A 72,089-nucleotide genomic window follows, 5' to 3' on the forward strand; every position below is an offset into this window, starting at 1 on the left:
CAGTATAGAGACAAAGTAGAATCTCAATTCAACGGCTCAGACACAAGAGGTATGTGGCAGGGTCTACAGTCAATCACGGATTACAAAAAGAAAACCAGCCCCGTCACGGACCAGGATGTCTTGCTCCCAGGCAGACTAAATCACTTTTTTGCCCGCTTTGAGGACAATACAGTGCCACTGACACGGCCCGCAACCAAAACATGCGGACTCTCCTTCACTGCAGCCGACGTGAGGAAAACATTTAAACGTGTTAACCCTCGCAAGGCTGCAGGCCCAGACGGCATCCCCAGCCGCGCCCTCAGAGCATGCGCAGACCAGCTGGCTGGTGTGTTTACGGACATATTCAATCAATCCCTATCCCAGTCTGTTGTTCTCACATGCTTCAAGAGGGCCACCATTGTTCCTGTTCCCAAGAAAGCTAAGTTAACTGAACTAAATGACTACCGCCCCGTAGCACTTACTTCCGTCATCATGAAGTGCTTTGAGAGACTAGTCAAGGACCATATCACCTCCACCCTACCTGACACCCTAGACCCACTACAATTTGCTTACCGCCCAAATAGGTCCACAGACGATGCAATCTCAACCACACTGCACACTGCCCTAACCCATCTGGACAAGAGGAATACCTATGTGAGAATGCTGTTCATCGACTACAGCTTGGCATTTAACACCATAGTGCCCTCCAAGCTCGTCATCAAGCTCGAGACCCTGGGTCTCGACCCTGCCCTGTGCAACTGGGTACTGGACTTCCTGACGGGCCGCCCCCAGGTGGTGAGGGTTGGCAACAACATCTCCACCACGCTGATCCTCAACACTGGGGCCCCACAAGGGTGCGTTCTGAGCCCTCTCCTGTACTCCCTGTTCAGCCACGCACGCCTCCAACTCAATCATCAAGTTTGCGGACGACACAGTGGTAGGCTTGATTACCAACAACGACGAGACGGCCTACAGGGACGAGGTGAGGGCCCTCGGAGTGTGGTGTCAGGAAAATAACCTCACACTCAACGTCAACAAAACTAAGGTTTGTGGACTTCAGGAAACAGCAGAGGGAACACCCCCCTATCCACATCGATGGAACAGTAGTGAAGAGGGTAGTAAGTTAAGTTCCTCTGCGTACACATCACGGACAAACTGAATTGGTCCACCCACACAGACAGCATCGTGAAGAAGGCGTAGCAGTGCCTCTTCAACCTCAGGAGGCTGAAGAAATTCGGCTTGTCATCAAAAGCACTCACAAACTACAGATGCACAATCGAGAGCATCCTTTCGGGCTGTGTCACCGCCTGGTACGGCAACTGCTCCGCCCACAACCGTAAGGCTCTCCAGAGGGTAGTGAGGTCTGCACAACGCATCACCGGGGGCAAACTACCTGCCCTCCAGGACACCTACACCACCCGATGTCACAGGAAGGCCATAAAGATCATCAAGGCCAACAACCACCCGAGCCACTGCCTGTTCACCCCGCTATCATCCAGAAGGCGAGGTCAGTACAGTGCATCAAAGCTGGGACCGAGAGACTGAAAAACAGCTTCTATCTCAAGGCCATCAGACTGTTAAACAGCCACCACTAACATTGAGTGGCTGCTGCCAACACACTGACTCAACTCCAGCCACTTTAATAATGGGAATTGGTGGGAAATGATGTAAAATATATCACTAGCCACTTTAAACAATGCTACCTAATATAATGTTTACATACTCTACATTATTCATCTCATATGTATACGTATATACTGTACTCTATATCATCTACTGCATCTTTATATAATACATGTATCACTAGCCACTTTAACTATGCCACTTTGTTTACATACTCATCTCACATGTATATACTGTACTCAATACCATCTACTATGTCTTGCCTATGCCGCTCTGTACCATCACTCATTCATATATCTTTATGTACATATTCTTTATCCCCTTACACTTGTGTCTATAAGGTAGTAGTTTTGGAATTGTTAGCTAGAAACTTGTTGGTTATTACTGCATTGTCTGAACTAGAAGCACAAGCATTTAGCTACACTCGCATTAACATCTGCTAACCATGTGTATGTGACAAATCAAATTTGATTTGAACCTGAACTGGGCGTTAACGCCGCAAAAAGGCACAACCTTTATGTGGCGTTAACAGCAGCAAAAAAAGGTTATCCTTAGTGGATTACCCCTACAATCCTCTTTCCTCAAACATGGTTATCATATTTTCAAGATATTGTTCGTATAGAGCGATCAGCGGCCATGATAAACAAAGCTCGGGTAAATACAATTGAGGTATGGGATGTATTAACCAAAACTATCAGATATCAGCACCTCTTGAATAAGCAATGAACCTACATGGTAAGGGAGTTGGGGGACAACATTTTATTTTCTGAGAATAATATAGAATATTTTTTTATTGTAAACTCCACTTCCTTCCTGTAAATGTCTAATTTGTCTGAGAAAAGACAGATAGTCAGCTAGAACTGGATGCTTACCCAGAATGCTTTCTGTGGAGCTATGACCTCCTGGGCACATGCAAGAGAGAGACTGTTTAATAACAGTTAACACACAACACAACTTGATAAGCCAATAAACTAAAATCGTGTGGACCCTTAGGGGTGTCAGTTGTCAGAGTAGAACTACTAGTCGAACCTGGTGCAAAGCAAAGTCATTGGATCTGATTATACAAAAATAAATGTATCTAAATGGGTTGATTTTAACCTCTAGTGACTCCCCATCCCGCATGAGAGAACGTAATCATCGACTGACACTAATTAGCATAACGCAACGGACATAAATATTCCTAGAAAATTCCTATTCATGAAAATCATAAGGGATATATTGAGACACAGCTTAGCCTTTTGTTAATAACCCTGTCATCTCAGATTTTCAAAATATGCTTTACAGCCAAAGCTAGACAAGCATTTGTGTAAGTTTATCGATAGCCTAGCATAGCATTTTGTCCAGCTAGCAGCAGGTAACTTGGTCACGGAAATCAGAAAAGCAATCAAATTAAATTGTTTACCTTTGATGAGCTTCGGATGTTTTCACTCACGAGACTCCCAGTTAGATAGCCAATGTTCCTTTTTTTCAAAAATATTATTTTTGTAGGCAAAATAGATCCGTTTGTTCTTCACGTTTGGCTGAGAAATCGCCCGGAAATTGCAGTCACGAAAACGGCGAAAAATATTCAAAATTTGCTCCATAATATCGACAGAAACATGGCAAACGTTGTTTACAATCAATCCTCAAGGTGTTTTTCAAATATCTATTCGATAATATATCCACCGGGACAATTAGTTTTTCAGTAGGACCGATTGGAATAATGGCTACCTCTGTATTTTACGCGAGAATCTCTCTGGGGCATCAGGTGACCAGTTGCGCAATGTAGCCGCTTACGGGTATTCTTCAACATAAATGCGTAAAACTACGTAACAATGCTGTAGACACCTTGGGGAATACAGAGAAAAAGTAATCTGGTTGATAGCCAATTCACTGCTCAATAGGGACGCATTGGAACGCAGCGCTTTCAAAACATGAGGCACTTCCGGATTGGATTTTTCTCAGGCTTTCGCCTGCAACATCAGTTCTGTTATACTCACAGACAATATTTGTACAGTTTTGGAAACGTTAGTGTTTTCTATCCTAAGTTGTCAATTATATGCATAGTCTAGCATCTTGTCCTGACAAAATATCCCGTTTACTACGGGAACGTTATTTTTCCAAAAATGAAAATACTGCCCCCTAGTCACAAAAGGGTTTAATTAATGAAATATCAACATCTTTTTTTAATCAGGGGAAATTAGCTAGTCTATTTGTTTAGGTCCTATCTGCTAACTATAGAAAGATGACCAACTCACCTGATGAAGGATTCACTGCTATGCTGGGGGTCAAATGAGAGGTCAAACCTGGTGAAAGGAGATTACACAAGAACAAATGTAAATTAATTTAATTATTAGGTCATTCAATAAGCAGAAAGAGAGAAGGTCAAAACTAGTGGGAAGCAATATGATGACACAAGATTAAGATAAAGCATTAATCTAAACCCTTGACTACAATTGGTATTTGCAGAGATGATCATTTAGAGGCCCAACACACCTTCTGTAGGACTCGCTGTCGTGCTGGGAGGCAAAGTAGATCTAGGACCTGGAGTCAAACTAACTGAGAAAACACATTAATGAAATTAGCATTTTATTGATGATTGTATTAATGATCATCATGGTGTTGTTGGCCTTTGAAATACCTTCATGACTTGTCTTTTCAAAGTGGGAAAAGAAGGACTATAAAATCACTACGGACAGATTGCTTCCTGCCCTGGTAGATTATATTTATCCTCATTATAGAGATGATGAGACCAATTCATAAGGTGATCAAGTCTTTCAGGACAGATAAGGTTGTGATGTTATGCACGTGAGTGAGGACCTAAAAGCGGTTTAACAAAAACAGAGTCCTTTAATGTCAAAACACAGGTAAGACATAGATCCTCTTCAAATGTATATGATGGCAAAATAAACAACCCGCAGAGAGGGCGACAAATGAAACATAAAGTCCTTCTGAATATCACAGAAGAGTTCCCCTTCTAGCAGCAGAGGAGAATAGCTGGGTTAGAGTCCCCTTCTAGCAGCAGAGGAGATTAGCTGGGTTGTAGAGGACAGAGGTACCTGATCACACGTAGCCTCAGATGAACAGGCAGATTCCGACAGGACAGGACAAGGTTGAAGCAAACGAGACGATAGTCTGGTTCTGGCATGAGAAACTCAAACGAGAATCTGACAAAGACAGAAGCAGGAACAGAGAGAAAAATAGAGACCTAATCAGAGGGAAAAAAGGGAACAGGTGGGAAAAGGGTGAACGAGGTAGTTAGAGAAGATGAGGAACAGCTGGGGGAAGGAGGGGAAGAGAAGGTAACCTAATACGACCATCAGAGGGAGACGGAGTGAAGAGAAAGAACAGGAACAAGGAACAAGACATAATATGACAATACATGACATGTGATTGTTGTTATCAGCTTCCTAGAATAAGGTCCCCATGTATCTAACAGCTGAAGCTTAACAGTGTACAGACATGATCTAAACACTGAACCAGTTCAAAAATGAATTTGTAATTCTTGTGGAAATGATTCCAGGGGTTGGTGATGAGACTGGTTTCATATCTATGAACAAATTACATAAAGTTTATACTGTAAAGTGTTCTTAACAACATCCTCCATCTTCAACACAATGAACTACAGAGAAAGACATTCCAACAGCTACACTTACACATTACCAAAGCTAACCCCCTTTTGTCTCCCTGCTGTAGAGGTTGTCTGTGTAGTTGTTGGATAACTGATGTGAACTCCCACTAGAATTACAACCACTTTGGGGTTGGAATGGGGTCTTTAGTTTGTGGGTCAGAATGTTATTTGGTGGCAGTAGCTCCCTGCCTGCCCTCATCCTCAAGGAGCATTCCCCCAACTGGTCACACCCAAGAGGAAGACCGAGAGCCAGGTGGTCCGGCCAGTTGGGGGACAACCTACACAATCTGGGACTCAACACCAGATCAGCCTGGGACCTGGCCCAGAATAAGACAGTGTGGAGATCCATATGTCAAGGTGCTGTGCTCCAAGGAGCGAGCGAAGAGTGAGTGAGTGAGTGAGTGAGTGAGTGAGTGAGTGAGTGAGTGAGGATGGAGGGACGGAGGGTCAGAATGAATATAGTCATACTAAAAAATGTAAGGGGAGTCAGATCATGAAGACCTGCTGCACTGATAGATTATTATTGGATAGATAATGACTCACATGTAAAGCTGTTCCAATCACTGCGTGGAGAGAGAGAGTTTGGTCCTGAGCTCACTCTGTAGTCACAGCTCACCTCCTTACGCCTCACTGACTGTAGACAACTGATCAGATCACTCTCAGCCGCAGAGAATTGACAGAACCAGCATTCGGAATCTTTGTGTTTCTTCTTCCTGATTTGTGCTCTAAAAAGACACTTACTCTTCTCTCCAACATACAGGTTACAGGTGGTGTCATTACTGACAGAGCCAGGAATTAAACAGGTGATGATGAGGTTCCCTTTCAGACTGACTGTAATATTTGGTTTCTGACCTGTTGGGAGAGGACAACGACTTAATGAAGTACAAGGCACACTATTCTGCACATAACAATATACTGTAGAGCCCGCAGTCTTTCACTATGCAAAGTCAAATCATGATGGTGATAAACATGACATGGACTTATGATTTGGGTAACTATTTTGAATTTCCTTGGACTGTGATTTAAAAACATGAATTAAAAAGAATTGATTTGTTCAAAATAAGATAAAAATAGCATTTGCCCAACGTGCACAGACGTCAGTTCCACACCTAGTTTTGATTTACATTTAATTGAGTTGTCAACATTTCAGCCATGTCATGGGATTTAGGTTCAAGTTGGGTGAAAAATTGAGCCCAGGCTCTGTCGCAGCCGGCCGCGACCGGGAGGCCCATGGGGCGGCGCACAATTGGCCTAGCGTCGTTCGGGTTAGGGAGGGTTTGACCGGAAGGGATATCCTTGTCTCATCACGCACTAGTGAATCCTGTGGCGGGCCGAGCGCAGAGCACGCTGACCAGGTTGGTAGGTGCACGGTGGTTCCTCCGACACATTGGTGCGGCTGGCTTCCGGGTTGGATGCGAGCTGTGTTAAGAGGCAGTGCGGCTTGGTTGGGTTGTGTGTGGAGGACGCATGGCTCTCGACCTTCGCCTCTCCCTAGTCCGTGCGGGAGTTGTAGCGATGAGACAAGACAGTCACGATTAACAATTGGATACCACGAAATTGGGGAGAAAAAGGGGGGTAAAAATAATACAATTTTTACTTTATTTTTTAAGCTGGGTGAAAAAAAGACAAATTTCCCCCAAATTATTTCAGCAAATCCAATACATTTTCCACGTTGATTTAATGTCGTCAGAAGGAAAAACATAGTATTTTTTTGTTGAAATGGCATGTAAACAACATTGATTCAACCAGTTTTTGCCCATACCATTCTAAACTTAAAAAATGTACATATAATACATATTTCTGCATTTGTTTATGTAAGTATCTTACCTGTAATTATGTATTTATCACTGCGGGGAGACAGAGAGTGTGATCCTGTGTTCACTCTATAGTCACAGCTCACATCTCTCTCCAACTGCAGATGCCTGAACAGATCATTCTTAGTAACACTGAAGGTACAGAATAGTTTGGATGATGCTGCGTTAAATCTCCTCACCCAAGCCTCTTTGTAGGCCTGAGGCTGGTCTCCAGTGTACAGGTTACAGCTATGACCATCACTGACAGACTCAGGAAGTACACAGGCAATAGTGATGTCATGAGAAGATTCGTCATTGACACTAATGTCTGGTTTCTGCAGTTTACCTGTGAGGAGAACACATCAATAACTGTCCATACTGTAGGTTAATGAGAATACACACCTCTTTCTTTACCAGATAACGAAAATAGTAAGAACTAAAAGTCTGTATATGTTAGCATGACATGACATATTCCAATCTGATTACAGTGAGCCAATCAGATCAGTGTATTCATAATAATAATACTATTTTTACCAAGAATAGTGATAGGCACAGGATGACTGTGCATCGATGGATAGTGAGTCTCTACTGTGTAAAAACATCTCAGTTTGACCTCAGCAGGTAAACGTTCACCTGCCCACGAGAGCAGCTCAGCCCCCGTGAGTGACCTCATACAGGGTGAGGGTTTAGGATTTTTCACCTCTGTGTAGAAGAAACACTGAGACACAGAGCCAGATGGAGGAGAGTCACAGCTCAGCTGAACTGAGTCTCTCTCTCTGTTGACTGTAGAACTCACTGTCAGCCTGGGCTGAGGGAGGTCTGTATCAGAATCAGGAAGTAAACCACTCAACAGTTTGCTAAAATACATCGGATGAAATAATAAACCCTAGGGGCCTCCCGGGTGGCGCAGTGGTTAAGGGCGCTGTACTGCAGCGCCAGCTGTGCCATCAGAGTCCCCGGGTGGCGCAGTGGTTAAGGGCGCTGTACTGCAGCGCCAGCTGTGCCATCAGAGTCCCTGGCCTAGCGTCGCCCGGGTTAGGGAGGGCTTGGTCGGTAGGGGTCGCGCACCAGCGACTCCTGTGGCGGGCTGGGCGCAGTGTGCGCTAACCAAGGTGGCCAGGTGCACTGTGTTTCCTCCGACACATTGGTGCGGCTGGCTTCCGGGTTGGATGTGCGCTGTGTTAAGAAGCAGTGCGGCTTGGTTGGGTTGTGTATCGGAGGACGCATGACTTTCAACCTTCGTCTCTCCCGAGCCCGTACGGGAGTTGTAGCGATGAGACAAGATAGTAGCTACTACAACAATTGGATACCACGAAATTGGGGAGAAAAAGGGGTAAAATTCAAAAATAAAAATAAATTATAATAAACCCTAAAATCTAAAAATCATCTCTTATTACTTCAGCCAGGATTTAAAATGTATATTATATAAATAATATAAAATAATCTGGTGTGTTAATCTTGGACCAGAATAGAAAAACACTGGGGTATAATAATACATAAACTACCCTGCTTACCCAGGAGAGTGACTGAGACAGGGTCACTGTAAGGAGAGTAGATAGTCATCTCTACAGCATAGTAGATACATCTCATGTTGACCTTGGTGTTTGGACCATGACCTGCCCATTCAAGCAGCTTGGTCCCTGTGAGTGACTGCTGACAGGATGTGGTATGTTGGAGATGTTGTCTTTCCTCTATGTAGAAGTAACACTGAGACTCAGAGGTAGATTGAGAAGTGTGACATCTCAGCTGAACTGTGTCCGTATCCCTGATGACTTCAGGACTCACTGTCAGCTGAGGAGGGACTGTGAGTTCAGAGGGAAATAGTATGTCAATCTCATATTCAACAGATTACTATGTACATAAAATCTTCATGTGTAACAGACGTGAGCATTTCAAGAACATGACTCATCACACAAATGACTTCTAGATTGTAAAAAGACAGTAAATCATTTTGTGAAACATTGTCTTTGAAATCAGAATTATATTGTTGCAGGTTAGTGTATTGTTGCTGATTGAATCTCAGAATATGGTAATATGTAATAGGAGGGTCACGTTCACAATGATGTAAATAACCTGCTTACCTTGGACAGTTACTGAGCCAGGGTCACTGTGAGAGGATGGGGAAGAACTACCAATAGCGTAGTAGTAACATCTCACGTTGACCACAGCAGGTGAACGTTGATCTGACCACGAGAGGAGCTCAGTCCCTGTGAGTGTCTGACGACAGGATGGTTTATGGTCTCCCTTCTCAGTGAAGAGATAACACTGAGACACGGAGACGGATGGAGGAGTCTCACAGCTCAGCTGAACTGAGTCTCTCTCTCTGATGACTGCAGGGCTCACCGTCAACCTGGGAAGAGGAGGGCCTGTAAGATCAGAAGAGAGGAGTATTTCAAATGTTTGTTTGTTTTGAGAAATGTACTAACAACCATTCAATTGGATTTAAATATGTCTATTATAAAATCAAGTAAATCTATCAACATTTAATGCCTAAAAACATTTATCTTCATGTTATTTACACTAAAGGATTTTGATAATAAGGTCCATTCCTTCATTTAATGATAGTATGTGAAGTATATATTGTTTTAAGTAATGAATTATTACAACATACATCAAAATATTCCAGATTGTGTTGAGGAAGACTCCCTGTAACTTCCCTGTAAGGCACAGCGTTGCAATTGCCTGCAATGACAACAAGCTCAGTCCGATGATGCTGTGACACACCGCCCCAGACCATGACGGACCCCCCACCACCAAAATGTTCCTGCTCCAGAGTACAGGCCTCGGTGTTACGCTCGTTCCTTCACGATAAAGACAAAACAGCGACTCGTCAGTGAAGAGCACTTTTTGCCAGTCCTGTCTGGTCCAGCGACGGTGGGTTTGTGTCCATAGGTAACATTGTTGCCAGTGATGTCTGGTGAGGACCTACCTTACAACAGGCCTACAAGCCCTCAGTCTGGCCTCTCTCAGCCCATTACGGACAGTCTGAGCACTGGTGGAGGGATTGCGCGTTCCTGGTGTTACTCAGGTAGTTGTTGTTGCCATCCTGTACCTGTCCCGCAGGTGTGATGTTTGGATGTTCTGACCACGTGTAACAACCACTGCAAGGATGATCAGCTGTCCGTCCTGTCTCCCTGTAGCGCTGACTTAGGCGTCTAACAGAACGGACATTGCAATTTTTTGCACTGGCCACATCTGCAGTCCTCATGCCTCCTTGCAGCATGACTAAGGCACGTTCACGCAGATGAGCAGGGACATTGGGCATGTTTCTTTTGGTGTTTTTCCGAGTCAGTAGAAAGGCCTCTTTAGTGTCCTAAGTTTTCATAACTGTGACCTTAATTGCCTAACGTCTGTAAGCTGTTAGTGTCTTAACGACCGTTCTACAGGTGCATGTTCATTATTTGTGTATGGTTCATTGAACAAGCATGGGAAACAGTGTTTAAACCCTTTACAATGAAGATCTGCAAGTTATTTGGAATTTTACGAATTATCTTTGAAAGACATGGTCCTGAATAAGGGACATTTTTTTTTTGCTGAGTTTATATGTCACAATTGACACTGACTCTTACTCACGAGAGCCTGCCATTCTCTTTATATTACGTATCAGCATGTCTTATTTGATATCATTCCTATTTATGAGTGCCATTTAATCATGTGTGCTGTGTGTTTACAACGATTACCTTTCACTTAATTCCTTACATTCTCACGTGTGAAATCAAATTGAATCGCATGGACTATTTTGCTTGCTTGTATGGTGTGCTGTGATTCCACAGATTATCATGGACTAAAGTGACATTGAGACAGCTGTTGCCAATTCTCTATCAGCGCCTCCCTCCCCAAACTCATTGCTAAACACGCCCCAGAACTAGAGTTAAAAGGAGCTGAGCCAGGGACCTTTCAACCGACTCGCTGCTCCTCTCCCTGGATCCCTGCTGTAGGAAAGACACAAATCACAAAGCTCTCTACAGCACTACTTAAGGAAAGTGCTTGTTTCGAATGTGTGAGTGTGACCCCAAATGTTGGCCAGTACATGCTCTAATTGTATGTTTTCTGTCTCCCACGACTACAGACACGGGACGCATCTGAAAGGCTACACCAAACTTTACCACTCAACCATGCCGGTGAGGAGAGAGGGAAAGAAGGCGACCTACCATTGAACACCAAACCAGCAATCGACTACCAGACCAGCCATAGACGAACGATCCCTGCTCTGGAGGAAGAACCCTGTTCGGGTAGAACCATACGAACAAACCCGGCTCGGAGAGACCAGAATGAACATTGGCCACCGATCGGGAATCAACTGCAGTGTTATTTTGGCTCATTGCTTCTAGTTAACATATTGCCCTCAATCCCAGCCTATTTATAAGTTTCTAATAGGACTGTAGTGATACTGTGTACTACTGTGTAAACTGAGTTTATAAAGAACCTTTGATTGCACTTTGGCCTCTCGGTGGTTGTTTGCCATGTCATCTTAGAACTCTACTTTTGATATATACCTTTCAAAGATTTGTCAAAACAACTATTTTGAAATGACATTGGATGAGATTGTGATTTAAACAGAATCATTTAAGACAATCTGAATTTAGCATTTCTTACCAAGTATAGTAAGAGAGACAGAACCACTTTGCATCGATGGATAGTGAGTTTCTACTGTGTAAAAACATCTCAGTTTGATTTCAGCAGGTGGGTCTCTTTGAAAGTTAATATTAAAAAACATTACAGGTAATCCATACATACTAACAGTATGGAAATCCATGAATAAAATGTTCAACTATGTCAGAATTTATGCTTGTACAAAGTACAGTAATTCCTATCATTATGTGAAATGAAGACGTTTAAGAAATACGACAGAAGATCTCATTTTCAGAACGAGCATAATTAATACGGTATAACAGTGAAGTGTATCATTGTTTAAACCACCTACTTACCCTGAACAGTGACTGAGACAGGGTCACTAAAAGGAGATGTGTGAGACTTCCATACAGTGTAGTAACACGTCACTTTGACCACAGCTGGAAATGTTGGACCAGACCTCTTGAGCAGCTCAGTTCCTGTTATTGTCTGCGTACACAATGAGTCTGGAAGATTCTTCCCCTCTATGTTGAAGTAACAGTGAGACACAGGGAGAGATGTCTCACAACTCAGCTGAACTGATTCTGTTTCTCTGATGACTGTAGAACTCACTGTCAGCTGAGGAATGTCTGTGAGAATAGGGGAATTAAGCATTTAGCATTTTGTGGTTTTGAGAAATGTATTGATAGTCTAATCCCTCCTTGTTATTTCAGACTTAAGGATCTTGAGTCAATTACTTTATGCAGCGACAGTATGGGAAATTAAGGAGATATAATATATTGCTTGATTGCTTCATGTAATAGATTATGACAACACACAGTATGATAACATATCACAAGAGGAACATGGTAATGATGGCACAACAGTACATTGTTTACAACCATTCAAATAGTCTTCTTACCCTGAATTGTGACTGTTGAAGACTCACTGTATATGGATCTAAACTGTGAACTTTTAGCATTGTACTGACATTGTATTTTGACCTCAGCTGGTGAACTCTGACCTGTCCACCTCACCAGTAGTGTTCCTGTGAGTGTGTGTTGACAGGGTGATGGAAGGGTGAATTCTACTTTCCCCTCTATTTTGAAGTAACACTCAGAGACAGATGGAGGAGTCTGACAGTTCAGCTGAACTGAGTCTCTCTCTTTGATGACTGCAGGAATCACTGTTAGACTGGGCTGAGGAGGATCTGTGAGATCAGAGGGATGATGGAGTGTCTTTTTAAATTGAATTATAAATTCATTTTCAATGTTTAATGACTCATACAGATAATGTACCACGTAATATTATATGAGTTTGAAAGAGAAAAACAATTCAGACATTGTAATAAATAAACAATGAGAGCCTGTGCCAGGAACAGCCCTTAGGAGGGAGTTATCACACAATAATCCTCGGCTTTGATGGCCATTTGGCTTTTGTAAAACGGTTGCCAACATTTAAACTAAAGATTAACGAAATGTCTTTCATTCAAGACGTATTATTGTTCTGAGTAAATGTGTTTTATTTACATCCTTCCACCAGGACATATGCTCATTTTGGAACGTTGCTAAATGGGCACAGCCAAACAACGGAAGTGATGGATTTCTATCTGACCAGAACTGTCCCAGAGCTTGGGGAGGTGTGTCTGCGCTTGTGCTGCAGCGGCAGGTGCACAAGACAAAACATTACCAGCATCGCACATATCGGTGAATCACTGTGACATATGAAATACAAGTGATAGTGTAATCAATCTGTAATAACTACGTAAAATAGTAACAAACGTGTTAAATGATTATGTGACGTACAGTCATATCCAGGTCCTGATTGGTCAACAAGCTGATTTGACCCTTCAAATATTGTTATTTGATGCATCAAACAGTGTTATTTCACGTGTATCTTTTTTGAAATGCAAAGACCCAGATGGTGTTCCATACTTTCCAGTGAACGACACACTGACGTCATGTACAGATGCGCGTGACTCTTGGCTGCAGTAAGAAAGCCACTCCATCTGCGCCCATTCAACATAGCATAGATTTAGTTTTTATTACTTCTAAACAAAATAACTTTTGGGGGGCTCTCCTACCCTGACAATGATGTGTTGATTCTTGCTTGAACAGTCACTAAGATTATATTCTGTTGTGATCTTTGTAAAATAACTATTTTGGATGCATCAAGTTGTTAGCTAGAATGCTAAACACTCACTGACATGGCCATAGGATGTAGCCAAAGAGACATTTTACTGGTTGAAGTTTGTTATTTTGAAGTATAATGCAGTTGATTCGCGATGATGACACAAACATTATATTAAGCAGGTCATTCATACGAGCCTTAAACTCCAATTGTAATCCAAAAGTAGTGTGAGATGCACTCTTATGCAACATGTAAATAGAGGCTTTTTTTTGTTGGCTTTCCGTTCACCATAGTGGATTGAGCAGTCAAATGGAATGGTGAATAGACCATTTTTTTGTGTTTGTAAACGTTGCCGCAGGAGGGCGATGCGCACAACGTTTGCAAACACAAAAAAATAGTCTATTCACTATTCCATCAGACAACCAGACATCACCAGGCAATTTATAAACTTGATCTCTACTGTAAAAAGTAGATGTATTTAGATATTATATCCCATTTATTTTAGACTGGCATTTGTTTTTCAACAGTGTAGATTTGTATTCACCTTGCTGTCTGTCTCCGACATTTGCAACATTGTTTCAATATTGAATTTTGATCATCTCCAGCTGTCACATAGTAATGAACGAATGTGTCGGGATGAGACAGTCTGGCAGCTTTTCTTAGCCAGTCGAAATCATGAATCAGTATCATTTTTATGGATATATTCAAAGAAATGCCAATAGAAAAATACGAAATTCAGCTAGTTTACTGTCATTCCAGCTTCAGTTTGAAGTGATTATGTTAACTGTGTACTGTAGCGGGCTAGCTCCACTGAATAATGTCCTGGAGAGAGAGCACATTTTCTATGCCAGGCGAAATCTCACATCGAGTCATTAGCTCATTGTTATGGATGTATCCCCCCCCAAAAAAATATATAGAAAACAGCTTAAAGAAATGCAAATACAGCTTATTTGCTGTTATTCTGGTTGCACTGTTTGACGTGACAGTGTTAACAGTGTTAGCTAGCAAGCAAGGAATAAGAACGTTGACAGGCATCATGGATCGACCAGCTGGCTTGGGTACCAACCCTAGATTTGTGTCAGGAATACACTGAATATACCAAACAGTGGGGGCATGGATTTAACAATGTGTAGAAAGCATTCCACAGGGGTGATGACCAATTGTGACTTCAAACCTTCCCACAGTTGTGTCAAGTTGGCAGGATGTCCTTAGGGTGGTGGACCATTCTTGATACACACAGGAAACTGTTGAGCGTGAAAAACCCAGCACTGATGCAGTTCTGGCACCTTCTACCATACCAGGTCAAAGGCACTTAAATATTGTGTCTTGCCCTATCCCCCTCTGAATGGCACACATACACAATCCATGTCTTTAACCTGTCTCTTCCCCTTCATCTATTTACTGATTTAAGTGACTTTAACAAGTGACATTAATAAGGATCATTACTTTCACCTGGATTCTCCTGATCAGTCTATGTCATGTTAATGTTTTGTATACCCAGTGTATACAGCAGCTCGTGGAAGGATGAAATCATGTGAATAAATTAATCAAAATAACGTTATTATTGAAAATATGACAATCATTATTTGAATATTTTGCTAACCCGTTGTTTTGTCTGGTAGACCAAAAAGTTACATATTGCAGCTTTAAATTCATAATAATGATACTGACCTTTGGCTTTGAGGAACTGGAAGGTATCTAGACATAACAAAATGGGTCATTATCATGGTCTTTTTGACATTATGAAAAATAAGAAAACATGAGATGGGAACACTTTACACAAGCTGGCGAAGCAGAACAGTCTGTAATGCATTCACAGCCATGTTATCAAGCAGTGGTCATTCTTATCTGTACGACATGTAAAATAATGACAGAGAAATAGAAATCAATAGGATGATCAATGGAATAAGACACACTTATTATATCCATAACATGTTGAAATATTAAGAGTTCCTAAAGTAAAAGACTAAAAGAGGGGAAAGAAGAATGGAATATCCTGTAGCACAAACAGATGGAAGGAAAAATAACTCACCGAAAAGGAGGATGAGCAAAAACAGACGACCAGCCATATCAGGGATGAACAATGTCATTTTTAGACAGCTACATACATACTGTTAGTCTGACTTCACAGAAGATGGTGGCAGTGACTGGGACAAAGATTAAATGTTTCAATAGAAAAGCAGATGTGGAGCTTGTTCACAGGAAAACCACAGATGTCTCATATGGCAACTGTGGGCTAATGTCATGTTGCAGAGGAGGAGGCTGAACATTCAGAATCATTCATCTGTAATTATTTTTAGGTTCTAAAGCTACCTGTCTTCAACAAATTGTATTTTGTATCATTATTGCAGGCAATTCAATTTCTAAAACCAACAAGCTAACTTGTCTTTCTGAGAAAAATATTTATCTTAGACCTTTTGTTTTAAGTTTTTAACAGCTGCACAATGTTTAACTACAAAAACCCTGCATTTGTGGTTGAAAGTTTTAGAATCTCTAAAATGTAGAAGGGTTTTCATATTTAATTTATGTTTGGTGAGTCACGTTTAATAACATGCCAGAGCAGTAAAAGTAAACTGATAAGCGCAGTAAAGGAAAGGATGGAAGGAAGGAAGGAACGGAGGAGAGAAGAAAAAACGAGTTCACACTACTCGGACTGATCAGTTTACCTTTAATGCTCTGACTGGTACCTACATTTCCACGCCCGTTCAGATAAACCGCGTGCTTTGCTTGAAGTGCATAACATTGAACCTGTGTAGGCTGAGAATGCAGTTGCTATTTTTAAACTAACGTTTTCATATAGCCTAACTTTGATATTAACCGTTTGATCATGCCACCTAAAAAAAAGCAGCAACCGCGGAAGAAGTAACGGCTATTTGGTCAGATTACGGTTGATAGATTTGTCAATTTCATTGTTAGAAACCAGCAAAGCTGGTGCTCTTGCACGAAAACCCCCTCTTCATCCACCCACGATGGTGTTGGTTAATGAAGCGCTGAAGGAGTTGGACTCTCGAATCGTCTCATCGCAGGCCATTTTCGGCTTCATAACAGAGAAATATCCATCTGTGGACCTGATGAGGTTGAAGTACATGACACGCAAGACCCTGAAAATAGGAATCGAGGGCGGAGTATTGGTGAGGACATCAACTCGATAGCAAACGGCGCACAGACAGCAAACAGACAGCTGCAACCAACTACATATCATCCATGGATGCCAGTTCCAGTTCAAATCAGAACTGGCAGCCATTGCTAGTGTACCCATGAGTTTCCACTCAAAATGCCAGGATAAGAGGATCCAAAAATCGATGTATTATGTCTATGGCCACAACACAACAAGCTGTACATTTGGCATGCATGCTGCCCAAATTGCAGTCTTCCAGACTGTAGGCAACCAGTAACTACCAAAATAAAGGAAACATTTGAATAACTGATGGACAAAGTTTATAGTGTGTGGGATGCGTTTTCCTGCCATGGTTTAGATCAATTTCTAGAATTTATGCCAAGGCGTATTGAAGCTGTTCTTGCAGCTGATGGAGGCCAAACACCCTTTTTAACACACTTTGTTGGCGTTTTCTTTATTTTGGCAGTTACCTGCATGCTCTTGTGATACAATTTAATCCAGTTATTTTTGAGAAGCTATTGATCCTCTGTGGCTAAATATGTTCTCTGGTGTATTTTGAACATTGAGAACATGGTTGGTTAAAAAATAATTCATTTGTTTTTTTGCCTCTTGGGCCCAGCCCCTGACTCACATAGTTGACCAGTCACATTTAGTTATTATGCAGTTTATTTTTTCAGTTACCCAATCAAGGCAGGGCCTCCCATTTACCCAAACCTCTCCTCCCCCATCTGATTGGCAGTAGGAAGCTGTCTACACTGATTGAGAGCAGGCTCCTGAATCCTTCTGTGGTTTGCGGTTGCAGTAAAAAAATATATACTACATATCTAATATGTACTGTAAAATGTATGTATAAATTGGTGACGTTTTTTCTGCCTTCTGGGCCCAGGGGCTTCATTAATCCTGATGGGGAAACAAAGCTTCCTGGAGCGTTGAGATTTTCCAGCTAATTGTCTGAAATAGGTTAATTACTCAAGGCTTTGATCGAGTGCACACTAGTGCCACCTGTTGGTCATCGAATTTAGAGCAGCCAAATTATTATAGATTATGTCCCACACCCCATAGTGTGTGTGCAGTGTAGCCTTTTTGTCTTTTACCAATCAGGTGGTTGTTCGACGAAACAAAGCTTTTGACGTCATTGATCACATGCTCGTGATAAGGTGATATGGGCATCGGCACACTGCGATTTCAACGCATACCTCAGAGCTCAGGCATCAAACATAACATCACTATACCGGATGAGTCCACAACATTATTTGGGTACAAATTAACAGAATATACATTTTTTTTAAAGTGAGATCTCCACTGGACAGTTACTTCAATAGGCTCCTTGTGGCAACTAGGCTTTGTTAACCCAAGTAATTAAATCAAGAATAATGTGATCCAAGGTGAATGGACTTTATTTTCTGAATGTGATAGTAGCTTACCTGCCAAATGAGCCAAACTTCATGGTACCAGTTTTGAATATAAAGTGGTGTGTTTATTAGATAAGTCAACATTATATGACAAACATATTGAACATGGGCTTGCTGTTTAATATAATGTAGCTCAACGTGTGATCACTCTCCCTTGCCAGCTGGCAGTCAGGGGTAGGGTCAAGTAGCCCAAGCCAAAGGCCACTGACGACACTGATCCCAATGTGGAGAAGTCTCCAAAGGCTGCCAAGGTTGGAGCCAAGAAGACTAAGGACAAGGAAGCCGGTAAACTGAATCCACTGAATTGATTGTGCTCATCACTCCTAGGATTTAGACATCACCCTATAATCTTCCCAATTGTATGGGATCATTGTTATTGAGCTACACCCATTGCAATGGAGGACATTTAACATCTCCTCATTGGGTCTATGACTCGCCCATACCCGGGCGCGATCCAGGGACCCTCTGCACACATCATCAACAGTCACCCACGAAGCATCGTTACCCATCGCTCCACAAAAGCAGCGGGGGAACTACTACTTCAAGGTCTCAGAGCAAGTGACGTCACCGATTGAAACACTATTTAGCGCGCACCACCGCTCACTAAGCTAGCGTTTCACATCCGTTACACATGCATACACACACATCACTAACTCTTGTCTCTAGAAGCTGAGAAGAAAAAGGTTACAGCCAAAAAGCAGAAGGAGAAACCTTCAGAGGCAAGTGTGGTTTCAGTTATGTTCTGACTATTGGCATTGTTCAAGTGGTTTTGGCTTATAGGGACTTTTTTTTACACTTTTGTCATGGGTACTGTTCCCTATTTGGGCTTTACCATGGTTGAATTGAATCTCAAATTGAATCTCAATTTTAAATGCTACCACAAACCAGAAGCATTGCAAACCTGTCATTTTCATCGTTCAGGATGAAAACTCAGGAAGTCTGCAAAAGCATCTGCTTCCAAGGTGGCCCCTGCTAAGAAGCTCAAGTCAAAGAGGACAAAGGGGCATAGGGGACAGCTGAGGATCAACCCAAAGCACAGAAGACTAGCAAGGGTGAAGGGGCAGCCAAGAAGGGTGAAAAATGCCAAAGCTTTCCAGAAGCCTGCAGAGGGTGATGAAGTTAAAACCACAGGGAAATGAGGCAAGAGCGCAGGCAAGAGGCAAGAGGCAAGAGGGCAGCAGCAGAGTGACTGCACTCCTTTTATCCACTTTGTATGTTTTTAAATAAAGCAGTTTTTTGTACTACTTGTTTGTGGCATTTAAGTGTAGACCTAGCTGCTGTAAAATGTAATCTCCACTTTTCCTGTAGAGAAGTGTTGGTGGTAGCTAAGGCTTTGTAAAGATGTTTAATGATTCACAGATGCAAGTTTATATATATAATATATATATATATATATATATATATATATATATATATATATATATACAGTGCCTTGCGAAAGTATTCAGCCCCCTTGAACTTTGCGACCTTTTGCCACATTTCAGGCTTCAAACATAAAGATATAAAACTGTATTTTTTTGTGAAGAATCAACAACAAGTGGGACACAATCATGAAGTGGAACGACATTTATTGGATATTTCAAACTTTTTTAACAAATCAAAAACTGAAAAATTGGGCGTGCAAAATTATTCAGCCCCTTTACTTTCAGTGCAGTAAACTCTCTCCAGAAGTTCAGTGAGGATCTCTGAATGATCCAATGTTGACCTAAATGACTAATGATGATAAATACAATCCACCTGTGTGTAATCAAGTCTCCGTATAAATGCACCTGCACTGTGATAGTCTCAGAGGTCCGTTAAAAGCGCAGAGAGCATCATGAAGAACAAGGAACACACCAGGCAGGTCCGAGATACTGTTGTGAAGAAGTTTAAAGCCGGATTTGGATACAAAAATATTTCCCAAGCTTTAAACATCCCAAGGAGCACTGTGCAAGCGATAATATTGAAATGGAAGGAGTATCAGACCACTGCAAATCTACCAAGACCTGGCCGTCCCCCTAAACTTTCAGCTCATACAAGGAGAAGACTGATCAGAGATGCAGCCAAGAGGCCCATGATCACTCTGGATGAACTGCAGAGATCTACAGCTGAGGTGGGAGACTCTGTCCATAGGACAACAATCAGTCGTATATTGCACAAATCTGGCCTTTATGGAAGAGTGGCAAGAAGAAAGCCATTTCTTAAAGATATCCATAAAAAGTGTCGTTTAAAGTTTGCCACAAGCCACCTGGGAGACACACCAAACATGTGGAAGAAGGTGCTCTGGTCAGATGAAACCAAAATTGAACTTTTTGGCAACAATGCAAAACGTTATGTTTGGCGTAAAAGCAACACAGTTCATCACCCTGAACAAACCATCCCCACTGTCAAACATGGTGGTGGCAGCATCATGGTTTGGGCCTGCTTTTCTTCTGCAGGGACAGGGAAGATGGTTAAAATTGATGGGAAGATGGATGGAGCCAAATACAGGACTATTCTGGAAGAAAACCTGATGGAGTCTGCAAAAGACCTGAGACTGGGACAGAGATTTGTCTTCCAACAAGACAATGATCCAAAACATAAAGCAAAATCTACAATGGAATGGTTCAAAAATAAACATATCCAGGTGTTAGAATGGCCAAGTCAAAGTCCAGACCTGAATCCAATCGAGAATCTGTGGAAAGAACTGAAAACTGCTGTTCACAAATGCTCTCCATCCAACCTCACTGAGCTCGAGCTGTTTTGCAAGGAGGAATGGGAAAAAAATTCAGTCTCTCGATGTGCAAAACTGTTAGAGACACACCCCAAGCGACTTACAGCTGTAATCGCAGCAAAAGGTGGCGCTACAAAGTATTAACTTAAGGGGGCTGAATAATTTTGCACGCCCAATTTTTCAGTTTTTGATTTGTTAAAAAAGTTTGAAATATCCAATAAATGTCGTTCCACTTCATGATTGTGTCCCACTTGTTGTTGATTCTTCACAAAAAAATACAGTTTTATATCTTTATGTTTGAAGCCTGAAATGTGGCAAAAGGTCGCAAAGTTCAAGGGGGTCGAATACTTTCGCAAGGCACTGTAAATATCATACAATGTGATTTTCTGGATTTTTGTTTTAGATTCCGTCTCTCACAGTTGAAGTGTACCTATGATAAAAAATGACAGACTTCTACATGCTTTGTAAGTAGGAAAACCTGCAAAATCTGCAGTTTGTCAAATACTTGTTCTCCCAACTGTATAGAAGAGGGATTTATTTTTTATTTTATTTTATTTCACATTTATTTAACCAGGTAGGCCAGTTCAGAACAAGTTCTCATTTACAACTGCGACCTGGCCAAGATAAAGCAAAGCAGTGCGACAAAAACTACAACACAGAGTTACACATCAACAAACGTACAGTCAATAACACAATAGAAAGATCTATGTACAGTGTGTACAGTGTATATGGGAGGTGAGCGGGGAGCCACCCCTTTTCAACAAACAAAGCCATCCCCCATAGCATAATCGACCATCCTGACCGCTGGGCTCAAGTGTGCATCGAAACAGAATGTAAGCTCATATTAACTGAAACATTTTTTAATGAAGTTGTGTTCTCACACCATTTACATCTAAACCACTCCGCAGTCATTGGACTTCAAGGCTAGAATGTGTCTACAATACTGCACATTGAAGGAGGGACTGAGGTGCTGAGTAAGTTGAAATTCAACTGGGAATTTGGAAAACAACAAGTTAACATGTGAACATGGAGACATTTGGAGATTTGAATAGCATTTGGAAATCTATATTGTTCAGTTTTGATGATCTGATGTTGCCAACAATGTAAACATTTTTAAAACCGAAATGTTATATTTTGTAGCTTGTAACAACGTATGTGGGCAATATCAATATCACTACTTTTGCTATAAGATCAGGCTTTTGGGGTTTGATAACCTTTGCCGCAAAAATTGTTCAAATAACATTAGACTTTTCCCCCAGATTTTTTGGGGTGCATCTGGTTTATATTATAAGCTTATTTCAACACAAGATGAATTTCACCAAGAAAAATTTCTTAGCAATACCACTTTGGATCTTAATGACTTATATTCTTTTAATTTCCTATTTACCTGTTTTTTTGCATTGTGTGAATATGTTATATATTTATTTATTTATTTTTAATTGTCTGTATCTATCGATTTTGATCACAAATATATTTTATTTAGTAAACTGTATCAAACCGTTATGGAAGGAGACATCACACAGATGACAGAATATATATAAATACAGTATATATTTACTTGGGCATTTACTTAAAAATATTTAAAGGGGAGTATGTCCCGGACCCCTCCAAAATCCAGGCCAGGTGTCAATGTGTGATACAGGAAATTACGGCAGTTCCAATCATTTTGAGGGCCCTAAGCGAGATTTGCCCACCTCACCGACAAAACATTTTAGTGGCCCCGCTCATGGCGGCGGAGAGAAACATTTGGAGCTTTAAAGTTTTTGTCCTGCAATTCTACTCATTTTGCCATGGGGCGGAGAGAACTTTGCAGTTATTAAGCAAATTTCCTGAAATTCAACACGTTGTGCCATTGTCGTTGAAATAATAAAATTCAGTTTAAAGCTCATTTCCTGCAATTCCACACATTTTGCCATGACTTATGCCATGTTCATTTGATATCTGAGTGAGAGTGACTAACAAAATTATTGGGGGCCCCGTGGAAGTCAGGGCCCCTGGGCAGGAATGGGACCATTACTGTCATGTATTGTCATGTTGTGTCTTGTTCCTGTTCTTTCTCTTCACCCTGTCTCCCTCTGCTGGTCGTATTTGGTTACCTTTTCTTCCCCTCTTTCCCCCAGCTGTTCCTTGTCTTCTCTAACTACCTCGTTCACCCCTTTTCCCACCTGTTCCCTTTTTCCCTCTGATTAGGTCTCTATATCTCTCTCTGTTTCTGCTTCTGTCTTTGTCGGATTCTCGTTTGTGTTTCTCATGCCTGAACCAGACTATCGTCGTGTTTGCTGCAACCTTGTCCTGTCCTGTCGGAATCTGCCAGTTCATCTAACCTTGTCCTGTCCTGTCGGAATCTGACTGTCCATCTGAGCCTACATGTGTTTCGTCATTAAAGAAACTCTGTTTTGTTAATTCGCTTTTGGGTCCTCATTCACGCACCTGACAGAAGAATCCGACCAAGAATGGACCCAGCGACTTCGGATCCTCTCCACTCAGCCGTCGAGATCCAGGGAGCGATGCTAGGCAGACACGAGCAGGAATTGTCTGCTGCTCGACATGCCGTTGAGACCCTGGCCGCCCAAGTCTCCAACCTCACAGAACAGGTTCACCATCTCCGCCTCGATCCACCGGCCACTTCCAGGGCTTTCGAATCTCCGGAGCCCAGAATCAATAACCCGCCGTGTTACTCTGGGGAGCCCACTGAATGCCGCTCGTTCCTCACCCAGTGTGATATTGTGTTTTCTCTCCAGCCCAACACTTACTCCAGGAGCACTGCTCGTATCGCCTACGTCATATCTCTCCTTACTGGACGGGCTCGTGAGTGGGGCACGGCAATCTGGGAGGCAAGGGCTGAGTGTACTAACCAGTATCAGGACTTTAAGGAGGAGATGATACAGGTTTTTGATCGATCTGTTTTTGGGGAGGAAGCTTCCAGGGTCCTGTCTTCCCTATGTCAAGGTAATCGATCCATAACAGACTACTCTATTGAGTTTCGCACTCTTGCTGCCTCCAGTGACTGGAACGAGCCGGCTTTGCTCGCTCGTTTTCTGGAGGGTCTCCGCGCGGAGGTAAAGGATGAGATTCTCTCCCGGGAGGTTCCTTCCAGCGTGGATTCCTTGATTGAACTCGCTATTCGCATAGAGCGACGGGTTGATCTTCGTCACCGAGCTCGTGGAAAGGAGCTCGCGTTCTCCGTTGCCCCCCTCTCCGCATCACTACCATCTTCCTCTGCCGGCTCGGGTGCTGAGCCTATGCAGCTGGGAGGTATCCGCATCTCGACTAAAGAGAGGGAACGGAGAATCACCAACCGCCTCTGTCTCTATTGCGGTTCCGCTGGTCATTTTGTCACTTCATGTCCAGTAAAAGCCAGAGCTCATCAGTAAGCGGAGGGCTACTGGTGAGCGCTACTACTCCTGTCTCTCCTTCAAGATCCTGCACTACCTTGTCGGTCCATCTACGCTGGACCGGTTCGTCAGCTTCCTGCAGTGCCTTGATAGACTCTGGGGCGGAGGGCTGTTTTATGGACGAGACCTGGGCTCGGGAACATGACATTCCTCTCAGACAGTTAAGGGAGCCCACGGCCTTGTTCGCTTTGGATGGTAGTCCTCTCCCCAGGATTCAGCGTGAGACGCTACCTTTAACCCTCACTGTCTCTGGTAATCATAGCGAAACCATTTCTTTTTTGATTTTTCGTTCACCTTTTACACCTGTTGTTTTGGGCCATCCCTGGCTAGTTTGTCATAATCCTTCTATTAATTGGTCTAGTAATTCTATCCTCTCCTGGAACGTCTCTTGTCATGTGAAATGTTTAATGTCTGCTATCCCTCCTGTTTCCTCTGTCTCTTCTTCACAGGAGGAGCCTGGTGATTTGACAGGGGTGCCGGAGGAATATCACGATCTGCGCACGGTGTTCAGTCGGTCCAGGGCCACCTCTCTTCCTCCACACCGGTCGTATGATTGTAGTATTGATCTCCTTCCGGGAACCACTCCCCCCCGGGGTAGACTATACTCTCTGTCGGCTCCCGAACGTAAGGCTCTCGAAGATTATTTGTCTGTAGCTCTTGACGCCGGTACCATAGTCCCCTCCTCCTCTCCCGCCGGAGCGGGGTTTTTTTTTTGTCAAGAAGAAGGACGGGTCTCTGCGTCCCTGCATAGATTATCGAGGGCTGAATGACATAACAGTGAAGAATCGTTATCCGCTTCCTCTTATGTCTTCAGCCTTCGAGATCCTGCAGGGAGCCAGGTTTTTCACTAAGTTGGACCTTCGTAACGCTTACCATCTCATGCGCATCAGGGAGGGGGACGAGTGGAAGACGGCATTTAACACTCCGTTAGGGCACTTTGAATACCGGGTTCTTCCATTCGGCCTCGCTAACGCTCCAGCTGTCTTTCAGGCATTAGTCAATGACGTCCTGAGTGACATGCTGAACATCTTTGTTTTCGTTTACCTTGACGATATCCTGATTTTTTCACCGTCACTCCAGATTCATGTTCAGCACGTTCGACGTGTCCTCCAGCGCCTTTTAGAGAATTGTCTTTTTGTGAAGGCTGAGAAGTGCACTTTTCATGCCTCCTCCGTCACATTTCTCGGTTCTGTTATTTCCGCTGAAGGCATTAAGATGGATCCCGCTAAGGTCCAAGCTGTCATTGATTGGCCCGTTCCTAAGTCACGCGTCGAACTGCAGCGCTTTCTCGGCTTCGCGAACTTCTATCGTCGTTTCATCCGTAATTTCGGTCAGGTGGCAGCTCCTCTCACAGCCCTTACTTCTGTCAAGACGTGCTTTAAGTGGTCCGTTTCCGCCCAGGGAGCTTTCGATCTCCTCAAGAATCGTTTTACTTCCGCACCTATCCTTGTTACACCTGACGTCTCTAGACAGTTCGTTGTCGAGGTTGACGCGTCAGAGGTGGGCGTGGGAGCTATCCTTTCTCAGCGCTCCCTCTCTGACGACAAGGTCCACCCTTGCGCGTATTTTTCTCATCGCCTGTCGCCGTCGGAACGTAACTATGATGTGGGAAACCGCGAACTGCTCGCCATCCGCTTAGCCCTAGGCGAATGGCGACAGTGGTTGGAGGGGGCGACCGTTCCTTTTGTCGTTTGGACTGACCATAGGAACCTTGAGTACATCCGTTCTGCCAAACGACTTAATGCGCGTCAGGCTCGTTGGGCGCTGTTTTTCGCTCGTTTCGAGTTCGTGATTTCTTATCGTCCGGGCTCTAAGAACACCAAGCCTGATGCTTTATCTCGTCTCTTCAGTTCTTCAGTAGCCTCCACTGACCCCGAGGGGATTCTCCCTGAGGGGCGTGTTGTCGGGTTGACTGTCTGGGGAATTGAGAGGCAGGTAAAGCAAGCACTCACTCACACTCCGTCGCCGCGCGCTTGTCCTAGGAACCTTCTTTTCGTTCCCGTTCCTACTCGTCTGGCCGTTCTTCAGTGGGCTCACTCTGCCAAGTTAGCCGGCCACCCTGGCGTTCGGGGTACGCTTGCTTCCATTCGCCAGCGTTTTTGGTGGCCCACCCGGGAGCATGACACGCGTCGTTTCGTGGCTGCTTGTTCGGTCTGCGCGCAGACTAAGTCCGGTAACTCCCCTCCTGCCGGCCGTCTCAGGCCGCTTCCCATTCCCTCTCGACCGTGGTCTCACATCGCCTTAGATTTTATCACCGGACTGCCTTCGTCAGCGGGGAAGACTGTTATTCTTACGGTTGTCGATAGGTTCTCTAAGGCGGCTCATTTTATTCCCCTTGCTAAGCTTCCTTCTGCTAAAGAGACGGCACAAATCATCATCGAGAATGTTTTCAGAATTCATGGCCTTCCGTCAGACGTCGTTTCGGACAGGGGTCCGCAATTCACGTCTCAATTTTGGAGGGAGTTTTGCCGTTTGATTGGGGCTTCCGTCAGTCTCTCTTCCGGCTTTCACCCCTAGTCTAACGGTCAAGCAGAACGGGCCAATCAGACTATTGGTCGCATCTTACGCAGTCTTTCTTTTCGTAACCCTGCGTCTTGGTCAGAACAGCTCCCCTGGGCAGAATACGCCCACAACTCGCTTCCTTCGTCTGCGACCGGGCTATCTCCTTTTCAGAGTAGCCTCGGGTACCAGCCTCCGCTGTTCTCGTCTCAGTTCGCCGAGTCCATTGTCCCCTCCGCTCAGGCTTTTGTCCAACGTTGCGAGCGCCCCTGGAAGAGGGTCAGGTCTGCACTTTGCCGTTATAGGGGGCAGACTGTGAGAGCCGCTATTAAGCGTAGAACTAAGAGTCCTAGATATTGTCGCGGTCAGAGAGTTTGGCTCTCCACTCAGAACCTTCCCCTTAAGACAGCTTCTCGCAAGCTGACCCCGCGGTTCATTGGTCCGTTCCGTATTTCTCAGATCATTAATCCTGTCGCAGTGCGACTTCTTCTTCCGCGATATCTTCGTCGCGTCCACCCGGTCTTCCATGTCTCCTGTGTTAGGCCTGTTCTTCGCGCTCCCGCTCGTCTCCCCCCCCCCCCCCCCCATCCTTGTCGAGGGCGCACCTATCTACAGGGTCCGTAAGATTTTGGACATGCGTCCTCGGGGCCGTGGTCATCAGTACCTAGTGGATTGGGAGGGGTACGGTCCTGAGGAAAGGAGTTGGGTTCCCTCTCGGGACGTGCTGGACCGTTCGCTGATCGATGATTTCCTCCGTTGCCGCCAGGTTTCCTCCTCGAGTGCGCCAGGAGGCGCTCGGTGAGTGGGGGGGTACTGTCATGTATTGTCATGTTGTGTCTTGTTCCTGTTCTTTCTCTTCACCCTGTCTCCCTCTGCTGGTCGTATTTGGTTACCTTTTCTTCCCCTCTTTCCCCCAGCTGTTCCTTGTCTTCTCTAACTACCTCGTTCACCCCTTTTCCCACCTGTTCCCCTTTTCCCTCTGATTAGGTCTCTATATCTCTCTCTGTTTCTGCTTCTGTCTTTGTCGGATTCTCGTTTGTGTTTCTCATGCCTGAACCAGACTATCGTCGTGTTTGCTGCAACCTTGTCCTGTCCTGTCGGAATCTGCCAGTTCATCTAACCTTGTCCTGTCCTGTCGGAATCTGCCTGTCCATCTGAGCCTACATGTGTTTCGTCATTAAAGAAACTCTGTTTTGTTAATTCGCTTTTGGGTCCTCATTCACGCACCTGACAATTACTACAAGACTTAGATAGCTGGCTAGATTACTTGCCTAGCAATCTATAAAATCTTAGCTGACATGGGATAATTGAGTGACTGTCAGTGACTGAAATAACAAGAGAAAAACTTCTGATGTAGAACCACATTTCGAAACTGCACGTTGTGTATTCTACTATCCTACGGTTGCTTTTGGAGGGGGAGGGGCCTCTAGCGGCTGCTTACTGAATGTTACTTATAAATAGAAACGGTACTGTAGTAGATGTTTTAGATACTTATTTACAGTAACATGATGTGTGATAAATAAAGGACATCCTGAAAGAAACAATATTTATGTGAGACATACAGAGAGCCAGTGGTGTAGTTTCAGTGTGTCTGCAGAAGACTGTAAAACCCATCTGGCTGGGCTGAGGTTGCTGGTCTGTCGGGGATTGAGCTGTATATGTGGTACGTATCAGACTAGAGAAAAGAAACAGACAGTTTAACTTCAGTCCTTTAATTCTACAGTACTGTAAATGTAATGTAATTTAAAAGGATGTAACATCAATCTGAAACTGAGAGTCGTTCACATTCACCAAACACAGTGGGTGATTCTGAACTTACATTGACGTTTTCAGATGACCTTCCATTTTCTTCAAAAGGACCTGTACAACACAGAAGGATGCCTGAGTGAGTGAGTGAGTGAGTCAGTATGTGCGCACACACACACACAAGTCACTTCTCCTCCTGACTCAAACCATCCTGTAGACGTACAGCTCTATTCTCATGCTCTAACACATTATCTTATGTATAACTTATACACATACATGCTTACTGATATGACTACCTCAGACCAACATCCAAGCCTAAACAACTTTGAGTCCTATATAAAGCCTGACATATGAAACATTGGGACAGAGTTAAATAGACAAACCTAATGGTAAAGATGTGGATGGTACAGAAGTGATCAGGCTGTAGACCCCTGCATTCTCTGAATCAGCCTGGAGGAAAGAGAGAGAGAAAGATCCTTATTATCCCTCAGACTGTCTGTCTGTTCCTACGAAAACAAGTATGTATCTATATCCAAGGCTATTATTTTTGCTGTACTTACATCTTCATTTGCAGATACCTGCACAGGACCTGCATCTCACGGAGAGAGACAAAGTAAGAGGTTGTGTGTCTGTGTGTCTGTGTGTGTGGGGGGGGGGTGGGGACAGAAGACATTATGTTACAAACTCACCCGAGGGCAAAAACGTGGACGGTACAGAGGTGATGAGAGAACAGATCCCAGCATCCCTTGAATCCAACATGCCTGCACTGCTCATAGCTCCCATCACCAAATCACCTACAACAGAAAATAAATACAACTTAAATTAGAATTTGTTGTTTGTTCATGCATGTGTGTAGTTGTGTTAGTAGTGTGTGCAGTGTTTGATGTATTTTGTTTGGAACATACATTGGCTGTGATCATCCTGTCTGGCTGTAGGTCTGTACAACATAAAAGTATATAAGAAGGTTGTGGTAAGAACATCTCATCATGGACAATACAGAACTAAAGGTTGATACAATCTGCATCGTATTCACAAGGGAATTCTTACCTCTGAGAATTGGTTTTCTCTGAAAAACAAATTAGACTAAATGATTGATTTTGAATATAGCCTACACTACACAATATCACCAAAAGGAGTTGAAAGATGAAACCATGTCAAAGGCACTTACATTAATATGAGAAGGAAAATGTTTGCAAGTTATTTGTTATGCAGAATCAGAAGTACTCACTGGTCCTCCTGCAGAGATAGACAGCTGTCAATCCCATCAAGAACACGCCCACTCCAGAAGCCATACCCACTGCTGTCTGCCATAATTGCACCTCTGTTTGGTGACATGATGACATCAGGAGAGGTCATTAGCTCTTAATCCAAATGTAAATACTTCAATGGTAGACCGGTGTTAGAATACCACTTTATTATTAGTCTTGGTAAACGTTTCTGTTTTCATATATGTGAGAAAAGACAGCTAGTCAGCTAAGCGTTTTACATTTGAGTCTGTGAAGGAAAATGTTATGTTTGTGCTTTTCTAATAACCAATTGGACTGGGTCCATGCAACTGACTGATTGATCGTGACTGGGAGGAATCATCACTATCAGTATAAGTAATTTGGCAGTGCGCCAAGAACATTGTTTTGAAAACTGAAAGGGGTGTCTCAGTTTCAAGGTCTCAGCTTGGAGAGAAGAAGCCTTGTGAGGTATTGGTTGGTCACATGCATGAAACAAACGTTAATGATGAATTAATGATGAATTTTGAATAAGCTAAATCTTGCAAATATAACTTGTCTGTTTAAGCACTAAATAAGAGAACAAATGGGACTTCCCCGGCGGAGCAAGATAGAGACATGCAAGATAGAGACAGTTTGTTAACAGTTAACACACATCACAACTAGTAAACACCAATAAACAAACATCGTGCGGCCATTCTCACTTTCAGTTGGACTCTTTGGTGTGTCAGTTGTCAAAGTAGGATTAACAGTCAAATCTGGTGCAAAGCAAAGTCATTAGATCTGGTTATACAATAAAGTATCTTAATGGGATGATTTAATCAATCCAAGATCAACCTCTTTTCTAGTAATTAGGCACATTTGTGATGAGGAAAGAATACAAAGACCTGGGTAAGATAAACTGAAAACAATTGACTTATTTTAACTAACTAAAGATGACCAGCACGCACACCTGGTGTAGGATTCACTGCTGTGCTGGGGGCCAAAGGAGAGGTCAAACCTGGTGAGAAGAGATGAGAAATGTACATTTGTTTCATATCAAATAAAATAAAAAGTTTTTTTGTCACATGCACTGAATACAACAGGTGTTACAATACAACCTTACCATGAAACACTTACTTTCAACAATGCATTTTTTTTAAGTAAGAAAATATTTGCTAAAAAAATTCTAAAGAAATAAAATGTAATTTAAAAAATAAAAACAATAACGAGGCTATAGGTAATTCAGGTAATATGTATATGTAGGAAGGTGTAAAGTGACTACGCATAGGTAATAAACAGCGAGTAGCAGCAGCGTAAAAAGGGAGATCAATGCAAATAGTCTGGTTAGCCATTTGAGCCTTTTTAATTTTTAGGTCCTTTCTCTGACCCCGCCTGGTATAGATGTCCTGGATGGCAGGAAGCTTGTCCCCAGTGATGTACTGGGCCGTACGCACTAACCTCTAAGGTCAGATGCTGAGCAGTTGCCATACCAAGCATTGATGCAATCAGTCAGGATGCTCTCGATGGTGCAGCTGTATAACTTTTTGAGGATCTGAGGACCCATGCCAAATCTTTTCGGTGTCCTGAGAGGGCATAGGCATTGTCATGCCTTCTTCACGACTGTCTTGGTGTGTTTGGACCATGTCAGTTTGTGTATTACAGACTCGGTCAGGGAGAGGTTGAAAATGTCAGTGAAGACGCTTGCCAGTTGGTCAGTGCATGTTCTCAGTATGCGTCCTGGTAATCCGTCTGGCCCTGCAGCCAAGTGAATGTTGACCTGTCTTACTCACATCGGCAACGGAGAGCGTGATCTCACATTCGTCCGAAACAGCTGGTGATTTCATGCAAGGTTCAGTGTTGCTTGCCTTGAAGCAAGCATAGAAGGCATTTAGCTCGTTTGGTAGGCTTTCGCCACTGGGCAGCTCATGGTTGGGTATCCCTTTGTAATCCGTAATAGTTTGCAAGCCTTGGCACATCCAACGAGCGTCAGAGCCAGTGTAGTAGGATTCAATCTTAAACCTGTATTAATGCTTTGCCTGTTTGATGGTTCATCTGAGGGCATAGCAGGATTTCTTATAAGTATCCGGATTAGTGTCTCGCTCCTTGAAAGCAGCAGCTTTAGATTTTTGCTCAGCGCGGATGTTGCCTGTAATCCATGGCTTCTGGTTGGCATATGTATGTACAGATGAAGTCAGTAATGTAGTGTACTCCTCAATGCCATCGGATGAATCCCAAAACATATTTCAGTCTGTGCTAGCAAAACAGTCATGTAGCATAGCATGCGTGTCATCTGACCACTTCTGTAATGAGCGAGTCACTGGTAAGTCTTGCTTAAGTTTTTGCAGGTTAGCAGGAATCAGGAGGATATAATTATGGTCAGATTTTCCAAATGGAGGGTGAGGGAGAGATTTGTACACATCTCTGTGTGTGGAGTAAAGGTGGTCTAGATTTTCTTTTTCTCTGATTGCACATTTGACATGCTGGTAGAAATGAGGTAACATGGATTAAAGCTTTCATGCATTAAAGTCTCCAGCACTAAGAGCACCACTTCTGGATGAGCATTCTCTTGTCTGCTTATGGCCTTATACAGCTCGTTGAGTGCGGTCTTAGTGCCTGCATCGGTTTGTGGTGGTAAATAGACAGCTACAAAAAATATAGATAAACTCTCTTGGTATATTGTGTGGACTACAGCTTATCATAAGATACTCTACCTCAGGCGAGCAAAACCTCTAGACTTCCTTAATATTTGCACAACAGCTGTTATTGACAAATAGACAGACCACCAGCCCTCGTCTTACCGGAGGTTTATTGTTCTGTCTTGCCGATACACGGTAAATCCAGCCAACTGTATATGATCCATGTCCTCGTTCAGCCATGACTCGGTGAAACATAAGATACGGATGGTAAAGCAGGATTATCCACTTGCAGATGAATTCTCACCAAGCATCAGGATCTGCGGCCCCTGTATCGGTCGTCTCCTCTTCATGCGAATGACGGGGCTTTGGGCCTGGGCCGTGAAAAGAAGTTAATCTTTCTCCTTCAATTCATTAAAGAAAAAATCTTCGCCCAGTGAGTAATCACTGTTCAGAAGCTCTTTTCAGTCATAAGAGACAGTGGCAGAAACATTATGTGCAAAACAAGTTACAAACAACGCAAAAAAAACACCCAGAATAGCACAATTGGTTAGGAACCCGTAAAATGGCAGCCATCCCCTCCGGCGCTATTCATATCTAAGAAAAGTACAATTTAGAGTGAACGTACAAGCAGCCATGAATAAGTCTATGAGTAAACCTGTTGGAGCGTCAGTGAATTAGAGTGAACTAAAAATGTAATTGCAAAGTAAGGGATACTTACTAGTTGGTCTCACTGTGATGTCAGGGGTCAAAGTAGAAGTAACAGTCGAAACTGCTGGAAAGTATTAAAAGTTCATTCTGGATCTGATTACACAAGAAGAAAGGTATGCATTATTTCTGTTAGAAAACAACACAACTCAGTCAGTAGAAAGATTCACAATTTCAGAATTTTGAATATTATTGTTAAAACCCAGAGCCTTAAAAGCTTATAGTGTACCATGGGATGCCCCGTTAACTTCTTATGGCTGGGGGCAGTATTGAGCAGCTTGGATGAATAAGGTTCCCAGAGTAAACTGCCTGCTACTCAGTCCCAGTTGCTAGTATATGCATATTATTAGTATATTTGGATAGAAAACACTCTGACGTTTCCAAAACTGTTTGAATGATGTCTGTGAGTATAACAGAACTCATATGGCAGGCAAAAACCTGAGAAGAAATCCATCCAGGAAGTGGGAAATCTGAGGTTGGTCGTTTCTCAACTCATTCCCTATTGAAGAAACAGTGGGATATTGGTCATGTTGCACTTCCTAAGGCTTCCACTAGATGTCAACCGTCTTTAGAACCTTGTTTGATGCTTCTACTGTGAAGTGGGGCTGAATGAGAGGGGATTGAGTAAGGTCTGCCATGAGCTGAACATGCGCTGACCATGCGCGTTGACGTGAGATCGAGCTCGGTTCCATCGCATTTCTGAAGACAAAGGAATTCTCCGGTTGGATCAGTATTGAAGATTTATGTTAAAAATATCCTAAAGATTGATTCTATACTTAGTTTGACATGTTTCTACTGACTGTAATATGACTTTTCGTCTGAACTTTTGCCTGGACCTGCCAGTCGTGAGTTTAGATTGTGTACTGAACGCGCGATCAAAACTGAGTTATTTGGACATAAATTATGGATATTATCGAACAAAACAAACATTTATTGTGGAACTGGGATTCCTGGGAGTGCATTCTGATGAAGATCATCAAAGGTAAATTAATGTTTATAATGTTATTTTTGACTTCTGTTGACTGCACAATACGGCGGATATCTTTTTTTCTTGTTTGGGCTCTGAGCGCCGTACTCAGATTATTGCATGGTTTGCTTTTTCCGTAAAGCTTTTTTGAAATCTGACACAGCGGTTGCATTAAGGAGTAGTGTATCTAAAGTTCCATGTATAACACTTGTCTTTTCATCAACATTTATAATGAGTATTTCTGTAAATTGATGTGGCTCTCTGCAAAATCACCAGATGTTTTTGGAACTAACGTAAACTCACCCAATTCCGTACAAATGTGGGTAACCACGGCATTCAAACGAGGCTGCAATGAAAACGAATGAGACTGTAGTGACTGTGTTGGCATCAAAATCCGAGGTGTGAAACTACATTTCGATTCAGCATTGATTGACATGGTAATGAGCTAACAGTATTGGAGAAAAGATGAAAAACTCATTTTGTGCCGTACAGCCTCTTTCCACCAGGGGTAGCCCTTCTCTCGCAGATTAAAATCATGCTCAACCATATACACTTGTAAGAAAACTTCATTATTTTTGTCTAAATTAATATAATTATTGCTAATATTAAACTAATATTTCATGACTAGGGTGCCATTTGCAGTTTTTTGCAGGTCATTTCTGCGAGCCATCATGACACTCAAAAGCCGGAACAGCTGCAGTTCACTTGTGAGGCTAACGTTAGCGCAGCCCTAAACCCCTCTTCAAATTCGACACAAACCTTCAAACAGGTATGTGATGAGACATTACATAAACTCTTTATGTTTTATTTACATTTTAAGGTTGATTAGTTGGACAAATCGGGTGGAAAAAACTGTTTTCTTCACTCAACATATTACCCCCTTTCAAGATCACTTCGTAGCCTTCGCTCCCCACCCGCCATTTTTAAAAAGACCAGACGGAGCTCATTGCCTTGATGAATTATGCAGAGATGGGCATCATGAAGGTCTCGTCATTAATTTAGTTGGAAAGGGGAGAAATTGTGCTTTACATTGGTATTGATATTACAGTTGATCTGGAAGTATTACGTTTTCTGGGCTCAAAAATAAGGTCAATTGTACGGATCAAGGCGATGTACAAAAGTGAGTGAGTTTACGTTACTGAACATAACGCGCCAATTTATGCTGAGATTTCTTTATATAAATATGACCTTTATCGAACAAAATATACATGTATTGTGTAACATGAAATCCTATGAGTATAATCAGATGAAGATCAAAGGTTAGTGATTAATTCTCTCTCTATTTCTGATTTATGTGACTCCTCTCTGGCTGGAAAAATGGTTTTGTTTTTCTGTGACTTGGCTCTGACCTAACATAATCATTTGTGGTGCTTTTGCCGAAAAGCCTATTTGAAATCGAACACCGTGGTGGGATTAACAAGAAGTATATCTTTAAAATGGTGTGACATACTTGTATGTTTGAGGAATTTTAATTATGAGATTTCTGTTTGAATTTGGCGCCCTGCACTTTCACTGGCTGTTGTTATATCGATCCCGTTAGTCGGATCTCAGCCATAACATCCCACATAATGCTTACATGGATATTCCCTTCATTAACTTCTAGAATGGTCTCTGCTACTTATGATTGCCTGCTGTCTGTTAAATGCTCTACATTGGGTGTCACTCTAGTATGGAACCGTGAAATGCAGGGATTGGGGCCTGACCTGAACTGGGATACCATTTAGGAAAATGTATTTGTTACCTTTAAAAACCTAGCACACCAGCTTATACATTATAAGCTCATACATAGAAGTTATGCAACCACATTTAGACATTTTAAGATGAAGCTGATTCCTACTCCAAAATGTGAAAGATGGCGTATGAGTGCTGTTGTAACACAAATGTTTTGGGAATGTCCTGTGGTGTCCCAGTTCTGGTCACATGTTTCGGATTTCCTTACAAACATGTGTTTCCATGTGAAGATCCACCTTTATTTTCGTTGAATGATAACTCTTCATTTGTACTGCAACTGGTTCAGAAAATAATAATTTATGCGGCATTAACAGCAGCAAAAAAGGTTATCCTTAGTGGATTACCCCTACAATCCCCTTGCCTCAAACATGGTTATCATATAATCAAGATATTGTTCGTTTAGAGCGATCAGCGGGCATGATAAACAAAGCTCGGGCAAATACAATTGAGGTATGGGATGTATTAACCAAAATATCTATCAGATATCAGCACCTCTTGAACAAGCAATGGACCTACATGGTAAGGGAGTTGGGGGACGACATTTTATTTTCTGAGAATAATATAGAATATTTTTTATTGTAAACTCCACTTCCTTCCTGTAAATGTCTCATTTGTCTGAGAAAAGACAGGTAGTCAGCTAGAGATGGATGCTTACCCAGAACGCTTTCTGTGGAGCTTTGACCTCCTGGGCACATGCAAGAGAGAGACTGTTTGATAACAGTTAACACACAACACAACTTATTACGCCACTAAACTAAAATCATGTGGACTCTTAGGGGTGTCAGTCGTCAAAGTAGAACTAGAAGTCAAACCCGGTGCAAAGCAAAGTCATTGGATCTGATTATAAAATAATAAAAGGTATCTAAATGGGTTGATTTAATTAATGAAATATCAACCTCTTTTTTTATCAGGGGATATTTGTGAGTAAAAACCTGGCTAAAATAAAGCTAGTGTATTTGTTTAGGTCCTATCTGCTAACTAGAGAAAGATGACCAACACACCTGATGTAGGATTCACTGCCGTGCTGGGGGTCAAAGGAGAGGTCAAACCTGGTGAAAAGAGATTACACAAGAACAAATGTAAATTCATTTAAAATCTAAGGTCATTCAATAAGCAGAAAGAGAGAAGTACACTACACATTACCTACAAATCAGATGGACTAAAAGTATACAAATCTGGACAGAAATTACAAGCATGGGTCAATTCATAAATCGGAAGGAGCTTTAGTGAATTAATAATGTGAACAAAAATATACATGTAAGTTAAAATTAAAGGATCTACTTACTGGTAGTTGGTGTCACTGTGGTGTCTCGGGTCGAAGTAGAAGTAACAGTCAAAACTAGTTGGAAGCAATATGATAACACAAGAATTAGGTTTTACATTAACATTTTGTTCACCTAATTTTACAGGCCTGTAATCTAAACCATTGACTGTACAATTGGTATTTGCTGAGATGGTCATTTAGAGGCCCAACACACCTTCTGTAGGACTCATTGTTGTGCTGGGTGGAAAAGTAGACCCAGGACCTGGAGTCAAACCCACTGAGAAAACACATATTAATGAAATTTGTATTTTTATTCATGATCGTATTAATGATCATCATGGTGTTGTTGTCCTTTTGAAATACCTTCATGACTTGTCTATTCAAAGTGGGAAAAGTAGGACTATAAATTCACTATGGACAGATTGCTTCCTGCCCTGGTAGATTATATTTCTCCTCATTATAGAGATGATAAGACCAGTTCATAAGGTGATCAAGTCTTTCAGGACAGATAAGGTGTTGATTGTTGTTGACAGCTTCCTAGAATAAGGTCACCATGTTATCTAACAGCAGAAGCCTAACAGCGTATAGATACGATCTAAACACTGAAACACTTCAAAAAATAATTTGTGTTACTTCTGGTAATGGTTCCAGGCGTTGGTGTTGAGACTGGTTTCATATCTATGAACAAAATTACATAAAGTTTCTACTGTAAAGTGTTCTTAACAACATCCTCCATCTTCAACACAATGAACTACAGAGAAAGACATTCCAACAGCTACACTTACACATTACCAAACCTAACCCCCTTTGTCTCCCTGCTGTAGAGGTTGTCTGTATAGTTGTTGGATCACTGATGTGAACTCCTACTAGTTTTACAACCATTTTGGGATTGGAATGTGGTCTTTAGTTTGTGGTTCAGAATGCTATCAGCTGGCAGCAGCTGCCTGTCTGCCATCATCCTCAAGGAGCCATCCCTCAACAGGCCACGCCCAAGAGGAAGACAGACATCCAGGTGGTCTGACCATTTGGGGGACAACCTACACAATCTGGGACTCAACACCAAAGCAGCCTGGGACCTGGCCCAGAATAAGACAGTGTGGAGATCCATATATCAAGGTGCTGTGCTCCAAGGAGCGAGCAAATAGCGAGTGAGTGGGGGAGGGAGGGAGGGTCAGAATGAATATAGTCATATTAAACTAATTAAAGGGTAGTCAGATCATGAAGACCTGTTGAACTGATAGATTATTATTGTATAGATAATGACTCACCTGTTAAGCTGTACCCATCACTGCGTGGAGAGAGAGAGAGTTTGGTCCTGAGCTCAGTCTGTAGTCACAGCTCACCTCCTTATGCCTCACTGTCTGAAGTCTGTTCAGATCACTCTCAGCCACAGAGAATTGACAGAACCAGCATTTGGAATTGGTGTGTTTCTTCTCCCTGATGTGTGCTCTTCTGAGACACTTACTCTGCTCTCCAACATACAGGTTACAGGTGGTGTCATTACTGACAGAGACAGGAATTAAACAGGTGTCATGACTGTCTTGATCAGGTCAGGTTACAGGAGACCACAACCCTACAGATTATCTCTCAACCCCAACAGAGGAGGAGAGATCTAGGGTTCTGATGATGCGGGGGGGGTTTATGGCCCCTCACAGCCCTGGTAAATCTCAGGCCACAGACAAATTCCTTTGTCCTGTTACTATGGAGAACCAGCCTCAGAACATTAAACATGAACTAAAGGGACTTTGGAACAATGTTTTTCGTCAGTCACAATGGTGGTCATGACGAAGTAAACCACACATTGAAAATGTATGCCATTTCTGCTCTGTTATAACCTCTTAGAACTACCACCTTACTTTTTCCAATTTCCGCCTTAAGACATACCCAAATCTAACTGCCTGTAGCTCAGGCTCAGATCCAAGGATATGCATATTCTTGATTTAATTTGAAAGAAAACACTCTGAAGTTTGTAAATGTGAATTGAATGTAGGAGAATATAACACAGTAGATCTAGTTTAGATAATACAATGAAAAAAACATATGTTTTTTCATTTTTATTGTTGTATTATCTTTAAAATGAACAAGACAAAACAAACATGGATGATGGGGACAATTTCAGTGAAAAACATAAGAGGGGAACAGTACTTGTGCAAAATTACAGAATGATAACTTCCAAAATGAGTGTGCTACATGACATTTATCATGAAGTCACCCAGGTGTCCCACACAAGTAGCCCAAATGTACCCAAGTGGCCAAATTGGTGAAGTTATACATTGTGAATGGAATAACTATATACAAAATACCAAAATGGTATTCTAACACACCCCCCCAAAAAATGGAGAAAAAACATGAAAAAAAAGACATTTACAAAATAACACTTTCAATATTTCGAAGACCCTTTGTCCTCTATACAATATTGTGCTGCTGATGTCAGGTGCCATAGCAGTCTCTTTCTGCTCTAAAGCAGAGGGTCACCAAGCATGTGGTGCAGGTGATGGGGGACTTCATTTTGCAAAGAACACAGCGACGCCTCCATGCTGTGCCCTTTTGGCCCTGAGGCACATCCATGCCTGCAGAAATACATTTGGGCAGATGAACACCACTTGTGGCAGGAGCTGGATGAACCAGCTTCAGTGGGGGATGGACACCTTGGCACTGGGGGCTCCCATTCGGAGTCAGTGTCACTGTGAAAGAAAATGTTCAGTTAGAATAGTTTCACATATGAGCCCTGTATCAACAGGTATAACAAACAGATATATATAGAGTACAGTGAACATAAGGTTGAATATATTATTATAGACCTGCTAGATCTACTGTCTCATTTATATTATGACATTTCAGCTAGATCTACTGTCTCTATTATATTATGACATTTCAGCTAGATCTACTGTCTCTATTATATTACAACAGACCAGCTGTATCTACTGTCTCCATTTCACTTTGGCCATTGTTGTGGGCCTGCCCTCCCCTATTAATTTCAAACAACGGCATTAGCATGAGAAGAACTTACCAGTCCAAAACGATGTCCTCTCAGTTCAAAAAATATTCCTCCATTTGGGAATCGCTAAATGAATCGTCCTCGATCAATTTCTTCTAAAATTGTGTGTACATCTGTATATCTAGACTTAGATTTAGTTTTCCCTGACCTAGTCGTCATACTGATTGATATATAAACAGCTGAATATGCGCTTTACCAAAACAATGCTGTGCGCAACATGCGTGGCTCCTTCCGGTATGAATCGTCAATGGCGAATGACCCTCTTTACGCCTGAGTTTACTACATGGGTTGGTCTTCCAACACATAAACATTACATATTGCCATTTACCTCAGCTCATGGGCTATCTATCCAGCTAGATTTCAAGACGATCGGTGGTCATTGGGTTAAAATACAGTCAATCAACGAAACAGCGGTCTTATCATTGGTGCACAATGATGTCATTACTTGTTGTCTTCAAATCGTTTTCTTTCAGTCAATACGTCCCGCGAAATGACCCATCACGTTTGGTTGTATTACAAACAAACCAGTTGATTGCAATGAAACCAAACATGACTGGAAAAGTCACGTTTTGTGTGTATTTACCTCAAATGTGTCGTCGAAAATGGAATGAGACGGAATTCAGTTGAGTTTTTACCAAAAAGTTATATTTTGGTTTCATCTGACCATATGACATTCTCCCAATCTTCTTCTGGATCATCCAAATGCTCTCTAGCAAACTTCAGACGGGCCTGGACATGTACGGCTTAAGCAGGGGGACACATCTGGCACTGCAGGATTTGAGTCCCTGGCGGCGTAGTGTGTTATTGATGGTAGGCTTTGTTACTTTGGTCCCAGCTCTCTGCAGGTCATTCACTAGGTCCCCCCGTGTGGTTCTGGGATTTTTGCTCACCGTTCTTGTGATCATTTTGACCCCACGGGGTGAGATCTTGCGTGGAGCCCCAGATCGAGGGAGATTATCAGTGGTCTTGTATGTCTTCCATTTCCTAATAATTGCTCCCACAGTTGATTTATTCAAACCAATCTGCTTACCTATTGCAGATTCAGTCTTCCCAGCCTGGTGCAGGTCTACAATTTTGTTTCTGGTGTCCTTTGACAGCTCTTTGGTCTTGGCCAAAGTGGAGTTCGGAGTGTGACTGTTTGAGGTTGTGGACAGTTGTCTTTTATACTGATAACAAGGTCAAACAGGTGCCATTAATACAGGTAACAGGTGGATGACAGAGGATCCTCTTAAAGAAGAAGTTACAGGTCTGTGAGAGCCAGAAATCTTGCTTGTTTGTAGGTGACCAAATACTTATTTTCCACCATAATTTGCAAATAAATTCATAAAGAATCCTACAATGTGATTTTCTGGATTTTTTTTCTTCTCATTTTCCACAAACTTCAGAATGTTTCCATTCAAATGATACCAAGAATATGCATATCCTTGCCTCTGGGGCTGAGCTACGGGCAGTTAGATTAGGGTATGTCTTCAGGTGGAAATTGAGAACAAAGGGATGCAGCCATAACAGGTTAAAAGCATCTACTCAATTCTCTTTCTCTATCTCACTCCTCAGATCTTTTGTAGTTCAGCAGATTCCCAGCAGTAATCTCTTTATGGTCGATGTGGACAACAAGTGTGACTGCAGCTCTGCCCCCCTGGTTTCCATGGATCCCATCGAGATTATATATATCCTTTACTAACCCTCAATAAGTTTGAGGTCTTTGAGTGTATTGTTATAACAAAGCCTTTGAGTGTTTTTTAGTATAAATGTTTTGTAAGTTAACTGTAAGTGAACTCTGAACTTAGACTTTAGTTTTCTGAGAATGTGCATAGCTTCTTCATTGTCAGAGGTATTAATACATTTCTCATACATGTAGCTATTTATGAAGCGTGCATTACGGTTTGGTTTTCTCATCATGCTAGAATGATGTTGCAGAAACAGTCATCACGCTATCAGTTAAATGTATCGGAGGTATCTGAGGTGTGCTTCATCGTCAGTATTTCTATCCTTAACCCCTCTGCACACAATGAGTCTTTGAAATGTGATAGGCTGAAGTTTCAGAAAGACAGAAAGCGGCCAGAAATGTGTCATCCTTTTCACCCCAAGGTATGCAGTGTGTAGATATCTGTCTGCGTCACAATTCTGTGAATACACGGAAAGTACATGAATGCCTGTTTATGAGTGTTTAATAACATGAAAGTATTGTATGTATTGTATGTATGTATTAATTAATTTATATGGTCTGAAACTCCTGTGATGTCCCCTGTGTCTGATGCAGGATAATGACATGGAGTGTGGAGGAACAGCAGGCCTCTCTGCCCCCCTTACAACAGCACTGCTCCCCCTACTGGCCACTCTCATTAGCAGGTGACCATTAGCAGGACCCAACACTGGACCTAACACTGGAGAGATTGATAGACTGGCGCACCATCAAATGCTGACAACGCACAGGGAGCCTCGCCAACAAGAAGAACTTGCTCAACTAACTGAGTTACTTATTATCAACAGAGAGATGGACCAATTGTAAATCAATCTCCTTGACCAGCAGAGAAATAACAAATTAGACATTGTTCAAGACAAACAGAACAATATTCAAAGGGGGAAACAATATGGACATTAGACAGAAAAAATATACCTGAGAGCAGCAATGAACGGGTTTCACAGGATGTCAGAAAGGACATAAGATCAGTTGGATAACAAAGCCAGCCCTCTGGGATGTAGGAACTATCTTCCTTTATGTGCAGTCAGTGAAAGCATTACCATGTTGATTTAAATCTCAGTTGGTTCACTCCACATTAGCGTTCCAAAATACTTCAATACACTCTCACAGCTGTAATACGCTGACTGTGCAAGCGGCAAGACAGGATTTTACAGAATAAAATATCCACTTTTCCCTACATTCAGACATCATAACACGGGCAACGATATGTACAGATATACTAACCACAATATTTGACATAATTTATTGCATGAGACAAAGTCCACATGATCAATAGTTATTGCTCTAATATAATATTGTGGCACTGGTGACGATGAGATCTATAGTGCCACCATTTGGTCTGGTGCAGCCATCTAAGGTTGCAGTGACTTTATATTCACACAGCTTCTAAGGACATACATAAGGTTTACATACCACATTTCATTGCCCCTTGTCCATCGGCTCAGTTCTTATAGCCAGTTACCCATGGTGGAATTATCTGCAGGGCTTGACATGAACTTTTTCTGAAACTTGTCCTTCAGACAAGAATGACAGATTTTTTTCTTTCTTGTCCGAACGGTTAAAGTTTATGTCCTACAATTCTACTCATTCTGCCATGGGGCGGAGTGAACTTTGATGTTATTAAGCAAATACCCTGAAATTCAACACGTTGTGCCATTGTCGTTGAAATAATAACATTCAGTTTAAAGCTAATTTCCTGCTATTCTCCACATTTTGCCATGACTTATGCCATGTTCATTTGATATCTGAGTGAGAGTGACTAACAAAATCATTGGGGGCCCCCTGGAAGTCAGGGCCCCTGGGCAGTAATTTGGCCATTACGACAAGACTTAGATAGCTGGCTAGACTAACTTACCTAGCAATCTATAAAATCTTAGCTGACATGGGATAATTGAGTGACTGTCAGTGGCTGAAATAACAAGAGAAAAACTTCTGATGTAGAACCACATTTTGAAACTGCGCGTTGTGTATTCTACTGTCCTACGGTTGTTTTTGGAGGGGGGAGGGGCCTCTAGCGACTGCTTACTGTATGTCGCTTATAAATAGAAACGGTACTGTAGTAGATGTTTTAGATACTTATTTACAGTAACATGATGTGTGATAAATAAAGGACATCCTGAAAGAAACAATATTTCTGTGAGACATACAGAGAGCCAGTGGTGTAGTTTCAGTGTGTCTGCAGAAGACTGTAAAACCCATCCGGCTGGGCTGACGTTGCTGGTCTGTCGGGGATTGAGCTGTATACGTGGTACGTATCAGACTAGAGAAAAGAAACAGACAGTTTAACTTCAGTCCTTTAATTCTACAGTACTGTAAATGTAATGTAATTTAAAAGGATGTAACATCAATCTGAAACTGAGAGTCGTTCACATTCACCAAACACAGTGGGTGATTCTGAACTTACATTGTCGTTTTCAGATGACTTTCCATTTTCTTCAAAAGGACCTGTACAACACAGAAGGAGCCTGAGTGAGTGAGTGAGTGAGTGAGTCAGTATGTGCGCACACACACACACACACAAGTCACTTCTCCTCCTGACTCAAACCATCCTGTAGACATACAGCTCTATTCTCATGCTCTAACACATTATCTTATGTATAACTTATACACATACATGCTTACTGATATGACGACCTCAGACAAACAAACAAGCCTAAACAACTTTGAGTCCTATAAAAAGCCCTACATGTTATGAAACATTGGGACAGAGTTAAATAGACAAACCTGGTGGTACAGATGTGGATGATACAGAAGTGATCAGGCTGTAGATCCCTGCATTCTCTGAATCAGCCTGGAGGAAAGAGAGAGAAGAAAGATCCTTATTATCCTTCAGACTGTCTGTCTTTTTGTACGAAAACAAGTATGTATCTATATCCAAGGCTATTATTTTTGCTGTACTTACATCTTTATTTGAAGATACCTGCACAGGACCTGCATCTCAAAGAGAGAGACAAAGCCACAAGTAAGAGGCTGTGTGTCTGTGTGTGTGGGTTTGTGGGGGGGGCAGAAGAAGTGAAAATAACAGGGCTTGATGTCATTTCACACTTCTCCTCCTGACTCAAACCACCCTGGAGACTTACAGCTCTGTTCCCACGCTTTCAAGATGCTCTGATTACAAAATGTAAGTTTGTATGGTAGGCATTTAGTGATTAAGCGTTATTGTGCTGAGTGTCCCAAATTCACGTCCCAGGTCCAAGGTCAGGAAGACAGGGACAGAAGACATTCTGTTACAAACTCACCTGAGTGCAAAAACGTGGACGGTACAAAGGTGATGAGAGAATAGATCCCAGCATCCCTTGAATCCAACATGCCTGCACTACTCATAGCTCCCATCACCAAATCATCTAGAACAGAAACAAAATGAAAATTAAATTAGGATACGTGTTTGGACATGCATGTGTGCAGTTGTCTTAGTAGTGTGTGCAGTGTTTGATGTATTTTGTTTGGAACATACATTGTCTGTGATCATCCTGTCTGGCTGTAGGTCTGTACAACATAAAAGTATCAGAAGGTTGTGGTAAGAACATCTCATCATGGACAATACAGAACTGAAGGAATATGCAATCTGCATCATATTCACAAGGGAATTCTTACCTCTGAGAATTGGTTTTCTCTGAAAAACAAATGAGGCTAAATGAATGATATTGAATATAGCCTACACTACACAATATCACCAAAAGGAGTTGAAAGATGAAACCATGTCAAAGGCACTTACATTAATATGAGAAGGAAAATGTTTGCAAGTTATTTGTTATGCAGAATCAGAAGTACTCACTGGTCCTCCTGCAGAGATAGACAGCTGTCAATCCCATCAAGAACACGCCCACTCCAGAAGCCATACCCACTGCTGTCTGCCATAATAGCACCGCTGTTTGGTGACATGATGACATCAGGAGACGTCATTAGCTCTTAATCCAAATGTAAATACTTCAATGGTAGACAGGTGTTAGAATACCACTTTATTATTAGTCTTGGTAAATGTTTCCGTTTTCATATATGTGAGAAAAGACAGCCAGTTAGCTAAACATTTTACAGTTGAGTCTGTGAAGGAAAATGTTATGTTTGTGCTTTTCTAATAACCAATTGGACTGGGTCCATGTAACTGACTGATTGATCGTGACTGGGAGGAATCCTCACTATCAGTATAAGCAATTTGGCAGTGCGCCAAGAACATTGTTTTGAAAACCGAAAGGGGTGTCTCAGTTTCAAGGACTCAGCTTGGAGAGAAGAAGCCTTGTGAGGTATTGGTTGGTCACATGCATGAAACAAACGTTAATGATGAATTAATGATGAATTTTGAATAAGCTAAATCTTGCAAATATAACTTGTCTGTTTAAGCACTAAATAAGAGAACTAATGGGACTTCCCCGGCGGAGCAAGATAGAGACATGCAAGATAGAGACAGTTTGTTAACAGTTAACACACATCACAACTAGTAAACACCAATAAACAAACATCGTGTGGCCATAGAAACTTTCAGTTGGACTCTTTGGTGTGTCAGTTGTCAAAGTAGGATTAACAGTCAAATCTGGTGCAAAGCAAAGTCATTAGATCTGGTTATACAATAAAGTATCTTAATGGGATGATTTAATCAATTCAATATTAACCTCTTTTCTAGTAATTAGGCACATTTGTGATGAGGAAAGAATACAAAGACCTGGGTAAGATAAACTGAAAACAATTGACTTATTTTAACTAACTAAAGATGACCAGCACACCTGATGTAGGATTCACTGCTGTGCTGGGGGCCAAAGGAGAGGTCAAACCTGGTGAGAAGAGATGAGAAATGTACATTTGTTTCATATCAAATAAAATAAAACGTTTTTTTGTCACATGCTCCGAATACAACAGGTGTTACAATACAACCTTACCATGAAACACTTACTTTCAACAATGCATTTTTTTTAAGTAAGAAAATATTTGCTAAAAAAATTCAAAAGAAATAAAATGTAATTTATAAAATTAAAACAATAACAAGGCTATAGGTAATTCAGGTAATATGTATATGTAGGAAGGTGTAAAGTGACTACGCATAGGTAATAAACAAAGAGTAGCAGCAGCGTAAAAAGGGAGATCAATGCAAATAGTCTGGTTAGCCATTTGAGCCTTTTGGACTTAGACTTGGCGATCCGGTACCACTTGCCATGCGGTAGCAGAGAGAACAGTTTTTGACTTGCGTGGCTGGAGTCTTGACAATTTGTAGGTCCTTTCTCTGACCCCGCCTGGTATAGATGTCCTGGATGGCAGGAAGCTTGTCCCCAGTGATGTACTGGGCCGTACGCACTAACCTCTACGGTCAGATGCTGAGCAGTTGCCATACCAAGCATTGATGCAATCAGTCAGGATGCTCTCGATGGTGCAGCTGTATAACTTTTTGAGGATCTGAGGACCCATGCCAAATCTTTTCGGTCTCCTGAGAGGGCATAGGCATTGTCATGCCTTCTTTACGACTGTCTTAGTGTGTTTGGACCATGTCAGTTTGTGTATTACAGACTCGGTCAGGGAGAGGTTGAAAATGTCAGTGAAGACTCTTGCCAGTTGGTCAGTGCATGTTCTCAGTATGCGTCCTGGTAATCCATCTGGCCCTGCAGCCAAGTGAATGTTGACCTGTTTAAAGGTCTTACTCACATCGGCAACGGAGAGCGTGATCTCACATTCGTCCGAAACAGCTGGTGATTTCATGCAAGGTTCAGTGTTGCTTGCCTTGAAGCAAGCATAGAAGGCATTTAGCTCGTTTGGTAGGCTTTCGCCACTGGGCAGCTCATGGTTGGGTATCCCTTTGTAATCCGTAATAGTTTGCAAGCCTTGGCACATCCAACGAGCGTCAGAGCCAGTGTAGTAGGATTCAATCTTAAACCTGTATTAATGCTTTGCCTGTTTGATGGTTCATCTGAGGGCATAGCAGGATTTCTTATAAGTATCCGGATTAGTGTCTCACTCCTTGAAAGCAGCAGCTTTAGATTTTTGCTCAGCGCGGATGTTGCCTGTAATCCATGGCTTCTGGTTGGCATATGTACGTACAGATGAAGTCGGTAATGTAGTGTACTCCTCAATGCCATCGGATGAATCCCAAAACATATTTCAGTCTGTGCTAGCAAAACAGTCATGTAGCATAGCATGCGTGTCATCTGACCACTTCTGTAATGAGCGAGTCACTGGTAAGTCTTGCTTAAGTTTTTGCAGGTTAGCAGGAATCAGGAGGATATAATTATGGTCAGATTTTCCAAATGGAGGGTGAGGGAGAGATTTGTACACATCTCTGTGTGTGGAGTAAAGGTGGTCTAGATTTTATTTTTCTCTGATTGCACATTTGACATGCTGGTAGAAATGAGGTAACATGGATTAAAGCTTTCCTGCATTAAAGTCTCCAGCACTAAGAGCACCACTTCTGGATGAGCATTCTCTTGTCTGCTTATGGCCTTATACAGCTCGTTGAGTGCGGTCTTAGTGCCTGCATCGGTTTGTGGTGGTAAATAGACAGCTACAAAAAATAAAGATAAACTCTTTTGGTATATTGTGTGGACTACAGCTTATCATAAGATACTCTACCTCAGGCGAGCAAAACCTCTAGACTTCCTTAATATTTGCACAACAGCTGTTATTGACAAATAGACAGACCACCAGCCCTCGTCTTACTTATTGTTCTGTCTTGCCGATACACGGTAAATCCAGCCAACTGTATATGATCCATGTCCTCGTTCAGCCATGACTCGGTGAAACATAAGATACGGATGGTAAAGCAGGATTATCCACTTGCAGATGAATTCTCACCAAGAATCAGGATCTGCGGCCCCTGTATCGGTCGTCTCCTGTTCATGCGAATGACGGGGCTTTGGGCCTGGTCCGTGAAAATAAGTAAATCTTTCTCCTTCAATTCATTAAAGAAAAAATCTTCGCCCAGTGAGTAATCACTGTTCTGATGTCCAGAAGCTCTTTTCAGTCATAAGAGACAGTGGCAGAAACATTATGTGCAAAACAAGTTACAAACAACGCAAAAAAAACACCCAGAATAGCACAATTGGTTAGGAACCCGTAAAATGGCAGCCATCCCCTCCGGCGCTATTCATATCTAAGAAAAGTACAATTTAGAGTGAACGTACAAGCAGCCATGAATAAGTCTATGAGTAAACCTGTTGGAGCTTCAGTGAATTAGAGTGAACTAAAAATGTAATTGCAAAGTAAGGGATACTTACTAGTTGGTCTCATTGTGATGTCAGGGGTCAAAGTAGAAGTAACAGTCGAAACTGCTGGAAAGTATTAAAAGTTAATTTTGGATCTGATTACACAAGAAGAAAGGTATGCATTATTTCTGTTAGAAAACAACACAACTCAGTCAGTAGAAAGATTCACAATTTCAGAATTTTGAATATTATTGTTAAAACCCAGATCCTTAAAAGCTTATGGTGTACCATGGGATGCCCCGTTAACTTCTTATGGCTGGGGGCAGTATTGAGCAGCTTGGATGAATAAGGTTCCCAGAGTAAACTGCCTGCTACTCAGTCCCAGTTGCTAGTATATGCATATTATTAGTATATTTGGATAGAAAACACTCTGACGTTTCCAAAACAGTTTGAATGATGTCTGTGAGTATAACATAACTCATATGGCAGGCAAAAACCTGAGAAAAAATCCATCCAGGAAGTGGGAAATCTGAGGTTGGTCGTTTCTCAACTCATTCCCTATTGAAGAAACAGTGGGATATTGGTCATGTTGCACTTCCTAAGGCTTCCACTAGATGTCAACAATCTTTAGAACCTTGTTTGATGCTTCTACTGTGAAGTGGGGCTGAATGAGAGGGGATTGAGTAAGGTCTGCCATGAGCTGAACATGCGCTGACCATGCGCGTTGACGTGAGATCGGGCTCAGTTCCATCGCATTTCTGAAGACAAAGGAATTCTCCGGTTGGATCAGTATTGAAGATTTATGTTAAAAATATCCTAAAGATTGATTCTATACTTAGTTTGACATGTTTCTACAGACTGTAATATGACTTTTCGTCTGAACTTTTGCCTGGACCTGCCAGTCGTGAGTTTAGATTGTGTACTGAACGTGCGATCAAAACTGAGTTATTTGGACATAAATTATGGATATTATCGAACAAAACAAACATTTATTGTGGAACTGGGATTCCTGGGAGTGCATTCTGATGAAGATCATCAAAGGTAAATTAATGTTTATAATGTTATTTCTGACTTCTGTTGACTGCACAATACGGCGGATATCTTTTTGTCTTGTTTGGGCTCTGAGCGCCGTACTCAGTTTATTGCATGGTTTGCTTTTTCCGTAAAGCTTTTTTGAAATCTGACACAGCGGTTGCATTAAGGTGTAGTGTATCTAAAGTTCCATGTATAACACTTGTATTTTCATCAACATTTATAATGAGTATTTCTGTAAATTGACGTGGCTCTCTGCAAAATCACCAGATGTTTTTGGAACTAACGTAAACTCACCCAATTCCGTACAAATGTGGGTAACCACGGCATTCAAACGAGGCTGCAATGAAAACGAATGAGACTGTAGTGACTGTGTTGGCATCAAAATCCGAGGTGTGAAACTACATTTCGATTCAGCATTGATTGACATGGTAATGAGCTAACAGTATTGGAGAAAAGATGAAAAAACTAACCCCTCTGGTGCTGTACGTTACATCGTGACGTGTCACTACAGTGCGCATTTGCGACTCATTTTGTGCCGTACAGCCTCTTTCCACCAGGGGTAGCCCTTCTCTCGCAGATTAAAATCATGCTCAACCATATACACTTGTAAGAAAACTTCATTATTTTTGTCTAAATTAATATAATTATTGCTAATATTAAACTAATATTTCATGACTAGGGTGCCATTTGCATTTTTTTGCAGGTCATTTCTGCGAGCCATCATGACACTCAAAAGCCGGAACAGCTGCAGTTCACTTGTGAGGCTAACGTTAGCGCAGCCCTAAACCCCTCTTCAAATTCGACACAAACCTTCAAACAGGTATGTGATGAGACATTACATAAACTCTTTATGTTTTATTTACATTTTAAGGTTAATTAGTTGGACAAATCGGGTGAAAAAAACTGTTTTCTTCACACAACATATTACCCCCTTTCAAGATCACTTCGTAGCCTTCGCTCCCCACCCGCCATTTTTAAAAAGACCAGACGGAGCTCATTGCCTTGATGAATTATGCAGAGATGGGCATCATGAAGGTCTCGTCATTAATTTAGTTAGAAAGGGGAGAAATTGTGCTTTACATTGGCATTGATATTACAGTTGATCTGGAAGTATTACGTTTTTTGGGCTCAAAAATAAGGTCAATTGTACGGATCAAGGCGATGTACAAAAGTGAGTGAGTTTACGTTACTGAACATAACGCGCCAATTTATGCTGAGATTTCTTTATATAAATATGAACTTTATCGAACAAAATTGAGTGTAATCAGATGAAGATCAAAGGTTAGTGATTCATTCTCTCTCTATTTCTGATTTTTGTGACTCCTCTCTGGCTGGAAAAATGGTTTTGTTTTTCTGTGACTTGGCTCTGACCTAACATAATCCTTTGTGGTGCTTTTGCACGAAAAGCCTATTTGAAATCGAACACTGTGGTGGGATTAACAAGAAGTATATCTTTAAAATGGTGTGACATACTTGTATGCTTTAGGAATTTTAATTATGAGATTTCTGTTTGAATTTGGCGCCCTGCACTTTCACTGGCTGTTGTAATATCGATCCCGTTAGTCGGATCTCAGCCATAACATCCCACATAATGCTTACATGGATATTCCCTTCATTAACTTCTAGAATGGTCTCTGCTACTTATGATTGCCTGCTGTCTGTTAAATGCTCTACATTGGGTGTCACTCTAGTATGGAACCGTGAAATGCAGGGATTGGGGCCTGACCTGAACTGGGATACCATTTAGGAAAATGTATTTGTTACCTCTAAAAACCCAGCACACCAGTTTATACATAATAAGCTCATACATAGAAGTTATGCAACCACATTTAGACATTTTTAGATTAAGCTGATTCCTACTCCAAAATGTGAGAGACGGCGTATGAATGCTGTTGTAACACAAATGTTTTGGGAATGTCCTGTGGTGTCCCAGTTCTGGTCACATGTTTCGGATTTCCTTACAAACATGTGTTTCCCTGTGAAGATCCACCTTTATTTTCGTTGAATGATAACTCTTCATTTGTACTGCAACTGGTTCAGAAAATAATAATTTATGTGGCATTAACAGCAGCAAAAAAGGTTATCCTTAGTGGATTACCCCTACAATCCCCTTGCCTCAAACATGGTTATCATATAATCAAGATATTGTTCGTTTAGAGCGATCAGCGGGCATGATAAACAAAGCTCGGGCAAATACAATTGAGGCATGGGATGTATTAACCAAAACTCTATCAGATATCAGCACCTCTTGAATAAGCAATGGACCTACATGGTAACGGAGTTGGGGGACAACATTTTATTTTCTGAGAATAATATAGAATATTTTTTATTGTAAACTCCACTTCCTTCCTGTAAATTTCTCATTTGTCTGAAAAGACAAATAGTCAGCTAGAGATGGATGCTTACCCAGAACGCTTTCTGTGGAGCTTTGACCTCCTGGGCACATGCAAGAGAGAGACTGTTTAATAACAGTTAACACACAACACAACTTATTACGCTACTAAACTAAAATCATGTGGACTCTTGGGGGTGTCAGTTGTCAAAGTAGAACTAGTAGTTGAACCCGGTGCAAAGCAAAGTCATTGGATCTGATTATACAACAATAAAAGGTATCTAAATGGGTTGATTTAATTAATGGAATATCAACCTCTTTTTTTATCCCAACCTTTTTTTTATCAGGGGATATTTGTGAGTAAAAACCTGGCTAAAATAAAGCTAGTCTATTTGTTTAGGTCCTATCTGCTAACTAGAGAAAGATGACCAACACACCTGATGTAGGATTCACTGCCGTGCTGGGGGTCAAAGGAGAGGACAAACCTAGTGAAAAGAGATTACACAAGAACAAATGTAAATTCATTTAATATCTAAGGTCATTCAATAAGCAGAAAGAGAGAAGTACACTACACATTACCTACAAATCAGATGGACTAAAAGTATACAAATCTGGACAGAAATTACAAGCATGGGTCAATTCATAAATCGGAAGGAGCTTTAGTGAATTAATGTGAACAAAAATATACATGTAAGTTAAAATTAGTGGATCTACTTACTGGTAGTTGGTGTCACTGTGGTGTCTCGGGTCGAAGTAGAAGTAACAGTCAAAACTAGTTGGAAGCAATATGATTACACAAGAATTAGGTTTTACATTAACATTTTGTTCACCTAATTTTACAGGCCTGTAATCTAAACCATTGACTGTACAATTGGTATTTGCTGAGATGGTCATTTAGAGGCCCAACACACCTTCTGTAGGACTCATTGTTGTGCTGGGAGGCAAAGAAGACCCAGGACCTGGAGTCAAACCCACTGAGAAAACACATATTAATGAAATTAGTATTTTTATTCATTATCGTATTAATGATCATCATGGTGTTGTTGTCCTTTTGAAATACCTTCATGACTTGTCTATTCAAAGTGGGAAAAGTAGGACTATAAAATCACTACGGACAGATTGCTTCCTTCCCTGGTAGATTATATTTCTCCTCATTATAGAGATGATAAGACCAATTCATAAGGTGATCAAGTCTTTCAGGACAGATAAGGTGTTGATTGTTGTTGACAGCTTCCTAGAATAAAGTCACCATGTTATCTAACAGCAGAAACCTAACAGAGCATAGATACGATTTAAACACTCTACTAGATGAACACAGACATTATAATACTTGTGCTGATGATCCCAGCCGTTGGTGTTGAGGCTGGTGTCATATATATAGAACAGCTTCATTATCTAACAGAACAGCTTCATTTACACATTAACACAACTGTTCTTATTGCTAAAACTTGCTTTGCTTTAAAATAACAGCAGTGTCACTATAAAAGCACAAATGTGTAGTCTACCTGCTATAGAAGGTGTCTGTATAGTTGTTGGATCACTGATGTGAACTCCCACCAGATCTAAAATCATTTGGGAATGAAATGTGGTATTTAGTTTGTTGCTCAGAATGAATATAGTCATACTAAGAAGATGCTGAAATAAAAGTGAGTCAGATCATGAAGACCTGCAGCACTGATAGATTTGTTTAGATTATGACTCACCTGTAAAGCTGTGCCCATCACTGCGTGGAGAGAGAGAGTTTGGTCCTGAGCTCAATCTGTAGTCACAGCTCACCTCCTTACGCCTCACTGACTGTAAACGACTGATCAGATCACTATGTTTTGGAGTGAATTGACAGAACTGCTGTCCGGATGCTGAGATGGCTTTTCTCTTCATGATCTTTGCTGTGAAGGATGGCTGACTCTCCTCTCCAACATACAGGTTACAGGTGGTGTCAGGACTGACGGATCCAGGAATCAAACAGATGATGTTGAAGTCCTCATAAATATTGACTGTAATGTCTGGTTTTGGATCTGTTAGGAAAGGACAGAGACTCCTTTATGCATCACTGTATTTGAACATAATGTATATGTCACAAGTGACACTGACTCTTACTAAACTAGACCCTGCCATTCTCTTTATATTACGTGTCAGCATGTCTTATTTGATATCATTCCTATTTATGAGTGCCATTTAATATGTGTGCTGTGTGTTTACAATGATTACCTTTCACTTAATTCCTTACATTCTCACGTGTGAATCAAATTGAATCGCATGGACTATTTTGCTTGCTTGTATGGTGTGTAGTCATTCCACAGATCTTCCTCTCCCTGCTCGGGAGGAAGAGCCGAACCCTGTTCGGGTAGAGCCAAACTAATCCTGCTCGGGTAGAAATGAATGAACAAACCCTGCTCGGAGGGACCCAGGTATCACCTGCTGTGTTAGTTTGGCCCGTTGCTTCTAGTTAGCCTACAGCCCTAAATCCCAGCCTATTTATACTTTTCTAATAGGACTGTAGGGATACTGTGTATTACGGTGTAAACTGAGTTTATAAAGAACCTTTGATTGTACTTTGGCCTCTCTGTGGTTGTTTGCTGTGGGATCTTAGAACTCTACTTTTGACATTTACATTTCAAATATTTATTGTCTTCACAACAACTATTTTGAAATGACATTGGATGAGATTGTGATTTAAACAGAATCATCCAAGACAATCTGAATATATAATTTCTTACCAAGAATAGTAACAGAGACTGAACCACTGTGCATCGATGGATAGTGAGATTCTACAGTGTAAAAACATCTCAGTATGATCTCAGCTGATGAACTTTGACCTGCCCATGAGAGCAGCTCAGTCCCCGTGAGTGATCGCGTACAGGGTGAGGGTTTAGGATCTATCCCCTCTGTGTAGAAGTAACACTGAGACACAGAGCCAGATGGGGGAGTCTGACAGCTCAGCCGAACTGAGTCTCTCTCTCTGATGACTGTAGAACTCACTGTCAGCCTGGGAGGAGGTGGGTCTGTGAGATCAGGAGAATAGTGTCACCTTGAAAGTTGTATTTCAAAAACATCACAGGTAATCCATACATGCTAACAGTATGGAAACTCCATTAATCAAATGTTCAACTATGTCAGGATTTATGTTTGTACAAAGTACAGTAATTCCTTTCATTATGAGAAATTTTGACTTTTAGGAAATACGACAGAATATCTCATTTTCAGAACGAGCATAATTAATACGGTATAACAGTGACGTGTATCATTGTTTAAACCACCTACTTACCCTGAACAGTGACTGAGACAGGGTCACTTAAAGGAGATGTGTGAGACCTCCCTACAGCATAGTAACACATCACTTTGACCACATCTGGAAACGTTTGATCTGCCCTCTTGAGCAGCTCTGTTCCTGTGAGTGTCTGAGTACAGGATGAGTCTGGAAGATTCTTCCTCCCCTCTATGTAGAAGTAACAGTGAGACACAGGGAGAGATGGACGAGTCTCACAACTCAGCTGAACTGATTCTGTCTCTTTGATGACTGTAGAACTCACTGTCAGCTGGGGAAGGTCTGTGAGAATTGGGGAATTAAGCATTTAGCATTTTGTGGTTTTGAGAAATGTACTGATAGTCTAATCCCTCCTTGTTATTTCAGACTTAAGGATCTTGAGTCAATATCTTTATGCAGCGACAGTATGGGAAATTAAGGAGATATAATATATTGCTTGATTGTTTCACGTAATAGATTATGACAACACACAGTATGATAACATATCACAAGAGGGACGTGGTAATGATGGCACAACTGTACATTGTTTACAGCCATTTAAATAGTCTTCTTACCCTGAATTGTGACTGTTGAAGGCTCACTGTATATGGATCTAAACTGTGAACCTGTAGCACTGTACTGACATTGTATTTTGACCTCAGCTGGTGAACTCTGACCTGTCCACCTCACCAGTAGTGTTCCTGTGAGTGTCTGTTGACAGGGTGATGGAAGGGTGAATTCCACTTGCCCAGCCATTTTGAAGTAACACTCAGAGACAGATGGAGGAGTCTGACAGTTCAGCTGAACTGAGTCTCTCTCTTTGATGACTGCAGGAATCACTGTTAGACTGGGCTGAGGAGGATCTGTGAGATCAGTGGGATGATGGAGTGTCTTTTTTAATTTAATTATAAATTCATTTTCAATGTTTAACTACTCATACAGATAATGTACAACTTAATATTATATGATTTTGAAAGAGAAAACAATTCAGACACTGTTGTCTATTTAAGCAATAAACAAAAAGAGCCCGTGCCTGGAACAGCCCTTAGGAGAGAGTTATCACACAATAATCCTCGGCCTCGATGGACATTTTGCTTTTGTAAAACGGTTGCCAACATTTAAACTAAACTAAAGATTAAGGACCTGTCTTTCATTCAAGATGTATTATTGTTCTGAGTAAATGTGTTTTATTTTCATCCTTCCACCAGGACATATGCTCATTTTGGAACGTTGCTAAATGGGCACAGCCAAACAACGGAAGTGATGGATTTCATTCTGACCAGAACTGTCCCAGAGCTTGGGGAGGTGTGTCTGCGCTTGTGCTGCAGCGGCAGGTGCACAAGACAAAACTTTACCAGCATCACACATATCGGTGAATCACTGTGACATATGAAATACAAGTGATAGTGTAATCAATCTGTAATAACTATGTAAAAAAGTAACAAACGTGTTAAATTATTATGTGACGTACAGTCATATCTAGATCCTGATTGGTCAACAAGCTGATTTGACGCATCAAACAGTGTTATTTCACGTGTATCTTTTTGGAAATGCAACGACCTAAATGGCGTTCCATACTTTTACAGATGCACAATCGAGAGCATCCTGTCGGGCTGTATCACCGCCTGGTACGGCAACTGCTCTGCCCACAACTGTAAGGTTCTCCAGAGGGTAGTGAGGTCTGCACAACGCATCACCGGGGGCAAACTACCTGCCCTCCAGGACACCTACACCACCCGATGTCACAGGAAGGCCATAAAGATCATCAAGGACAACAACCACCCGAGCCACTGCCTGTTCACCCCCCTATCATCCAGAAGGCGAGGTCAGTACAGGTGCATCAAAGCAGGGACCGAGAGACTGAAAACAGCTTCTATCTCAAGGCCATCAGACTGTTAAACAGCCACCACTAACATTGAGCGGCTGCTGCCAACATACTGACTCAACTCCAGCCACTTTAATAATGGAAAATTGATGTAAAAAATGTATCACTAGCCACTTTAAACAATGCCACTTAATATAATGTTTACATACCCTACATTACTCATCTCATATGTATATACTGTACTCTATAACCCTACATTACTCATCTCATATTTATATACTGTACTCTGTAACATCTACTGCATCTTGCCATCTTTATGTAATACATGTATCACTAGCCACTTTAAACAATGCCACTTTTATATTTACATACCTAACATTACTCATATCATATGTATAGACTGTACTCGATACCATCTACTGCATCTTGCCTATACCGTTCTGTACCATCACTCATTCATATATCTTTATGTACATATTCTTTATCCCTTTACGTTTGTGTGTATAAGGTAGTGGTTGTGGAATTGGTATGTTAGATTACTCGTTGGTTATTACTGAATTGTCGGAACAAGAAGTACAAGCATTTCGCTACACTCGCATTAACATTTGCTAACCATGTGTATGTGACAAATACAATTTGATACTTTCCAGTGAACGACACACTGACATCACATACAGATGCACGTGACTCTTGGCTGCAGTAAGAAAGCCACGCCATCTGCGCCCATTCAACATAGCCTAGATTTAAGTTTTTATTAGTTCTAAACAAAATAACTTTTGGGGGGCTCTCCTACACTTACAATGATGTGTTGATTCTTGCTTGAACAGTCACTAAGATTATATTTTGGTTGTGATCTTTGTAAAATAACTATTTTGGATGCAGCAAGTTGTTAGCTAGAATGCTAAACACTCACTGACATGGCAATAGGCTGCAGCAAAAGATAGCCAAAGAGCCATTTTACTGGTTGAAGTTGAAGTTATTTTTAAGTATAATGCATTTGATTTACAATGATGACACAAACATTATATTAAGCAGGACATTCGTACGAGCCTTAAACTCCAATTATAATCCAAAAGTACTGTGGAATTCTCTCTTATGCAACATGTAAATAGAGGCTATTTTTGTTGGCGTTCTGTTCTCTCACCATAGTAGATTGAGCAGTCAAATGGAATAGTGGATAGACCATTTTTTTGTGTTTGTAAACGTTGTCGCACAAGGGCGATGGGCGCAACGTTTGCAAACACAAAAAAATGGTCTATTCACTATTCCATTTGACTGCTCAATCTACTATCTCAATAGCCCAGCCAGGCAATTTATTATCTTGATCGCCACTGTAAAAAGCATTTAGATATTTTGATATATCCCATATATTTTAGACTGGCATTTGGTTTTCAACAGCGGAGATTTGTATTAATCCTGCTGTCTGTCTCATTCCACAGGGATGCTGACCCATGTTGACTCCAATCCTTCCAACAGTTGTGTCAAGTTGGTAGGATGTCCTTAGGGTAGTGGACCATTCTTGATACACACAGGAAACTGTTGAGCGTGAAAAACCCAGCACTGATGCAGTTCTGGCACTTTCTACCATACCCCGTTCAAAGGCACTTAAATATTGTGTCTTGCCCTTTCCCCCTTTGAATGGCACACATACACAATCCATGTCTTTAACCTGTCTCCTCCCCTTAATCTATTTACTGATTTAAGTGGCTTTAACAAGTGACATCAATAAGGGATCATAGCTTTCACCTGGATTTGCCTGATCAGTCTATGTCATGTTAATGTTTTGTATAGCCAGTGTATACAGCAGCTCATGGAAGGATGAAATCGTATGGATGAATTCATCCAAATAACGTTTTTATTGAAAATATGTCAATCATTATTTGAATATTTTGTAATCCGTTGTTTCGTCTGGTAGCCCAAAAATTGACATATTGCAGCTTTAAATTCAAAATAATGATACTGACCTTTGGCTTTGAGGTACTGGAAGGTATCTAGACATAACAAAATGGGTCATTATCATGCTCTTTTTGCCATTATGAAAAATAAGAAAACATGAGATGGGAACACTTTACACAAGCTGGCGAAGCAGAACAGTCTGTAATGCATTCACAGCCATGTTATCAAGCAGTGGTCATTCTTATCTGTACAACATGTAAAATAATGACAGAGAAATATAAATCAATAGGATGATCAATGTTGAAATATTAAGAGTTCCTAAAGTAAAAGACTAAAAGAGGGGAATGGAGAATGGAAAATCCTGTCGCACAAACAGATGATGGAACGGAAAAATAACTCACCGAAAAGGAGGATGAGCAAAAACAGCCGACCAGCCATATCAGGGATGAACAATGTCATTTTTTAGACAGCTACATACATACTGTTAGTCTGACTTCACAGAAGATGGTGGCAGTGACTGGGACAAAGATTAAATGTTTCAATAGAAAAGCAGATGTGGAGCTTGTTCACAGGAAAACCACAGATGTCTCATATGACAACTATGGGCTAATGTCATGTTGCAGAGGACAAGGAGGCTGAACATTCAGAATCATTTATCTGTAATTATTTTTAGGTTCTAAAGCTATTGCAGGCAATTCAATTTCTAAAACCAACAAACTAACTTGTCTTTCTGAGAAAAATATTTATCTTCGACCTTTTGTTTTAAGTTTTTAACAGCTGCACAATGTTTAACTACAAAAACACTGCATTTGTGGTTGAGAGTTGTAGAATCTTTAAAATGTAGAAGTGTTTTTGTAATAGTTTTCATATTTCATTTATGCCAGAGCAGGTAAACTGATAAGCGCAGTAAAGGAAAGGATGGGTGGAAGGAAGGAACGGAGGAGAGAAGAAAATGCGAGTTCACACTACTCGGACTGATCAGTTTACCTTTAATGCTCTGACTGGTACCTACATTTCAGCGCCCATTCAGATAAACCGCGTGCTTTGCTTGAAGTGCATAACATTGAACCTGTGTAGGCTGAGAATGCAGTTGCTGTTTTTAAACTAACGTTTTTATATAGCCTAACTTTGATATTAACCGTTTGATCATGCCACCTAAAAAAAAAGCAGCAGCCGCTGATGAAGTAACGGATATTTGGTTAGATTTATTTGTCAATTTCATTGTTAGAATCGAGCAAAGCGCCTGCTGTGGCACGAAAACCCCCTCTTCATCCACCCACGTTGGTGTTGGTTAATGAAGCGCTGAAGGAGATGGACTCTTGAATCGTCTCATCGCAGGCCATTCGCGGCTACATAACAGAGAAATATCCATCTGTGGACCTGATGAGGTTGAAGAACATGACACGCAAGACCCTGAACATAGGAATCAAGGGCAGTGTATTGGTGAGGACATCAACTCGATAGCAAACGGCGCACAGGGGAGGTTTCGGGTAAGTGACCCATGCATGTCTAAATCTTATTAAAGTAAATGCCCAGTGTTTCCAGATTTCTATGAAATATGACCTATACTTAATAATATATATATATATATATATATATATATATATATATATATATATATATATATATATATATATACACACACACACAGTATGTTAAGTTCTTGTTTCTTGCACCTGCTTAATCAGTACCCTCTTCTGCCAGATTAATTGTTTCACTAGTACAGTGACTTCCCGGTTCCTTGAAAATATTGATGGTTGATGGTTGTTTTCTACACAGTCAGGACTTTGTTGTTCATCTGTTACGGTGCGTGAATGAGGACCCAAAAGCGAATTAACGTAAACAGAGCTTCTTTAATGACAAAACATAGGTAGGCTCAGATGGACCGGCAGATTCCGACAGGACAGGACAAGGTTGCAGCAAACATGACGATAGTCTGGTTCAGGCATGAATAACACAAACAAGAATCCGACAAAGACAGAAACAAAAACAGAGAGAGATATAGAGGACTAATCAGAGGGAAAAAGGGAACAGGTGGGAAAAGGGGTGACGAGGTAGTTAGGAGGAGACAAGGAACAGCTGGGGGAAAGAGGGGGAGAAAAGGTAACCTAATAACGACCAGCAGAGGGAGACAGGGTGAAGGGAAAGGACAGAAACAAGACACAACATGACAATACATGACAGTACCCCCCCACTCACTGAGCGCCTCCTGGCGCACTCGAGGAGGAAACCTGGCGGCAACGGAGGAAATCATCGATCAGCGCACGGTCCAGCACGTCCCGAGAGGGAACCCAACTCCTCTCCTCAGGACCGTACCCCTCCCAATCTACTAGGTACTGATGACCACGGCCCCGAGGACGCATGTCCAAAATCCTACGGACCCTGTAGATGGGTGCGCCCTCGACAAGGATGGGGGGGGGGGGGGGGGAAGACGAGCGGGGGCGCGAAGAACGGGCTTGACACAGGAGACATTGAAGACCGGGTGGACGCGACGAAGATATCGCGGAAGAAGAAGTCGAACTGCGACAGGATTAATGATCTGAGCAATACGGAACGGACCAATGAACCGCGGAGTCAACTTGCGAGAAGCGGTCTTAAGGGGAAGGTTCTGAGTGGAGAGCCAAACTCTCTGACCGCGACAATATCTAGGACTCTTAGTTCTACGCTTATTAGCAGCCCTCACAGTCTGCGCCCTATAACGGCAAAGTGCAGACCTGACCCTCTTCCAGGTGCGCTCGCAACGTTGGACAAAAGCCTGAGCGGAGGGGACGCTGGACTCGGCGAACTGAGATGAGAACAGCGGAGGCTGGTACCCGAGGCTACTCTGAAAAGGAGATAGCCCGGTCGCAGACGAAGGAAGCGAGTTGTGGGCGTATTCTGCCCAGGGGAGCTGTTCTGACCAAGACGCAGGGTTGCGAAAAGAAAGACTGCGTAAGATGCGACCAATAGTCTGATTGGCCCGTTCTGCTTGACCGTTAGACTGGGGGTGAAAGCCGGAAGAGAGACTGACGGAAGCCCCAATCAAACGGCAAAACTCCCTCCAAAATTGAGACGTGAATTGCGGACCTCTGTCCGAAACGACGTCTGACGGAAGGCCATGAATTCTGAAAACATTCTCGATGATGATTTGTGCCGTCTCTTTAGCAGAAGGAAGCTTAGCAAGGGGAATAAAATGAGCCGCCTTAGAGAACCTGTCGACAACCGTAAGAATAACAGTCTTCCCCGCTGACGAAGGCAGTCCGGTGACAAAATCTAAGGCGATGTGAGACCACGGTCGAGAGGGAATGGGAAGCGGCCTGAGACGGCCGGCAGGAGGGGAGTTGCCGGACTTAGTCTGCGCGCAGACCGAACAAGCAGCCACGAAGCGACGCGTGTCATGCTCCCGGGTGGGCCACCAAAAACGCTGGCGAATGGAAGCAAGCGTACCCCGAACGCCAGGATGGCCGGCTAACTTGGCAGAGTGAGCCCACTGAAGAACGGCCAGACGAGTAGGAACGGGAACGAAAAGAAGGTTCCTAGGACAAGCGCGCGGCGACGGAGTTTGAGTGAGTGCTTGCTTTACCTGCCTCTCAATTCCCCAGACAGTCAACCCGACAACACGCCCCTCAGGGAGAATCCCCTCGGGGTCAGTGGAGGCTACTGAAGAACTGAAGAGACGAGATAAAGCATCAGGCTTGGTGTTCTTAGAGCCCGGACGATAAGAAATCACGAACTCGAAACGAGCGAAAAACAGCGCCCAGCGCGCCTGACGCGCATTAAGTCGTTTGGCAGAACGGATGTACTCAAGGTTCCTATGGTCAGTCCAAACGACAAAAGGAACGGTCGCCCCCTCCAACCACTGTCGCCATTCGCCTAGGGCTAAGCGGATGGCAAGCAGTTTGCGGTTTCCCACATCATAGTTACGTTCCGACGGCGACAGGCGATGAGAAAAATACGCGCAAGGGTGGACCTTGTCGTCAGAGAGGGAGCGCTGAGAAAGAATGGCTCCCACGCCCACCTCTGACGCGTCAACCTCGACAACGAACTGTCTAGTGACGTCAGGTGTAACAAGGATAGGTGCGGATGTAAAACGATTCTTGAGGAGATCAAAAGCTCCCTGGGCGGAAACGGACCACTTAAAGCACGTCTTGACAGAAGTAAGGGCTGTGAGAGGAGCTGCCACCTGACCGAAATTACGGATGAAACGACGATAGAAGTTCGCGAAGCCGAGAAAGCGCTGCAGCTCGACGCGTGACTTAGGGACGGGCCAATCAATGACAGCTTGGACCTTAGCGGGATCCATCTTAATGCCTTCAGCGGAAATAACAGAACCGAGAAATGTGACGGAGGAGGCATGAAAAGAGCACTTCTCAGCCTTCACAAAAAGACAATTCTCTAAAAGGCGCTGGAGGACACGTCGAACGTGCTGAACATGAATCTGGAGTGACGGTGAAAAAATCAGGATATCGTCAAGGTAAACGAAAACAAAGATGTTCAGCATGTCTCTCAGGACATCATTGACTAATGCCTGAAAGACAGCTGGAGCGTTAGCGAGGCCGAAAGGAAGAACCCGGTATTCAAAGTGCCCTAACGGAGTGTTAAACGCCGTCTTCCACTCGTCCCCCTCCCTGATGCGCACGAGATGGTAAGCGTTACGAAGGTCCAACTTAGTGAAAAACCTGGCTCCCTGCAGGATCTCGAAGGCTGAAGACATAAGAGGAAGCGGATAACGATTCTTCACTGTTATGTCATTCAGCCCTCGATAATCTATGCAGGGGCGCAGGGACCCGTCCTTCTTCTTAACAAAAAAAAACCCCGCTCCGGCGGGAGAGGAGGAGGGGACTATGGTACCGGCGGCAAGAGCTACAGACAAATAATCTTCGAGAGCCTTACGTTCGGGAGCCGACAGAGAGTATAGTCTACCCCGGGGGGGAGTGGTTCCCGGAAGGAGATCAATACTACAATCATACGACCGGTGTGGAGGAAGAGAGGTGGCCCTGGACCGACTGAACACCGTGCGCAGATCGTGATATTCCTCCGGCACCCCTGTCAAATCACCAGGCTCCTCCTGTGAAGAAGAGACAGAGGAAACAGGAGGGATAGCAGACATTAAACATTTCACATGACAAGAGACGTTCCAGGAGAGGATAGAATTACTAGACCAATTAATGGAAGGATTATGACAAACTAGCCAGGGATGGCCCAAAACAACAGGTGTAAAAGGTGAACGAAAAATTAAAAAAGAAATGGTTTCGCTATGATTACCAGAAACAGTGAGGGTTAAAGGTAGCGTCTCACGCTGAATCCTGGGGAGAGGACTACCATCCAGGGCGAACAAGGCCGTGGACTCCCTTAACTGTCTGAGAGGAATGTCATGTTCCCGAGCCCAGGTCTCGTCCATAAAACAGCCCTCCGCCCCAGAGTCTATTAAGGCACTGCAGGAAGCTGACGAACCGGTCCAGCGTAGATGGACCGACAAGGTAGTGCAGGATCTTGAAGGAGAGACAGGAGTAGTAGCGCTCACCAGTAGCCCTCCGCTTACTGATGAGCTCTGGCTTTTACTGGACATGAAGTGACAAAATCACCAGCAGAACCGCAATAGAGACAGAGGCGGTTGGTGATTCTCCGTTCCCTCTCCTTAGTCGAGATGCGGATACCTCCCAGCTGCATAGGCTCAGCACCCGAGCCGGCAGAGGAAGATGGTAGTGATGCGGAGAGGGGGGCAACGGAGAACGCGAGCTCCTTTCCACGAGCTCGGTGACGAAGATCAACCCGTCGCTCAATGCGAATAGCGAGTTCAATCAAGGAATCCACGCTGGAAGGAACCTCCCGGGAGAGAATCTCATCCTTTACCTCTGCGCGGAGACCCTCCAGAAAACGAGCGAGCAAAGCCGGCTCGTTCCAGCCACTGGAGGCAGCAAGAGTGCGAAACTCAATAGAGTAGTCCGTTATGGATCGATTACCTTGACATAGGGAAGACAGGACCCTGGAAGCCTCCTCCCCAAAAACAGATCGATCAAAAACCCGTATCATCTCCTCCTTAAAGTCCTGATACTGGTTAGTACACTCAGCCCTTGCCTCCCAGATTGCCGTGCCCCACTCACGAGCCCGTCCAGTAAGGAGAGATATGACGTAGGCGACACGAGCAGTGCTCCTGGAGTAAGTGTTGGGCTGGAGAGAAAACACAATATCACACTGGGTGAGGAACGAGCGGCATTCAGTGGGCTCCCCAGAGTAACACGGCGGGTTATTGATTCTGGGCTCCGGAGATTCGAAAGCCCTGGAAGTGGCCGGTGGATCGAGGCAGAGATGGTGAACCTGTTCTGTGAGGTTGGAGACTTGGGTGGCCAGGGTCTCAACGGCATGTCGAGCAGCAGACAATTCCTGCTCGTGTCTGCCTAGCATCGCTCCCTGGATCTCGACGGCTGAGTGGAGAGGATCCGAAGTCGCTGGGTCCATTCTTGGTCGGATTCTTCTGTTACGGTGCGTGAATGAGGACCCAAAAGCGAATTAACGTAAACAGAGCTTCTTTAATGACAAAACATAGGTAGGCTCAGATGGACCGGCAGATTCCGACAGGACAGGACAAGGTTGCAGCAAACATGACGATAGTCTGGTTCAGGCATGAATAACACAAACAAGAATCCGACAAAGACAGAAACAAAAACAGAGAGAGATATAGAGGACTAATCAGAGGGAAAAAGGGAACAGGTGGGAAAAGGGGTGACGAGGTAGTTAGGAGGAGACAAGGAACAGCTGGGGGAAAGAGGGGGAGAAAAGGTAACCTAATAACGACCAGCAGAGGGAGACAGGGTGAAGGGAAAGGACAGAAACAAGACACAACATGACAATACATGACATCATCCATCATAGGTTGATGACCATGGCACGATTCGTTGGGGAAATCTGATACAGTGAGTGTGCAGATGGTTGAGATCCATCTGAGCCTGGAACACACTGGACATGATATCGTGGTACCAGTCTCCTGAGGGACGACCCTGATACTGGTCTTTCACTGTTCTCTCCACCATGGAATTTTTGATGCTGCTGGTTTGTGGTAGCAGTCTTTCTATACAGTTAGAACTAACCATCTCAAAACAAACATTTCCCATAACTATGAAGCTATGGGAAGTTATTCAAAACTTTTCTGTTATGGGTCAGTGCCCACAATGGTGCAATGCAACATGTCGTACCACTTCAGTTTGTCCACAAGGGGGTGCAATAACTAATTGGGTCTTCAGTTTGATATTCAAAGGTACCCAACCCAGAGCATTGCTGTCCGCTGGTGCTCCTTGTTCTTTATTCCCTGGAAGTTTAACCAGGTTTTACTCAACCACCCCTAAGAAGAAGAATAAATCATTAATGCTGTGGACCTCAAGGCCTGGATTTGAAAAAGGATACACAGGAAGAGAGCATAGGCAATGCCATTGAAGCAGTCATATATGGGGTCTATCTTTTATTTTTTACTTTCACCTTTATTTAACCAGGTAAGATAGTTGAGAACAAGTTCTCATTTACAACTGCGACCTGGCCAAGATACAGTGCCTTGCGAAAGTATTCGGCCCCCTTGAACTTTGTGACCTTTTGCCACATTTCAGGCTTCAAACATAAAGATATAAAACTGTATTTTTTTGTGAAGAATCAACAACAAGTGGGACACAATCATGAAGTGGAACGACATTTATTGGATATTTCAAACTTTTTTAACAAATCAAAAACTGAAAAATTGGGCGTGCAAAATTATTCAGCCCCTTTACTTTCAGTGCAGCAAACTCTCTCCAGAAGTTCAGTGAGGATCTCTGAATGATCCAATGTTGACCTAAATGACTAATGATGATAAATACAAATCCACCTGTGTGTAATCAAGTCTCCGTATAAATGCACCTGCACTGTGATAGTCTCAGAGGTCCGTTAAAAGCGCAGAGAGCATCATGAAGAACAAGGAACACACCAGGCAGGTCCGAGATACTGTTGTGAAGAAGTTTAAAGCCGGATTTGGATACAAAAATATTTCCCAAGCTTTAAACATCCCAAGGAGCACTGTGCAAGCGATAATATTGAAATGGAAGGAGTATCAGACCACTGCAAATCTACCAAGACCTGGCCGTCCCTCTAAACTTTCAGCTCATACAAGGAGAAGACTGATCAGAGAGGCAGCCAAGAGGCCCATGATCACTCTGGATGAACTGCAGAGATCTACAGCTGAGGTGGGAGACTCTGTCCATAGGACAACAATCAGTCATATATTGCACAAATCTGGCCTTTATGGAAGAGTGGCAAGAAGAAAGCCATTTCTTAAAGATATCCATAAAAAGTGTTGTTTAAAGTTTGACACAAGCCACCTGGGAGACACACCAAACATGTGGAAGAAGGTGCTCTGGTCAGATGAAACCAAAATGTAACTTTTTGGCAACAATGCAAAACGTTATGTTTGGCGTAAAAGCAACACAGCTGAACACACCATCCCCACTGTCAAACATAGTGGTGGCAGCATCATGGTTTGGGCCTGCTTTTCTTCAGCAGGGACAGGGAAGATGGTTAAAATTGATGGGAAGATGGATGGAGCCAAATACAGGACCATTCTGGAAGAAAACCTGATGGAGTCTGCAAAAGACCTGAGACTGGGACGAAGATTTGTCTTCCAAAAGACAATGATCCAAAACATAAAGCAAAATCTACAATGGAATGGTTCAAAAATAAACATATCCAGGTGTTAGAATGGCCAAGTCAAAGTCCAGACCTGAATCCAATCGAGAATCTGTGGAAAGAACTGAAAACTGCTGTTCACAAATGCTCTCCATCCAACCTCACTGAGCTCGAGCTGTTTTGCAAGGAGGAATGGGAAAAAATGTCAGTCTCTCGGTGTGCAAAACTGATAGAGACATACTCCAAGCGACTTACAGCTGTAATCGCAGCAAAAGGTGGCGCTACAAAGTATTAACTTAAGGGGGCTGAATAATTTTGCACGCCCAATTTTTCAGTTTTTGATTTGTTAAAAAAGTTTGAAATATCCAATAAATGTAGTTCCACTTCATGATTGTGTCCCACTTGTTGTTGATTCTTCACAAAAAAATACAGTTTTATATCTTTATGTTTGAAGCCTGAAATGTGGCAAAAGGTCGCAAAGTTCAAGGGGGCCGAATACTTTCGCAAGGCACTGTATCAGTGGTGACCTTTTCGCCTAGCCTCAGTGCAGTGGACAGCTGGAAGGAGGTGCTCTTGTTCTCCATGGACTTCACAGTGTCTCAAAACTTTTGGGAGTTAGAGCTACAGGATGCAAAATTCTGTTTGAAAAAGCTAGCCTTTGCTTTCCTGACTGACTGTGTGTTGGTTCCTGACTTCCTTGAACAGTTGCATATCGCGGGGACTATTCGATGCTATTGCAGTCCTCCACAGGATGTTTTTGCAAGAAAATGTCTTCCACGTGTAAACAATTTCACTGGCTCCTCATCATCCTCCTCCTTTCCGCTAAGCCCGCCCTGTGTTGGCCTGGCTCCACCACATGCATCAGAGGCAGAGTACGGGTTTGTTAGTCAGTCGTACCCTGCCCCTCACACCAGGCCCCGCCTCTGTCCCTCATTGTTCAGGGAGCTCTGCCCCGCTGTCGCCTCCCTTCGTCACTCATTGAGAGAGCCCCACCCCTGTAGGTCAACTCGGGGACATCAGGAAGCGATCCAGTTACTGCGAGATGACCTCCCAGTTCCTCCACAGGAAGGCGAGGAGAACGACGAAGAGCAGCATGGAGAAGGTGTGGCTGCGCGTCATTAAACTCTGTTTTAAAGTCACCATTGGCCTCATGGTAAAAATCTCTTAGCGGGTTTCTTTCTCTCCAGCAACTAAGTTAGGAATGATTCCAGTATATTTGTTGTGACTGTTTATATTGATACCCCATCCAAAGTGTAATTGTGTAATTTTACCAGTAAGTGTCCTTCTTTGTAAGGCATTAGACAACCTCCCTGGTATTGTTGTTTGAATATGTGTTTGAAATTCACAACGCGACTGACCAACTTTACAGATAATTGCATGTGTGGGGTACAAAGATCCGATAGTATTAAAAAATCATGTTAAACACTATTATTGCACACAGAGTGAGTCCATGCAAAGTATTATGCGACTTGTTTAGCAAAATTTTACTTCTGAACTTATTTTGGATTTCCATAACAAAGGTGTTGAATACTCATTCACACTTTTTTTGTTGTTGACATTATTCCACTTTGACATGATTTATTTTAATGTTTTATTCGACCTTTATTTAACTAGGCAAGTCAGTTAATAACAATTTCTTATTTACAATGACAGCCTAGGAACAGTGGGTTAACTGCCTTGTTCAGGGGCAGAGCGACAGATTTTTACCTTGTCATCTCGGGGATTTGATCTAGCAACCTTTCAATTACTGGCCCAACGCTCTAACCAATGATGAGTCGGACCACAGAGTGAAGGAAAAGCAGCCAACAAGTGCTCAGCATATGTGGGAACTCCTTCAAGACTGTTAGAAAAGCATTCCATGTGAAGCTGGTTGAAAGAATGCCAAGAGTGTGCAAAGCTGTCATCAAGGCAAAGGGTGGCTATTTGAAGAATCTCAAATATAAAATATATTTTGATTTGTTTAACACTTTCTTGGTTACTACATGATTCCATATGTGTTATTTCATAGTTTTGATGTCTTCACTATTAGGTAAAATAGTAAAAATAAAGAAAAATCCTTAAATGAGTAGTTGTTACACTACACCGGTAGTGTATACAAATCATTTACTTTGCAATCTCATGGTAATTTGTTATAATTAGTATTACCCTATGGCATTCTTCTACCATGTTCCAATGCATCATTATATATTACAAGATAGGTAATCATTTAATGTAATTCAAACAATTGCAGTGCTGCATTTCACATGTATTCTTATAACAAGACATGGGCTAGTTGTAAAACACAGTATGTATTGTGACTGACGCAGAACCTACATCTCCATGTAAATGCAACTGGTATCTTAGTGGAAGACACACGAAGAATGCAGTTTGAACTCTGCTTCACTGTCAGGAATTACACTGCTCTTTAATTAATAATATACATGAGAAGAATAGTAAACTAACAAATGAAAATGGCAGACACTGCTCTTTGCTTTGGTATTACCCTGCCATTGCAACATATCATGCCAAGGAAGAAGGCAGTAACTGCTGTTTAAGGGTCAAAGGTCATGTCAGAGGTCAGGGTCAACATTAATATAATATTATCCAATAGTAAGGCAACAGATCACCACATCTCAAATGATCTCCCCAGAATTCATTGGACTCAATACCAACGATATAGCTGTACACAGTGTATATATACTAGTGCAAGAGTTGGATCAGAGGAATAACTCACAGCAAAGGAGGATGATCAAAAACAGATAACGAGCCAGATCAGGGGTGAATAACGCAATGTTTCAGAGAAACAGACTATCACAAACTACATAATAAGTACTGTGTCTGTGACTGAGATAATTCTATTAATAGAGAGGAAGACGAGGAGCCTACTCACAGGAAACCACAAAGAAAGTCCATCAACTGGTATGATTAGAGGTAAATGTCTCCTGCTCCTAACATGAGCCAAAACCATTTGCTTATCTGTCAGAGTAAATAACTATATTTTATTCAGGCTTTCTTTTTAACTACACTGCACAATAAAAAGCAGGTTTCATGTACAACAGCAGTATATATTGCCAACATCCAAAAGTAAGAAACAAAAAACAGTCTTGCTGTGTCTCCATATGACTCTCCATATTGTGCATTAGAGGCAATATTTTTCCTATCTACTGTAGTTATTAGCTTAATAAGGTAGAGGTGCAGATACATAAGCAGTAAACTACAACACTGAACATTTCCATGGAAATATAACATGACAAGTGGTGCTTGTTGTAATGTTCAGAAGCATGAATACATTTCTCATAATGGTGATTTTGGAGGGTGAATTTAGTTTAGTTTTTTTTAAATCTTGCTACAATTGTCAGGTAAAGTGGTTGAATAGTTTCAGTTAGATGTATCTGAGGTTTGGTTCAACAGTACCTCTGTCAATCTCCTCAACACAACTAGTCTCTGAAATATGATAGGCTGAAGTTTCAGAAGGACAGGATGCGGCAAGAGTCTTGTCTAACTTTTCACCGTACTGTGTTGTGTGTGTGTGTGGGTGCGTGTGCATGTGTGCACTCGTGCACCTGTTTGCAGGTGTGGATACGTGACAACATACACTTACTGGTTGGTATGGTGATCTGTAGACTGTGTGAAACCACAGTACAGATCATCTATAAATTGTCCTTTGAATAATATTTTTAGTCCAGGACTAAGCATTATCTGTCTCTGGGAAAATCAGGGGAAAAGGGCCTTGGTCCGAGAGGTGACCAAGAACCTGATGGTCACTCTGACAGAGCCCCAGAGTTCCTCTGTGGAGATGGGAGAACCATCCAAACAGAAAACCATCTTTGCAGCACTCCACCAATCAGGCCTTTATGGTAGAGTAGCCAGACAGAAGCCACTGCTCAGCAAACGGCACATGACAGCCAGCTTAGAGTTTGCCAAACAGCACCTTAAGGACTCTCAGACCATGAGAAACAAGATTCTCTGGTCTGATGAAACCAAGATTGAAGTCTTTGGCATGAATGCCAAGCATCATGTCTGGAGGAAACCTTGCACAATACCTATGGTGAAGCATGGTGGTGGCAACATCATGCCGTAGGGATGTTTTTCAGCAGCAGGGACTGGGACACTTGTCAGGATCGAGGAAAAGATGAACAGAGCAAAGTACAGAGAGATTATTGATGAAAACCTCCTCCAGAGTACTCAGGACCTCAGACTGGGTCGAAGGTTTACCTTCCACGAGGATAAGGACCTTAAGCACACAGCCAAGACAGGGCAGGTGTGGCTTTGGGAC

The 72,089-nt window shown here is 42.3% G+C and overlaps 2 protein-coding genes and 2 long non-coding RNA genes across 4 annotated transcripts; all 4 read right to left on the reverse strand.

Moving 5' to 3' along the window:
* Window positions 1–29,236: 29,236 nt before the first annotated feature.
* LOC110489548 lies at window positions 29,237–29,863 on the reverse strand. Its single transcript, XR_002468598.2, has 4 exons — window positions 29,777–29,863; window positions 29,596–29,614; window positions 29,454–29,485; window positions 29,237–29,342 (listed from the first exon to the last, which is right to left on the reverse strand). It is a non-coding gene; the product is annotated as an uncharacterized LOC110489548 (long non-coding RNA).
* A 6,549-nt stretch (window positions 29,864–36,412) lies between these two features.
* LOC118940047 lies at window positions 36,413–37,133 on the reverse strand. Its single transcript, XR_005036679.1, has 3 exons — window positions 37,078–37,133; window positions 36,794–36,841; window positions 36,413–36,477 (listed from the first exon to the last, which is right to left on the reverse strand). It is a non-coding gene; the product is annotated as an uncharacterized LOC118940047 (long non-coding RNA).
* Window positions 37,134–46,241: 9,108 nt separating this feature from the next.
* LOC110489546 (integumentary mucin C.1-like) lies at window positions 46,242–55,223 on the reverse strand. Its single transcript, XM_036948217.1, has 9 exons — window positions 54,962–55,223; window positions 53,948–54,259; window positions 53,750–53,806; window positions 53,156–53,218; window positions 52,963–53,016; window positions 52,682–52,729; window positions 52,319–52,348; window positions 48,950–49,000; window positions 46,242–46,522 (listed from the first exon to the last, which is right to left on the reverse strand). Exons 1-9 carry the CDS (start codon window positions 54,993–54,995, stop codon window positions 46,452–46,454), a joined length of 720 nt encoding a protein of 239 aa, XP_036804112.1. The 5' UTR covers window positions 54,996–55,223; the 3' UTR covers window positions 46,242–46,451.
* On the reverse strand, window positions 55,121–59,842 carry LOC110493197. Its single transcript, XM_036948413.1, has 6 exons — window positions 59,611–59,842; window positions 59,278–59,304; window positions 56,064–56,351; window positions 55,510–55,791; window positions 55,224–55,246; window positions 55,121–55,129 (listed from the first exon to the last, which is right to left on the reverse strand). Exons 1-6 carry the CDS (start codon window positions 59,666–59,668, stop codon window positions 55,121–55,123), a joined length of 687 nt encoding a protein of 228 aa, XP_036804308.1. The 5' UTR covers window positions 59,669–59,842.
* Between the last annotated feature and the right edge of the window lie 12,247 nt (window positions 59,843–72,089).

Source organism: Oncorhynchus mykiss, chromosome 17 (assembly GCF_013265735.2).
Source record: "Oncorhynchus mykiss isolate Arlee chromosome 17, USDA_OmykA_1.1, whole genome shotgun sequence".
Lineage (NCBI taxonomy): Eukaryota > Metazoa > Chordata > Actinopteri > Salmoniformes > Salmonidae > Oncorhynchus > Oncorhynchus mykiss.

Bases quoted from the DNA above. Each gene is read 5' to 3' on its own strand.
- LOC110489546 (XM_036948217.1), bottom strand. From the start codon at position 54,995: ATGCACAGTGGTTCAGTCTCTGTTACTATTCTTG. The intron at 54,260-54,961 runs GTAAGAAATTAT...CTTTCCTAACAG, and splicing joins AGTCTCTGTTACTATTCTTG to ATCCAAAACCAGACATTACA. The intron at 49,001-52,318 runs GTAAGCATCCAT...ACTTTCCAGCAG, and splicing joins CTCCACAGAAAGCGTTCTGG to TTTCGACTGTTACTTCTACT.
- LOC110493197 (XM_036948413.1), bottom strand. From the start codon at position 59,668: ATGACATTGTTCATCCCTGATATGGCTGGTCGGCTGTTTTTGCTCATC. The intron at 56,352-59,277 runs GTCAGTATCATT...CTGATCTCACAG, and splicing joins CCAGTACCTCAAAGCCAAAG to ATCCTCCTCAGCCCAGTCTA. The intron at 55,247-55,509 runs GTAAGTAGGTGG...CTGATCTCACAG, and splicing joins TGTCTCAGTCACTGTTCAGG to ACCCACCTCCTCCCAGGCTG.